Raw genomic sequence first — 72,089 nt, forward strand, 5'->3', positions numbered from 1 at the left:
TCTACTGTGGGGGGGGGGGGGGATAGCACAGAAGCCACCCCTGCCTGCTACTTACCTGTATTTATAATTTTTTTTTGTTAGCCTGTAAAGCATTGCATCCATGATCAGCAGATACTGGGTGTATTGCCACGGTCCTGCAGACTGTGGGCTGTCTACCCATACCTCCGATATGGGCAGGCAGTTACACAATGCCAGGAAGAATCAAACTACCAGAGTGCTCAACAGCACCCTGGTAGTTACTGAGAACTACAAGCAGACAGCTGCAAAGGCTGTCAAGGACTTGTACTTTTCACATTCACAGAACACTGTAAATTAATAATGCGGCCGGGCGGGTGTTTTTTTTTAGCTTGTGACAGCTTGCCTTTAGAACCGGGACTGGGGGTGGGGGGGGGGGGGGTAGGCCAAAAGGCAATACCCATAACTGGACTTTTTTTTTTTCTTGCCACAGCTTCCTGAATTCAGTTTGTGTAGAAGTTTTTTTTTTTTTTTATATACATCATAACTTCCTTTATCAATGCTACATTCACAGCTGTTTTACCATGTGTCCCATGTGTTTCTATGTTGTAATTATATGTACATTTTCTGTGCCTAAATGACATAAAAGTGTAAAATGGAATGTTTAATTAAAAAAAAAAAAAAAAAAATTGCTAATTGTGTTTATTGGAATGTTTATTTCTATTATATTTCTTGATGTGTTACTTGGGTTAGGGGCATATTTAGGAACTAAGTTTCGTCAACCGAAGCACTAGTCCCACATAGGTTTTGATAGAGGTTCCGCTGCACACACTAAAAACAGAATTAAATGTGGGGCATTGCACTACTTCCAAGTCTAGTGCAGATGTAAAATATCCAATACATTCATTTATAATCTGTCTGTATACTCCTGTACTTTCAAAGTCAATGCCACAAGACCATAATGTGTACTGCTAGCAGTGGCATGTAAAATTGGGGCACGGCCAAGTATGCAAGTGAATTCTGTCAATATGATATTTCAAAGTGAATATGTAAGGAAAAAACTACGACGTGCTAAAATGAAACCCATTAAATTAAACCTGCGTGAACTCCGCATGTAAAGGAGTAAAAAAATTGTGATAAATTAATGTGTAACAGCCGCATTCAGAACACAAATATCCTATACAAATACTGTTGCACTGTGTGAATGTTTCAGTGTAAACCAATCTTTAAGCAAATACAACTTTCTACAAAATTAAATCATCAGTCTCCATCACTGGAAGAAAAATAAAAAATAAAATTAACACTGTGTAAACTATAAGTCCATCCGTGCATTGTGTCAAACAAAATGTCTCCGATGCATCTCTTCACCTGCTCACATAGCGTTAACTAAAAAAATAAAATAGATGGGACTGATTATTTAATTTGTAGAAAGTTTTTTGCTTAAAGATTAGTTTACAGTGAAACACAGTGCAACAGTATTTTTACAGGAATATGATATTTCAATTTAACCAGCATTAGGTTTGACTTAATTGGCAGAGATCCAGACATTGGGGTTTATTTACTAAAAGTAGATCATATCTTTGCTTACTGAATGAGACAAAGCCAAGGAATACCCAATCGCATGCAAGGAAAATGATTATCTTGCACATGAGTGGATGATGCTCTACTCCTTTAGTAAATCCAAACCACCAACTCCAAGGAAACTTGTTATAAGAGAAACCGGGAGGCTGCTCTATTGCTAATCTGTCTTTCTGAAAATGCAAGCTACTTGGCTATCATAATTGACTCTTGCTTTACTGCTTTGAATGACTGACCTGCAGCAAGGATATAGTTAGCATTTTTAGACAGTCACCCCCAGTGTGGTGCTCTATCATCTTAAGTGACCGCTATTTAGTTGTAACCAGGAAATCTGGCATTTTTCTTTCCGATCTATTCATTACTGTTCAGAGGAGGAATATAGATACCCTTGTATAAGTGAATTATTTTAAACACGCTTTAGGATAAATGGTTTAGTACCAGTTGCAGGATCCTTTACCTCCTTCATGATAGTTGATTGTTCATTATGCAAAACATAACTAACAGTAAGTGGACAGCCAGTTAAACAAAACTTTGCAGGAGGTAATTTACCCTATGCAAAAGATAAAACCAGACACACATCCAACCTAATGTATTATAGTTTTTATTAAAGGAAAATGAATCCATATGAAATGCACTCACATGGTACAGCAAGTACTGGGCATATGTAGGTTCCTCTCCGCTGTATGGCCTCTTCAGATCCCACACTGTACCCACTCAGTATCCCCTGGAAAGTGAAGCTGCAGATCCCGCACTGGACCAACTCAATATCCCCTGGAAAGTGAAGCGCCCCTCAGGACGAGCGATCTGCTGCACCTCCGGCGTGTCTGCCTAGTGCGCCTGCGCCCGACTCCGCTGTCCCCGCCGTGAATCCCACACATTCGCACAAGGATCTTGGCAGAAGCCGATAACTATGGGGACGGAACAACTCCGACAGATGGTAGTGGAAGATGCAAACTATGGCCCAGCACTGGTTGCTATGACAACATGTTTCGGAAGATGTAGCCTCCCTCTTCAGGTCATAGCTATGTCAGTGCTCCAGAACTAATGTATGTGTGTGTGTATACTTTACCCTACAAGCTGATATCTCTAATAATTATGTCTCCAATCTAAAAAAAAAAAAAAAATGCATACAACTTCAAGACCATTTAAATAAGACTTTTTAATTCATACAAATACAGCAGCACTGGCAGTTATCAAAATCTAATAAATAATGTTCATGAAATGGTTCCTATTTACAGTACTAAAATTGTTTAAAAAAAAAAAACACCTGTACACAAAGAATGAATTAAATATCAAATTTCTCTTCACATATCACATGCCCATTTTCTTCATAGTCCTCTCTTGTCACCACCATGTCTTCAAAATCATCATTTTCTGATATTAACTTTCCACCCTCCCAGGAATAAGTAATAGGGCTGGAGGGAAAAAAAGAAAAGCAGTCATGCTGTATATAAAGAAAGATTCAAAAAGAATTGTGACCTTCAAACTTTTTAAAAGGGTTACCTCAACTTTAAAAAACAAAAAAAAAAAAAAAAAAAATTTGTTTTCCTGTAAAGTGGGCCCATGTTATTAAAAAGCAGTGTGTGCAACCAAAAAATACATTTCTTTCCTGACCCAGAGTGTTTTGGCGAGGGGGCGCCCCCCTGTCAGAATTCAATACTACAGCAGGGAAGATCACTGTACCAACATCAGATTGTTTGTAAAGGAGCTCTGACCTGAGCTGTCTTTTTTTTTTTCGTTCAACATAAAAAAACTAGTCATAATCAAAGTGGCCTTACTTACCTTTCTACAAATCCACATACTGTATTACAATAGAGATGTAACTGATAAAGTCTGGGGTTGCTGGACAAATTCCACCACTACTGTCTCTGAGTAAAATCTGGTACACACAATCAGATTATCAGACGAATATTCGTTCGTTTTTTTTGTTGCATGCTAGTCTCATATCGAAAGTGAAGAGGTTACTCAACATGCGAAAACATTTGTACAACAGAATACAACTTCGGAAGTAAAGTAATGTATTCTTCTGTTTCTGAGCATGCATAGTCTCGGTTACGATTTTTTTCAGATGTAAACACTACTAACTAAAATCGGATGTTGTGTTCACGTATGATAAAAAATTTTTATAGCCTGCACCTTCAGTTTTTGTCATCCAAAAAGTTGGAATTGGCTGTCGAAAGCACTATACTAATGATCAGAAAATCGGCGAATTGTTCATTGTACGAAATTTTACTTCCAGTTTTCTTATGTGTACAGACCTTAGGACATGTGAACACAAGAGAATGTTTTTTTTTTTTTTTTTTTTTATCAAACTCTGCTGCATGGCTGAACTTGGGCTCTGGATCTGACTCTGGCTAAATCGTTTTACTAAATGCCTGCTATATAAAACTGGATGGTTTTACCCAGAGATTAGCTTGGACATCACTACAAGAAATAAGATGCACACAAAATTAGGGTTTATGGGCCCTCTGGATCCAATTTTATTTGTTGGTAAGGATTAACTACTGTATTATTATTATTGGGTATCTCCATGCACCCCAATGTAAGTGGTTTTAATTCTAGGACCGTCATTTCTAATGAACTCTAAATTGATGATCTGTAAGGGCTTTCAAAGTGTTGTCCATGGGTACCTCTGTTTTGCGGTCAGAAACAATTGAGGATTATATTGTCTGTATGCATTAAAATAATGTGTATTTTTTACTGAAAATATATATTTGATAAACAGTAACACAAATTGTGTGTAATATAAATTAAAACTGCAATTGTTTTTGTTACAGGGTCTCTGCTTTTGGAAAATATATATTTTGGAGGGTTTTTATTGCATTATGTAGCAAATGTGCATTTGTACACAAAAAACAAAAAGGGGGGGGGGGGGGGGCTCCAGCAGCAAAAAGAGTTCAAAGGAAACTGGAATAATACTGGCTCTGCATATGTCGATGTACTTTGGCAAACTCTAGTTGAATGGCTGCTTCTGATTTGAATACTTTGAGACACTGTACTGTAACAAGCAAAGCAGAGTTTTCAATCTGCATACTTCCAGGTAAGTGACATAATGCTGAAGAAATTCAGCAAGACAGCACATTTAAGTGGGGAGAGGTGAGCAACAGCTCAAAAAAAAAGGCTGCTTGGTGATGCAGTGTAAAAGCATTTAGAGACACAATGAAGGGATGATCACACATCGACAAACTCAGCGTCCACTACTCCATCACTTAATACTTACTTCTCTGGTAAAATAACAGACACATCGTAGTCTGTAGGAGTGAGCTTTCGCACCTCTAAATACACTCGCTCCTTAAATCCTGGAAAGTGGGAATTTCCTCCAGTAAGGATGATGTTCTTATAAAAATGAGGCTGCATTTCTATAGTGAAAAAGAAATCAAAATGGTTTAAGTAAAACAAAAGTGGATTGCAATAAAAACTGACTTTAAATCCGCTGATCTAATAAAATAAAGGACATTTTTCTACTAAAATCTGATTTCATGGAGTGACACAGACCACTGGGTATACTGTATGCCCTGCCACCTAGGAGACTGGGCAGCAAGCAGCAGAAGGCTCAGCCCCTCCTACAGGGTCTATCCCTGTACACAAGAAGTTTAAATAGGCAGCTGGTAAAGGTGAGTTCTGCTAATCATATGTGCTATAAATAGATTAATTAGGCCTATTGCTTCTTACACAAAAAAAAAACATGAAAGCCTCCATCTGACTACAGTTTAACTAGAATGAGGGCCAGTGTCAGTGACTTGAGATTGACACACTTCTAAAATCATTAAAAATTCATCAACTGGCTCATCTCATCTGCATCCCTATAAACTTGTATGTTAATGCAAAACCTGTTTGAAGCAAACAAAAGCCTGTCAACACAGGCTCCTAAGGTTGCACTATATAAATAATAACAGAAGCATGATAGATTTAATTATCACTATTATAATATCAAAGTAAAAACCAATTAAATTTTACCCACTGTTAAAGTTGCAAATTGTACAATTAAACATTTTACTTTTACTAAATAACATTCTATATATGTAAAGGCTCAAAAAGTACCCCAAAACCCCAATATAATAACCCTCATGCATTAGCCCCCCCCCCCCAACCTTTCTTGGGAAGTCTTGTGCACCAGTAAAGTAATGTGTATAGATGTGCATAAGCTGACATCTGTGAACTCTGTTGGGTACATAATTAAAATATATCCTGTATACACTGCTCAAAAAAATTAAAAGGAACAACAGCCCCAGGAAGAACCCAGAACCCACTGCACCAGCATACGGTCTGCCATTAGGGATCAGAATAAAATCCTTGGACCCACTGTCAGTTAGGGTGCCCTTGTATAAGCTGTAGAGGTCTGTGCGTCCCTCCATGGATATGCCTCTCCAGACCATTAATGACCCACCACCAAACCGGACATGCTGAACGATGTTACAGGCAGCATAATGTTCTCCACGGCTTCTCCAGACCCTTTCACATCTGTCACATGTGCCACCGAAAAGGAGCGAAGATGAACCTGCCTTATCTGTGAAAAGCACAGGGTGCCAGTGGCGGACCTGACAATTCTGGTGTTCAATGACAAATTCCAATCAAGCGTTACAGTTCCGGGCAGTGAGCACAAGGCCTACTAGAGGATTTCGGCCCTCAGGCCACCCTCATGAAGTCTGTTTCTGATTGTTTGGTCAGAGACAGTCACACCCGTAGCCTGCTGAGGATCATTTTGTAGGGCTCTGGCAGTGCTCATCCTGTTCTTCCTTGCACAAAGGAGCAGATACTGGTACTGTTGATAGGTTAAGGCCCTTCTACAGCCCTGTCCAGCTCTCCTAGAATAACTGCCCGCCTCCAGGAATCTCCTCCATGCTCATGAGACTGCTGGGAGACACAGCAAAACTTCTGGCAATGGCATGCATTGATGTGTCATCCTGGAGGAGTTGGACTGCCTGGGCAACCTATTGGGTCCAGGTATCGTATCATGCTACAGGTAGTGACACTGACCCTAGCCAAATGCAAACTAGTGAAAAACAGTCAGAACAGGTGGAAGTAGGGGAAAAATTGGATTTTTGACTTAACGTAAAATCCATTTCTCTGATGTTCATTGACGGACACAGCTCCTCATCTTCTTGACTACGTGGGTTGTACTGCCCCCTACAGGAGTAGGACACTAGGCAGAAAAAAAACTTCACTAGGCCCATGGGGCAGTCCCAGGGGGTATACTCCCACTCTCTGCTATAGGTACTCAGTTTTGTTATAAGCAGTGTCAGAAGAAAAAATTCCAACTCCATGGAGGAGTGGGTGCTGTGTCCATCAATGAACATCAGAGAAATGGATTTTACGGTAAGTCAAAAATCCCGCCTAGCTTACTCCTGTGGATAAGACCAATACCCAGTAGTGAAGATTGTATGAGTGGGCGGCGACTGTCAGAGGACGTAAGAGAAATCCCATTTTCTCTTTCGTTCATTGATGGACACAGCTCCTCATCTTGACTACGAGGGATGTCCCAAAGCAGTGTCAAACATGAAGGGTGGGAACAGCAAAAAAAATAAAATATACTTCCCATAGCAAATCAGGTAACATGGAGCTCAACCATAAAAAAAACTGGAGCTCACTGGAAAAAAAATTAAAAAAACACCCTCAGAGAGGACCAAGTCCTCTAAACAGCAGCCTGCAAAACCTTGCGGCCGAAGGAAACATCCACAGATGCCAACACATCCACCTTGTAAAACTTTGTGAACGTGTGCACAGACGACCAGGCAGCCATCTTGCAAACCTGAATCACTGACGCCTGATGAGGGAAGGCCTAGGAGGCACTACTAAGCGCCCGAGTAGAGTGCGCCTTAACAGGGAAAGGAGGAACCTGACCCTTAGAGAAATATGCCTGAATCACTGTCTGATCCATCTGGAAATGGTCACAGCAGAAGCAGCCAACCGCTTGCGAGATCCTTCCTTCAGAACAAATAGTGAATCTGACTTCCTAAAAGACTACTTAGCTGCCAGGTACACTCTGACTGCAAGGCAATTTCCTTAGGATGCTGAGGCCTGGGACACAGGGAGGGCAACACAATGTCTTCATTCAAATGAAAATCAGAGACGACCTTTGGAAGGAATGACGGACATGGACGAAGAACCACCTTATCCCTGTGAACCACCAGGTGAACGACAAGACAGTGCTGTCAGCTCCGACACCCTGGGCACAGAAGTAATAGCCACCAAAAAGTTCACCTTCTGATAAGATGCAAGCATGGGAACCTCCCAAATATTTTTAAAAGGAGGCTTTCGAAGAACTGACGACATCAAATTGAGATCCCAAGGCGGCACTGGAGGAGCCAAGTGTCGAACTCCCTGGATAAAGGTACGTACCAAGGAATCTGTGGCCAATTGTGGACATTGAAATTAAACCACCAAGGCCGAAACCTGGCCTTTGATGGTACTCAAGTCTAGGTGCTGCTCAACCCCCCGTTGGAGGCAAGCAAAGATCCGAGCCACCGAAAAGGAGTTAGGGTGAACCCTAAGAGACTATGTATACGTCTTCTAAGTGCGATTATAAATCTTTCTAGAGGTAGATTTTCTAGCCTTTAAGAGCGTAGGAATCACTGATTCAGACGAACCTCTATCTTTCAGCACCGGGCTTTCAACTGCCAAGCCGTTAAAACTAGCGACTGTAAAGCAGGATAGTAGACTGGCCCTTGGGACAACAGATCTTCCCGGAGAGGAAATCTCCAAGGAGCATCGGCGACCAGCCGCAGCAAATTGGCGTTCCAAGGGCCATGTAGAGGAGGCCCTGTCCGCTGGTCTGGCAGGACCCGCTCATGACATGCCAGGTCAGGTCCTCTTAGAACCCCCGGTGGAAGCCCTGAAGGGTTTAGAACCCTTATCTTGAGACCCTGACAAACTAAAAGGCCACTTCTGAGCCAAAAAGAAGGGCCCCCATCTGCGATGGGACTCCTTCCCCTTGGAAGCCTGTGGAAGAAGAGTACTTTTTCCTCCTGAGGTCTTTGATGAGGTCATTCAAAGAAGGTCCAAACAGGCGATCTCCCACAAATGGAAGATCGGATAAGGCCATCTTAGAAGCCTGGTCCACAGACCAGCATTTCAGCCTGGTAATATGCTGCAGGACCACTGCGGAGACAGACCATCTAGAAATCAAGGGAGCCACATCCAAAGAAGCATCACAGACAAACTGTAGCCCTTTGACCAACTGATCCGCCAGCTCCGCAGGTCCCAACGTAGAAGTTCTGCCCACTCAGTCATAGCTTGAGACGCCAGGGAAATAGTAAATACTGGCCTAAGTGCCAACCCAGCCACAGTAAACATATGGCGGGTCAAGGTCTCCGACCTCCTATCAGCCGGATCTGTAAAGACTCTTCTACCGGAATTACGGTGGCTTTATTCAACCTGGAAACCGGGGAGTCCACTACAGGAGGAACCGTCCATTTTTTTTAAGAAGTGAATGCTCAAAAAGGGTATCGCATTGCAAAATGCTTAGGGATTGCCAAAGTGTGTTTTGGGCACCCCCACTGTTTTGTGACAATATTGTCAAAAAGGCGGGAAAGGGGAACACCTTCGGCGCCTTGGAGGACCTGTGGGTGCCAAAAGCTACTGCGTTAGTTGCATCCTCCATCTTTAAGGTTTTCCGCATTGATACAATCAGCGCATCCACTAGTGTCTTTTCATGCGTGGCTAGAGAAGCAGAGGAATCATCTTCACTATCTGAGCACTCAGGGTGCGTGAACGCAGACCCAGAAGGGTAACTCGCATCCCCGGTGGCTGAATCAGATTCGGCATCTGATGAGACAGAGGAAGCAGGTGAAGACGGGCGACACTTTTTGCTAGCCCATTTTCCCAGGACCAAATCTACCTTGGACACCAAGGACTCCAGGACCGCAGTCAGTTGTTGGGACCTGGAGGGCCCGGCCCATCTCTGAGAGGGTATCAGGTGGTGAAATATGATCCAGGGACTCCATCAATGGAGAGGGGAACCCACACAAAAAAAGCAGATCGCACTGCAAGGGACACCCCACCGCGCTGGTGGCACCACAAGGCCCAGCACAGAGCACTACCGCTGCTACAACAGAAAGAGGGAGAGAGAACCCCACAAAAAAATAAACTCACCACCACCGATCAGGCACTTACAGAACCGAACTGCACACCATGCGGCGATCAGCAAGCAAAATATCCAGGGATTAGCACTAGATGTTGAGGAGGGGCTCCCACCGCCGAATCACCACCCATCCGGCTTCAAAAATGTGTCTGCTGTGATTTTCAATAGAAAACCACAAGTAAATGGCCACCGAGGCTACACAAACATGGCCGCCGATCTGTAGTATAAAAAGCTACAAGAAAATGACGGCTCCTGGGGGGGGGCTCGAAAACAATCCCAACAGGAAGGGGGATCCTGGCAGGGGCCCACACCAGGCCCAGCCTCCTCCCAAAGGTTGATTGTCTGGTTGCCAGCGGCACGCCCCCACCCACCCCCGTTGCCAGTTCAACACCCCATACCGACCTATAACGGTAGGTCCAACCCATGGGGGGGGAGTGCTGTCTCAGAAGAAAGGGGGCCCGACTGGCCCAGAGGGGGTGACAGATACTAGCCAAACCAGAAACAGGGAGGGTACCACTCTGGACAGACCACCGCTTCATCGTAATGCGGGTGCTGTCGACCAGGAGTAACGCTGCGACTCAGACCGGAACCAGGTCATATGCATCCTCGCGAGATGTTTAACCAGCAGGCCAGCCCCTGTCCAGTGGGGCTATGTTGCGGCCAACCTAGCGCGGAGATGCGGTCTGCACGCGCTCGCTGGCCAGACTGGGGGGACGCTCTAGATCTAGATTATCCAATCCATCACCCAGTCTGGCAATTGATTGTAGATTCTCATTAGGGACAAAATAATAAAAAGGGAGAAAAAAAACTCAGTTTAAAAAAAAAAAAAATCGCCAGGACCAGAGATCCCAGCAAGGAACTAGGTCCTTACTCCTGACTAGGCAAAAAAAAACTGAGTACCTATAGTAAAGAGTGGGAGTATACCCACTGGGACTGCCCCGTAGACACATTTGAGCTATTTTCAGCCTAGTGTCCTACTCCTGTAGGGGGCAGCATAACCCACGTAGTCAAGATGAGGAACTGGTCTGTCAATGAAAGAAAGAGAAAAAAATATTAGTGGCCTTAACTTGTAAAACCATTCCGGTTTTGGAGCTCGTCTCATTGTTGCCCATGCAGTGCACCTGTTAATTTCATTAACACCAAAGCAGCTGAAACTGATCAACAACCCCCTCTGCTCCTTAACTTACCAGATCAATATCCCAGGAGTTTACTTGACTTGATGCTATACTCTGATTAAATAGTGTTCCCTTAATTTTTTTGAGCAGTGTATATCATTATATACAGCAGGAGTCTCTAAACTATGGCCCTCCAGTTGTTCAGGAACTACAATTCCCATCATGTCTGTGAATGTCAGAGTTTTACAAAGCCTCAGCTGGAGGGCCGTAGTTTGGAGATCCCTGATATACAGGATTAAAATGTATAAATCCACGTAAATGTATGTGCAGAGTAAGCCTCATTCAGAAAAAGTAACCCAAAGAGTGACCACATACATCCAGTAATACGCATCATACAAATTGCAATAAAAGGGTTCTTATCAGTCCTCAGCAGCAATGGATCAAAACTTAGAACTCAAACAATTTTGCTGGTTTTGCTCAACCATGCCAGTTGTCTTGGAAGAGCTTACTTTTTTTTTTTTTTTTAGCACACTGATATGTTCTAATTAGTAATTAACAGCATGGTAGATCTATATTCTATGTTAACTACCTAGAAGGAAAAAGGGTGCCTGTTCTTCCAATTAGTTTCATAATGGAGACAGACAGACATTAAATGCACACTAACCTTCAGGAAGATTGTTAATGGAATGCACAATGGCTTCTGGAATACCCATTTCTTGAATTCCTATATCAGATGGATGAAAAAGTATCTCTGGTACTGCAAATCGTTCATTAGTTAGACGAAGTATCTGCTCCCCAGCTGTTGGCTTTCCACTGAACTCCATCTCCTCCCTTGGCTGTTAAAAGATCACAGCACTTAGTAAATGTCTTGCTATGATTTCAAAGCAAGCAGATCAAAACACCTATAGTCCCCAAATGTACAGAAGATCAACCTGCAATCAGATGAAGACTGGTAGAAAATGTTTATTTTAAAGGAATTATAATGAAAGTTGTTACTGAGAAGCTGATGTCTGAAGACCTAATGAGGCAAGATAATACTTGACAAAGGAGACGGGGCCTTTAACCTTCCCAGCGGTATTCCCGAGCGTAGCTCGGGGTTAAATTTCAGAGCCAAAAGCGGTAACCCCGAGCCACACTCGGGGTACCGCTAGGAAGATCGCCGGATCCTGGTAGGGGGGTTACTTACCTTGTCACCGGGATCCAGCGATGTATCTCGGCGGCGGATCTTCCTCCCGATCCTCTCCGTGCCCCGGCTTCCGTTTCCTGCGATGTGACGTTCGCAGGGGGGTGGAACCGGCGGCAAATTCAAATGTAAAAACACACCAAACACACTGATACAATTCAAAATAAAAAAAAAATCACATTTGTTTGCCCCCCCCAATGCCCTTTCCTGCAGTTTTAATGTACATTTATATATATATATATATATATATATATATATATTACACACACACACACACAATATATATGTGTATGTATACATACATACTTTAAACTTTAATTTATAGTTTTTTTTTACATTAGAATTTATGATTTTGTGTTTCAAACTTTATCATACCTGAGATGTTATAAAGAAGAACGCACAGTAAAAAAAAATCATGTGTAAATAGTTGGTTTGGGCTGCTCATTCTTAAAGCGGAGTTCCACCCTGGGAAAGTTTTTTTTAATAAAAATACCCCCGGGACAGTCAGGGCTAGTGCATTCCACAATGGCTAGCCTCTGATCTGTCCCGGGTTGCACTTACCTTTTAGAAGAAATACTTACCTTGAAAAAGTATTGTCCAGCGCTGCCATCTCAGGTGTGGGCAGCTTGAAGCCAGCGCGATCCTCTTCTTTGTCCTCTTCCGTCTTCTTCGGTCCCACGATGCACTGCACCGGCCCCGCCGTCACTTCCGGTGCCGCAGCGTCATCGCTGCACAGCTTCTGGGCATGCCCAGAAGCTGTTTAGCAAGGTATGACGGCGCCTGCACCGGAACTGACGTCGGGGCCGGTGCAGGTGCATTGATTCCTGGGAGCGATGACGTTCAGCTCCCAGGAATCATTGCAAGCCAGGAAGTGACGAATCGCCGTGGCCGCCGAGGGGAGGAAGAGGAAGTAAGGTAAGTGTATTATCTTCTAAACATGGTAAGTAAAAAAATAAAAAAAATTGCGATTATCCATTTGTTTTTCAGGTGACCCGGAGCAAGAAGATGGAGGTAAGTATAATTTTAGGGTGGAACTCCGCTTTAAGAATTACATGCAAAATAATGGTACTACCGCTTTCAGCACCTAAAATCTGAAAGAATCATACAGCCAGGGAGGTTAAAACACCCTCGTAGCTTGCTGCTGTGTTCCTGAGAGACGCTGGTACCATATCCTACTTCCCTGGTAGCTCTGGCGACCCGTGCATGACAGCTGGTTCTGCCGGCCAGACGGCTGCACTGACCACAGCGCTTTCACTCAGAGCAGCACCTTGGTTACTTAGATGTAAGTGTTTACTATTGTTTTTAATAATGATTTTATGCTCCTATTGATGTTTGCGCTGCAGCTACCTTTCTGCCTCCTAATGAGACAAGAGGACCAAGATTATGCTGCTAAATAGTTACTGAAATAAGATGGATGACACAACAGCCAAGCAACCTGCATCATATGAAGTCAGCAAGGATTGCTCCAATGTTTGTCTCATGAAGATTTTCCATCAAAGTAATTCTCAGGAATTATAGACTACTGTATGAAATAAAACTATATTAGACTAATTTAACATGCCTAATCTTTACAGAAGACTATTAACCAGTTTCTTTTTTAAAAAGGTGACTGTTCTCATTGGAGCTGATGTTTAAATAAAACGCAACAGAAAGTAAAAATGCATCAACTCCTTTATCCTGTATTGTTGGTAGTGTTAGTTCACTGAACAACAGAACCAATAAGTCAATATAAACAGTCTATAACCCTTCATTGGTTGAATGCCGCAAAAAGTCACTTATCCCCACCTTTTGGGGCAAAGAACCCCCACAGTGCCCAATTAGAAGCCCAATGGCTTTGTAAGGTTGATGATATATGCCTCTTGGAAGAGTTTACACATATTGCTAGTTCAGTCACTCATCATATCAAGATATGGGCCTGCCATTTGCTGTCCCTTGAACCTCAGCGTCAGTTTGTCAGTTTTACTTCTGAAACTTTGCAAATATATAACTAGTGTGGGAATCATTCCCATTTAATAAACGTGCAGCAACAGCCCTGAAGAAAGAAGAGCCCTTTTCTCCCGAAAAGCGTTGGCTGGATATACTTGTCGCTATCCTCAATACACACCTCTTAGTTTACCACTGAACTTGCATTCTTTTGGACATCGGGTGCACCTTTTTTTTTCCTATACTTTCCTATCATTCCAAGTCTACATGTGGAAATACCCTTACAGCTGTACCAGCAGCCCAAGCCTTAAGACGGTTCACCGCCACTATAACCATTGGGAACAACCTACTGGACCTACACACCTCACAATAACCCACCCATGACCAGTGACTGATCCGGTCAGTCCAGCGCAGTCTTCAGAACACAAAAGATAATTGTTATATGAAGATGACTTCAGGTTACCATGACTAAGTCATAAAATACAGTTCGGTCCATATATATTTGGACACAGGCACAATTTTAGATTTTACCAAAACATATTCAAGCTGAAGTTATATATGGGCTGAAAGTGTACACTCTCAGGTTTAATTTGAGGGTATGTACATCCAAATTGGAGGAAGGGTTTAGGAATTACAACTCTTAAGAATAGCCATCCCCTTTTTAAAAAGGGACTAAAATTAATTGGACAATTGAATCAAAAGCGGTTTTATGGCCAGGTGTGGGCTACTCCGTTATTTCTTCATCAATTAAAGCGGTAGTATCCCGCTTTCTGACACTTTTACCTACAGGTAAGCCTATAATAAGGCTTACCTGTAGGTACAAATAATATCTCCTAAACCGGCACGGTTTAGGAGATATTTACAGTGCATGCAGCCGCTCTCGCGTGCAGCGCATGCGCTCTGAAGGTCCGGGGGGACCTTCAATTAATTTGCCGGGAGCTTGCCGGAAAATCACTCCCGCGCGCATGCGCGGGAGTGACGTCATCGCGGCGCCGGCCAATCATCGCGCCGGAGCCGTTTTTTCCGGCCAATCACCGCGCTGGAGCCGCCGAACCCGGAAGAGACGGCGAGGGATCATGGCAGCACCCGCAGCGATGTCCGGGGGTCCGTGTGGGGGCTTCGTTCTAAGGTAAGTTACACATAATGGGCTAGTATGCGATGCATACTAGCCCATTATGCCTTTGTCTTGCAGGTTTTTTTTTTTTGTTTTTTTTTTCCCTAGGGTTTACAACCGCTTTAAGCAGGTAAAAGGTCTGGAGTTTATTCTAAGTGTGGTATTTGTATTTTAAATCTATTGCTTTGAAACCTACATCATGCGTTCAAAAGAGCTGTCCATGCAAGTGAAACTCGCCATTGTAAGGCTTAAAAAATTAAACAAATCTATCAGAGAGATAGCAGCAACATTAGGAGTGGCCAAATCAACAGTTTGGCACATTCTGAGGAAAGAAGAACGCACTGGTGAGCTCAGCAACATAAAAAGGCCTGAGCGTCCACAGAAGACAACAGTGGTGGATGATCACAGGATCTTCTCTATGGTAAAGAAAAACCCATTCATAACATCCAGACAAGTGAGAGACACTCTCCATGAGGTGGGCATATTATTGTCAAAGTCTACAATCAAGAGAAGACTTCACGAGAGCAAATACAGAGGGTTAATCAAAAGGTGCAAACCATTCATAAGCCTAAAGAATAAAAAAAGCCAGATTAGACTTTGCCAAACTAGGATTATTCTTTACCACAATGACAGGAAGGAAAAAAAAAGTGTGGAGAAGGCTTGGAACAGCTCATGATCCAAAGCACACAACGTCTTCTGTAAAACATGGTGGAGGCAGTGTGATGGCATGGGCATGCATGGCTTCCAGTGGCACTGGGTGATTGGTGTTTATTGATGATGTGACAGAAGCAGCCGGATGAATTCTGCAGTGTTTACAGATATACTGTCAGCTTAGATTCAGCCAAATGCAGAAAAGTTGATTGGAGGGCGCTTCACAGTACAGATGGACAATGATCCAAAACACACTGCAAAAGCAACCCAGAAGCTTTTGAAGGAAAAGAAGTGAAATATTCTGCAATGGCCAAGTCATTCACCTGATCTCAACCAAATTAAGCATGCATTTCACTCGCTGAAGGCAAAACTAAAAAGGCAGAAAGTCCAACCAACAAAACAAATAAAGACAGCTGCAGTTAGAGCCTGGCAAAGCATCAGAAAGGAGGAAACCCAGTCTTTGATATAATGTCCATGGGTTCCAGACTTCAGGCAGTCATTGCCAGTAAAGGATTCTCAACAAAATATTAAAAATAAACATTTTATTTATGAATATATTCATTTGTCCAATTTCATTTGAGCCCCTGAAAATGGGGGGGCTGTGTATAAAAATGGTTGCACTTCCTAAAATTTGTACTTGATACTTATGTTCAACCCCTTGAATTAAAGCTGAAAGTCTGCACTTCAAATTAATTTTAATTGTTTAGTTTTAATTTTATATTAGTGACATAGAGAGCCAAAAGTATGAAAATTGTGCCCGTGTCCAAATATATATGGACCTAACTGTAGATATGCCATACCCTTATCATTGTATATCACGGTTGGGACATAACCGCTTGCCATAAATTCCCCTTCCCTTCATCCTTCTCACCTCTTGTATTTTTCTCCCTTATTCTTTCTTCTCCATTTTTGCCACTATTTTTCACCCTCAATCTCGCTTTTTTTATAACATGGGTTCTGAGTGAATATTTAGGTTTATATAGTAGATTAGAGATCTTGGCCAGTTTCTCGCACCTTGTTGACATAGGCTACATGTCGTGCATTTTGCTTATTAAAGCGATTGTAAAGTCTTGTTTTTTTTTTTTTTATTAACAACAAACATGTTATACTTACCTGCTCTGTGCAGTTGGATTTGCACAGAGCAGCCTGGATCCTCCTCTTCACGGGTCCCTCGTTGCTGCTCCTGGCCCCTCTCTCCTATTGAGTGCCCCCACAGCAAGCAGCTTGCTATGGGGGCACCCGAGCCAAGCTGCAGCTCTGTGTGTCTATTCAGACACGAAGCTGCCATTCGGCTTGCCCCCTCTCCCGATTGGCTAACTGGCTTTGACAGCTGCAGGAGCCAATGGCGCTGCCGCTATGTCTCATCCAATAAGGAAGTCCCAGATGGCCGAGGGACTCGTGGACATCGCTGGAGAGAGATGGGGCTCAGTTAAATATTAGGGGGTGCTAGGGAGGCTGCCACACCCAGAAGGCTTTTTATCTTAAAGCATAGAATGCATTAAACATAAATAACCTTCTGACTTTACAACTCCTTTAAGACCCTGTGTATTACCTGCTGTACTATGTGTGACCGGATGAGACCCTGTCACAGTGAAAATGGTTGTTAAAAGGACACAGTGTGTACATTGACTCTGTGCAGGACTACAGAGTGTAGCTGTGGAGTGGAGAAAACTGCTTTTGCAGCTTTCTTCAGGTTTTGGTATACTTGGGTGGGGCTCTGTAGTTGGGAGATTCCATAGTGTCTTGGGTGGAACAGAATCTCCAACCCCGGGTCCAGGGTTTGTGGATGGCCAGCAGGGTGTGTGCTCAGGTGCACATTGGCCTTATAATGGAGGTTTAGGAATACCTCAGGGCTACCAGTTGGAGACTGCTCCACCCAACAGACAGGAGGTCTGTGCATGGGTCAGACTCCAATCCTCTCCAGTGGTCAGAGGCTTCAGGTGGCAGCCAGAGTGTGTGTATCTGCAAGAGGCAGAAAATGGCCTGAGGACTAAGGCCAGAGTGGAGCTGTGGACGTTAGAGTAAAGCAGTCTGCACAAAAGCACCTATGGTCCGGGTGACCAGCATAAAGAGCCAGGTGGGCTAGCATTTTCTGTTTGTGTATTTACTGGAGAAGAACCCTTGCGTAGGAAACCTAAGTTATAGACTTTTTATTTGCCTTTTAATAAAAATGGGCTACCAGGCCCATAAAACATAGTTCCTGACTACCGTGAGTCACTTACAAATGCATCTACCACTAGAGCTCATGGTCCCTCATGTTACATCTGTTAGTACATGTTCACTCAGTTTTCTGTATGTATAATGCCTTCTTAGAAATATGCAATAAAAACGTATAAAAAACAATTCTATATTGTTGTGGCTATATACTGAATAGTGTAGGAGACCATGAATTTCAGCCTGAAAAATAGAGCGCTTAAACTGCTTTTATTGTCTTTCTTTAATACCAACAAAAGTTAAGTAAGAAACGGAAATAAGTGAACATATACAAACTTGTATTTGATCTGTTCATTTTATCTGGAGGACCCAATGAAGTAGGTTTATATTAACCGCGAAACCTGTATACACAAAGCAGCAGCTTGCTGTCAATTACCAGGATGCAGGTTTTACTGCCTATTACTGACAATAATATTACTGCCAAGTGTCAATATACAGCACAAACTGCTATTCTACACAGGAGAAGCAACAGACCAACTGGGATGCTAATAAAATAGCACATTCAACAAAGATTTAATTATTTAATTAATACACCTAAAAGCTAAAATGTGACTAACCCAAAAATCTTAATTCAAATTCTCTGCCCCCCTCTTTTTAGTTTTTGTCTTTTTTTTTCCAATATTACCAGTGACCTATCTAATAAGAATTTAGACAACTATATACTGTAATTTTAAACATGCTAAATGACAGCAAATGCACACAGGCATCTGAAAGTCAATGAGCTGCATTTCCCTGCATTTGCTAAAGGGGACAGGGAATTAATACATTAGCTATCCTTTAAGCAGAGTTCACATAGGCTTCAGCTTCTAGAAGTGTAGTGTGAACAGCAAGCTTTTACAGTGCAATTACTGAGTTTTCAACAAGCTTAGGTGTGCTGTCACTTTACACAAGCTGCTAGCAGGCTTCAGCACTACCTGAAGCTTGTTAGCAGCTATTTTAGAGTGAAAGTTACTACTCAGTACTGCCCACCTAAATGTGACATGCCTCTTTATTTTTGCACTGCATGCCCTAGTTTATGTGGCCAGCAGATAAACCCACAGCTCAACCACTTGCTTTTACTGCCCCCTGTGCGAACAAGCCCTAAAGGCTTCTAGAAAGCTACTTGAAGTTTGCTCTTCACACTACTCTTCACATGGACTTCAGCTTGTATAAAAGCAGCATGAACAGCAAGCTTCTATGAAAAAAAAAACATTCAGCAAACTCTTGCAAAGCTTTGGAGAAGCTTTAAGCAGCTCTCTCTAAACCTTTAAAGTGCCCAGCTTCTGTTTGGAAATGTTATGCACAGATTATAATGGGAACGCTGACTGTCACTTTAAACAAGTTGCTAGCAGGCTTTCCACAAGCTTCAAGTCATGCTGAAGCCTGCTAGCAGCTTGTTTAAAGTGGCAATCATCACTATTAGGATCTGTGTTCAACATTTACAAACTAGAGCTGAATGGTACTTTAAAAGCTTCAATAAAGCTTGCTAAAAGCTCTAAAATGTCTTTATAAAGGCTTGCTTTTCACACTGCTCTAAGCAGCTAAAGTCTGCGTGAAACAGGGCTTATACAATTTGAAACATGACTGATAGTAATAGGAAACCATAGTGATGGGTCTCATGATTGGCAGTGGTTTATAGAAAAGCATGTTCCTGTTGCCCAAAGAAAACAACCTCTCATACTGTACTAGAATCATGAAATTGAGATGGATTGTTGCCCACAATGGCCAGGTGAAGCTCACCCCTTGGTTTTTGTAAAATTCCTACTGTGTTTTAAGGGTTCCACACTTAGGGGTGGTGTAACAACAACATACCTTAATATACCCTTTCTTGATTGTGCTGAAATCTGGAAGTACATAATCCACCATCAAATAATTATCTTCCCCTTTCAATCTGTAAAAAAATATATATATATTTTGTCAGTTCTGTCATTCTCAGCAGACATAATGCAATCTTTTTCTCAGGATACATACTTTGCAGCCTCCATGTCTTTATAGAAATCAGCAGCCACGTAACAGACATCTTCTTTCACTTGATTAATAACATGTGTCTCATCCATTACATGTAACTGTCTGCAGAAATAAACATTAACAACAAATTAGTAGCACAATATTTTCGTACCACCAAGGTTTGCATGCAAATCTTTACAAGCTATGGGATCGAGGGGAAGTATTGGTGGGTCATGTTTGTCCTCAATTATAAAATAATCATAACTAACCAATACAAGTTATCTAGTTTTAGATCCATCTGGTAGATTTTTTTTTATAATAAAGACCGTCAATAAGCTTATTTACTTTCTTTGGGGGGGGGGGGGGGGGGTAGCACAGCCCCAGCCCTAGCCCTCAATGCTCGTCATTCGCCTAGACGAGTGACAGGCAGTGTTCACTAAGCCTCCTGAGACATGCACGTCACATATCTCAGGAGGCCTTTAGTCATTCGCTCAGAAGTAGAGCTAGCGACAGGTCATTGCAGGGTCTCACCAGCTGAACCTAGAAGAGCCAGTGGGTCTTTCAATGACGTCGCAAGTAAGAAGGCAGCGCGGCACCCAGCAGTATCTGCTGACTGAAGGATTTCTGCAGGGCAATGTTGCATCCGGTGGCTGAGTGAGTATCCCAACTGTGCCTAAAATACCAGGTGGTAAAAGGGGGCAGAGAAAAAGAAAGGGGGGGGTCTGGTGCACTGAAGGCTAATTGTTTACCCATTATAAGAACAAAATCATTGAGGCTGCATAAAAGATGCACCAATGACACCGGTGTCACAAAACACAATGGGTTCTAACCGAGAAACACAGAAACTGCTTGCCCTACAATCTGAAATTCTAAAGGACCCCTCTGAACAAAGCAGGCAGGAGGGGAGGGGGGGGGGGGGGAGGAATTATGGAATTCTTTGATTTATGCAAATTTTACGTTGATGTATTGCGTTCTTTACATGGTTGTTTTTAACAGAGCAACTAAGAATAGTCTGGTAAACATGCAAAAGTAGCCTTGGGCTTTACCTGCTTGCTATGAAAGTATTGCATAATTATATATATATATATATATATATATATATATATATATATATATATATATATATATATATATATATATATATATATATATATATATATATATATATATATATATATTATTATTATTATACAGGATTTATATAGAGCCGACAGTTTGCGCAGCGCTTTACAATGTGAGGGAAGACAATACAGTTACAATACAGTTCAAAACAGGAGGAACTAGAGGGCCCTGCTCGTTAGAGCTTACAATCTAGAAGAGAGCTTACAATCTAGAGATTATATATATATATATATATATATATATATATATATATATATATAAAATTTATTTTTTTAAACATGCCCAGGTTTGTGATACTGAAGCAAAAAAGGCCTCATGCAGAAATAGAAAAGTATATTGTCTGTAGCAAGTAATCGGTTTTTGGTAGTGATCCCAAAACATAAAAGCATTTGGTTTCTATAGGCAATATCAGCTTGTAGGTTTCTTTAACCACTTCAGCTCGTGGAGGTTTAAACTCCTTCCTGACCAGGCCATTTTTTTTGCGATACTGCACTGTGTTGATTGAACTGAAAATTGCACGGTCGTGTGACACTGTGCCCAAATAATATTGATGTCCTTTTTTCCCCACAAATAGAGTTTTTTTTTTGGTCGTATTTGATCATCTCTGCAATTTTTATTTTTTTGTGCTGTAAACAAAATAAAAAATTTAAAAAAACGACAATTTAAAAAAAAAAAAAAAAACACAGTATTTACTTTCTGCTATAAAACATATCCAATTAAAAAAAAGGTAAAAAATCAAAAATCAAATTTCTTCATCAATTTAGGCCAATATGCATTCTGCTTTTTTGGTAAAAAAAAAAAAAATCCCTATAAGTGTGTATTGATTGGTTTGCACACAAGTTATAGCATCTACAAACTATGGGAAAATTTTATAGACTTTTTTTTTTTTTTGTATCTAGTAATGGCAGCAATCAGCAATTTTTAGCCAGACTGCAACATTGTGGCGAACAAATCTGACACTAAGTGACATTTTTTGGGGTCTAATGACACCAATACAGTGATCAGTGCTTAAAAAAATGCACTATCACTGTACAAATAACACTGGCAGGGAAGGGGGTTAACATTAGGGGCAATTAAAGGGTTAAATGTGTTCCCTGGGAGTGATTACTAACTGTGTGGGGGATGGTTGCACTGTAGGCAGACAGCAATCCGTGTTCCTGCTTAGCAGAAACACAAGATCTCCATCTTCCTTACTAGCAAAACAGTGATCTGCCTTGTTTACATAGGAAGACTGCTGTTCTGCCTCTCTTCAAACGATCGCTGGGTTTCTGCCAGCTCCAATCACAGAGGAAGCGGAGCTCCGACGGCATGCGCGCCCCAAAAGCCCTTGAACAAAATCACATACAGGTACGTGATTTTGTGCTTAAGGGCCGCCTTGGCGCAGTAAATGTACATGGGGCGGTCCTTAAGCAGTTAAGCAATACTTCAAGTGTTCTCTTCCTCTAATATTTATACCAGAAGCAGTAGTGGACAAGCAATACAGAGGATGGAGGGCTACAAGAAGACAATTTTGTTATGGCAAAAAAAAGGTGTGCAGAGAAACACAAAACATATGCAAGATATTTATTTTCAGTGTATTTACCTGTATGAGATGGTCTCCTTTAGATGGTTTGTTAACACCTTACCACCAACATTGATTCTAAAAAATAAAAGTGGAAAAAAAAGCTAATGAATGCTGACCTACTGCTTCCAAACTGTGATGCTTAATCCAATATAGAAATGTATGTGCAATGTACAATGCAATACAATGCATGACTTGTACAGCAACAGTCGCAAGATGCATTTATTTCCAAATGGATTCCAACAACCCACCTTATTATTCCTTCTTGTTTCTTCTTGCTTCGGCAGTACGGTACAATGTGTGTGAATGAATAGCCGGTGTCCACAATGATGCAACATAATTCTGATGGGTTGTCATGGAAGTATCTGTGTGCACTGAGAGCCCCAGCTTCAATAGAAATCAAAACATCATAAAAATACTGCACCTTGTGTAAAGCAAAGTAGAGGAAGACTTCATTTGAGAAGATACTCACGGTTCACTCTTAAAGCTGCTTGGAACTGATATTCTTCAAACAAAATTTCATTCATTGACTCTTGAATTGAACTGAAGTTAAAATATGGCTCTGTGATGATGATGCTTGTGTCTCCAAAATCTACCTTTTCAGGACAACATTAATCATTAATTAACAAATTAACTAACTTAATTAACAAATTCATTAGTAATTAATTAATTAACAAACAGTTAATCGTTACTAAATAAAAAAAACAAGAAAAGAACTCTAATGCCTCGTTTCCACAAATGGCGCTTTTCCACTGCATGGAACCGTACCGGTGCTTTTCCACTGCTGGTACAGCATGGTATAGGGTCGGAACGGTTCGGTACGGTACGGTATACGTTTGCTTTTCCACTGCATGGAACCGAACGGTATGGTACGGCTCTGAAAAAACAGTACCTACTTGATTGTGGTTCCAACAGGTACCAAACTGGTACCATATCCCACAATCCTTTGCATGCAGTCACTACTAGCCACTGATTGGTCAGAGAATCCCACCCACCCCGTTGTTATCCCACCCACTTAACTTTAGTACTACTTTAGTGGAAAAGAAAACCTATACCGTACCGTACCGAACCGTTCCGACACTATACCATGCCGTACCAGCAGTGGAAAAGCAAACCGGGCCAAGCAGGGCCGAGTAGAGCCGAGCCGGTACTTGCAGTGGAAAAGTGCCATTAGTGGTACGGTTCGGTTCAGTACGGTACGGTTCGGAACGGTACACATTGCGTTTCCACTGCCAATAGTACCTTTTCATGATAGGCGTGGTGTAGCAGGAAAGCTGTGATAGAAGATTCTCTGTCAACCAATCAATTTCTGCAGAGTGTAGCTCCACCCTGTTGGTATGGTACTAATGTGCTTGGTACCCCAACGAAAGGGTACCAAAAAAGTGGTACGGTACGGTTCGGAATTAGGGTACCATTCATAATGGAAACGGCATAAATAGCGTACCGTACCGAACCGAACCGTACCAGAAAGCTCAGTGGAAACGAGCTATAATAAAGACTAGATCCCAATAAGACATTCAAAACAGATAACCAGCACTGCTTACAGGAAGCCATTAGGTTGTGTCACAGCTACAATAACATATACTAACAAAACATGCTCTGTGGTCAAAATAGAGCTCTTCATCATTCCATGGATACATTTTGTTTAAATGCCCCATAGGATTTGTATAAAAGGTAACTTACCTGGAACATTTCCTTTCCAAAAAGATAATCCCATACTTGTCTTTGGACATCCCAGTTCACTAAATAACCCTGTTATCAGAAATAACAATTTTGTTTATGACTGAAGCATACAGAACACTTTTTTCACAAGTTCAACAGTATATAGTACATATAAATGAACCACCTACCATCAACTGTTTTATTCAAAGAAACTCTATATGTGGCATTTAATTTCATCAAAGATCCAGATTTATAAATACATTCGATTACAGTAATTATGTAACTTAAAATCAATTTTGTAATGCAATTGGAGTTCCCCTTCAACTAGACAATGTTTTTTTTTCCCTTAGAAGAGCGACGGCAAAAAAAAAAAAAGACACAATAGTTAAATATATATATATATATATATATATATATATATACACATATACATACACACATATATTATATATATATATATATATACATATACACATACATACATACATACATATACACACACACTTTTTTTTTTTACTTTTTTTGTCCGAGCATTGATCTACGTTTGTCCCAAGCATGTTTAAATCCAATAGGCTCCATTCACACCTGAGTGTAGCGATTTACTGGCATTTGTTGGGCATTCTTTAAAAGCGTTTTTGCAGCTTTTTACCAGCATTTTTAAGGCATTTTAGAAGTGTATTACAAGCATTTTACAGCATCAGGCATTTTTGTTTAGCCAATAGAAAGCACTATGTGGAGGAGAGGGAATAAGGGGTGGGGAGCTGCTGTTTGAGCAGAAAATGTTCATATAAACGCTCATAAAACGCTCAAGTCAGCCTTTTCTATTGAAGTCTATGGGGCCAAAAATGCTTGTAATCTGCCAAAAAGAAGCTCATGTACTTTGAGCGACAGGCATTTTGGCTTCAGGCAAAAGAACACTTATATGTGAACAGGGGCCATTGAAATGAACAGGATTTGGCTTGTTGAGCGTTTTAGAGTTCCAAGCTTCAAGCTGAAAATCACTCAGGTGTGAATGGGGCCTCACTGTTAGCGGACTCACTACCTCTGCTGGAAGTCTATTCCAAGCAGCATCTACTCTTGGTAGAATAATACTTTATAAGATTTGTTTTGATCATGTCCCTGTGTTCTTGGTTTCATACTGAAAATACTTCCCTCCTGAACCTTATTCACCCCCTTGACGTATTTTAAGGTTTCAGTAGTGTCTCCACTTTCTCTTCTTTTCTCCAGACCGTACATATTAAGTTCCTGAAGTCACTCTCCACATGTTTTATCCCCCAGACTTTTCACTATTTGGTTATCTTATCGTATCCCTTTGTAAGTGAGGTCTCCATAACTGGACACGGGTTGATTTACTAAAACTGGAGAGTGCAAAATCAGCTTCCAGGTTTTATTGTCAAAGCTTAATGGAACAAGTTAGAAGCCGATTGGCTACCATGCAGAGCTGCCCCAGATTTTGCACTCTCCAGCATTAGTAAATCTACCCCAGTATTTCATATGAGGATTAACTAAAGATCTATCTGGATTCAGAACGGCCTTCCTCCTGCTGGTGACCCCTCTAGTCTAGACTTATATTTGCTTTCCCCACTGCCTGGTCACACTATTTGCTCATTTTGCAATCATCTGAAATAAGTACCCCCAAATCTTTCCTTTGTAGCGCTGGCCAACAATCCATTTCCTATATTGTAATCTATCAAGGGGGTTCTTTTCCCCTAGGTGCATTATTTTATATTTAGACACATTGAAATGCAGTTTCCACTTCTTTGACCAATCTTCCAGGAATGCCAAATCATATTCCATGTTAAAGACATATCCAGGGATATCAACCCTATTACACACCTTTATATCATCAGCAAAAAGACATACCTTACCAACCAACCCTTAGTTAGATCGCTTACATGTACACTCACCGGCCACTTTATCAGGTACACCTTGCTAGTACTGGGTTGGACCACCTTTTGCCTTCAGAACTATTCATGGCATAGATTCAACAAGGTGCTGGAAACATTCCTCAGAGATTTTGGTCCATATTGGCATGATAGCATCACACAGTGGCTGCAGATTTGTCGGCTGCACATCCATGATACAAATCTCCCGTTCCACCACATCCCAAAGGTGCTCTATTGGACTGAGATCTGGTGACTGCGGAGGCCATTGGAGTACAGTGACCTCATTGTCATGTTCAAGAAACCAGTGGTGAGATGATTTGAGCTTTGTGACATGGTGCATTATCCTGCTGTAAGGCACCTTACACACGATACTCCTGTTAGAGCATCTACGTTTTCTGGCGTAATTGTAATGCGTGCATTTTCGCGCATTTGCGCGCATTTTCGCGCTCGCGCGAATTCGCGTAATTGCGCGCAAATTTATTCTAGCGTTCTGGATATTCAATTGACATTTTGGGTCATTTTAGCGCATTCGCGCGTTTGTGCGCGCATCAGGCGCAAATTACTGACCAAAAATGCAGATTTTTCTATTTTGTTCTTACTGAAGAAAACGCGGCGCTCATTTACGCGGCTGTGTGCATAGGCACATTAAGAATGAATGGGCTCTATTTTAGCTCAGAAAAAAAAAACGCTGTACTGAGCATTTTTAAGCTGCAGTGTGCAAGAGGCCTAAGGAGCCATCAGAAGATGGGTACACTGTAGTCATAAAGGGATGGACATGGTCAGCAACAATATTCAGGTAGGCCGTGGTGTTTAAACAATGCTCAATTGGTACTAAGGGGCTCAAAGTGTGCCAAGAAAATATCCCTCACACCATTACACCACCAGCCTGAACCGTTGATAAAAGGCAGGTTGGATCCATGCTTATATGTTGTTTACGCCAAATTCTGACCCTACCATCTGAATGTCACAGCTGAAATCAAGATTCATCAGACCAGGCAATATTTTTCCAATCTTCCATTGTCTAATTTTGGTGAGCATGTGTGAATTGTAGCCTCAGTTTTCTGTTCTTAGCTGACAGTAGTAGCACCTGGTGTGGTCTTTTGCTTCTGCAGCCCACCTGCTTCAAGGTTCGATGTGTCGTGCGTTCAGAGATGGTATTCTGCATACCTTGGTTGTAACAAGTAGTTGTTTGAGATACTGTTGCCTTTCTATCTTCTCAAACCTGCCCATTCTCCTCTGACATCAACAAGGCATTTTCATCCACACAACTGCCGCTCACTGGATATTTTCTCTTTTTTGGACCGTTCCCTGTAAACCCTAGAGATGGTTGTGCGTAAAAATCCCAGTAGATCAGCAGTTTTTGAAATACTCAGACCAGCCTGTCTGGCGCCAACAACAATGCCATGTTCAAAGTCACTTTAAACCCCCTTTCTTCTAAATTCTGATGCTCAGTTTGAACTTCAGCAAGTCATCTTCACCACGTCTAGATGCCTAAATGCATTGAGTTGCTACCATGTGATTGGCTGATTAGCAATTTGTGTTACAAAGCAATTGAACAGATATAGCTAATAAAGTGGCCAGTGAGTGTAGATTAAACAGAACAGGGCCTAGTGCAGAGTCTTTTGGTACACCACTAGTGACTGGTCTGTTGTCGTTACTGAATATTAGCAACTAGACATAAAAAATTACCTTTTGAAATGGAAGAATATAAAAGAGGCCAGATGGGTCCTTAACCTCATCGATTTGATTAGCTGTGAATGTTTTTAAACGGGCAGTCTTCGATCTGAATTGGCAGTTGGGAATGACACTGAAAATAGGAAATAAATGTTATAAAAAGGAATGTATTGTCTTCCTATAACAACCCAAATTAAATAACATTGCTAAATGATGGATACTACATGAATCTTTAATTAGTGGCAGTTGTTAGAAAATCTCCCTGTCTGGCCCAGCACCATCTATGAAGTTTTTGAAGGGTATGTCATCAGAACTCCTATAACTTCTGGGGGAACACACACCTAGCCCTGCTGCCAAAATCCTGTAAGCGTGGATGGAGCTGAACGCCGTGACGTCATCACGCTTATGCACGCACCTGGATTGTGTCCCGAAATGGTAATTTATACAGTGACGTTACTCTTTTTTTCCAAATGTGTTTTCAATCTGTTTTAAATAAATTATGTTACCAGATTTACACTATTTGGAGCACCTGGCTCTCCTTTCTTCTTTTATAGTATGCACATGAGGTTTCGAGGGAGAGTCCTATGAGTAATGGAGGATAGTATCTAGAAAAAGGGATCACTGGTTTACATAAAACCACCAATCATTGCCACATCCCTGAGACACAATGAAAAATAGAAATTGGGTGAGGGAGTAGTCCTGCATCTAGTCAAGCCAAAAGCTAGAGAAAAATGCCCGGACTCTGCTGGTGGATAGTATCTATTACTTTTGTTATCATCATGCTCAATAGGACTTCTCTGTAATAGGGGGCCATGGGTCTCTGGTAAGCCCCTTCACATATGCACAGTAACAGAATGGAACCAGGGATTGGAGCACATATGAAGATTTTCCTGTTTTTTCAAATATTTTGAAGACTTTGTGGAAATTGAGTCAATGGCGTTTTACAACGTATATGTGATTGATTATATTTTTTGGTGTTTTCTTTATAAACTATTTTGATTGATCCACCCTATGTATTAATATTTGTCAATATTGACTGGATGGTACTATATATTCGCCACTGATCAAATGTGATTTGTGCAGCAGGTCTACAAGTTATAAAACTCTATGAGAGGCTGAAAGCTGCTAGGCTGGACGGTGAAGAGTTGTACTAAAGGTTTAGGGCAGTGTGCGCCCAGGAACGAGTGCTTGCATTCCAAGCATTTGTCCATGGGCTGCCCTAAACATTATTAACCGCTTGCCGAGTGCGCACAGTATATTTACTGCGGCAGTCAGCCCCGGCCAGGCAGAGTGATGTAGATCTACGTCACTAGCCTGTCACCGGGTTTTGAGCCAATAGCGGGTGAGCGCGCGCCCGCTGAGGCGCGTTCACGGAGGAGTGCGGGCGTGTGACCGGCGGACCCGATGTCCGCCGGTCACACTACGATCGTCAGTACAGCGGGAGAAAGGCGGAGCGGCTTATGTAAACAAGCCGCCTGTTATTCTTCCCTGTGTAAAAATGGATATCAGACGGTTCTACTATGTAGAACCGTTGATCTCTGTTTTTACACTAGTAGCCATGTCCCACTACAGTTAGAATCACGCCCCTAGGACACACTTAACCCCTCCCTCTCCAATACAGTTAACCCCTTCCCTGCCAGTGTCATTTTTGCAGTAACAGTGCATATGTATAGCCGTAATGTCACTGGTACCCCCAAAAGTGTCAGTCAAGGGTCCGATCTGTCCGCCGCAATGTCGCAGTACCGCAAAAAAAAAAAAAAAAAAAAAATCGCAGATCGCCGCCATTACTCGTTAAAAAAAAAAAACACCAAAAATGACAAAAATCTTTCCCTTTGTTAGTAAACGCGATAACTTTTGTGCAAACCAATCAAAATACGCTTTTTGCGATTTTTTTTTTACCAAACATATGTAGCATAAAACAAATTGGCCTAAAATGTTAAAAAATTTTGATTTTTAAAATTTTTTTGGGGGGGAATTTCATATAAAAAAAAGTGAAAAATATTGTTATTTTTGCAAAATTTACGCTCTTTTTTTGTTTATAGCGCATGATAAAAAAAAAAAAAAATAAAATCGCACAGGTGATCAAATACTACCAAAAGAAAGCTCTGTTTGTGGGGAAAAAAAAGGACGTGAAATTAGTTTAGGTACAGCGTTGCACGACCGCGCAATTGTCTGTTAAAGTCACGCAGTAAAAAAAAAAAAGAAAAAAAAACCCTGGTCAGGAAAGGGGTAAAATCTTCCGGGGCTTAAGTGGTTAACACCCACTCCTAAACACTGGAGTCTCCTGCATCAGGATTAAATGCCCAGTGTGCAGGAAGCCAAATCAAACATACCAATGCTGTTTTCTGCAGTGTTTTCATTTACATTCTGCCTGATAGGGTATGTGCAGTGTCCTACAATCAAGGCATCCCTTTTGTGAGAACGGTCACCGTTGCCTATGTGCTAATGTCAGCTCACAACCAAACTTTTAAGCCACAAAGCGGCTGGTGTCATAGCGGATCACATGTGCAGAGCCATGATGACTGCATATATAAATAGAGGCTAAAGCTGGCCATACATGCATTGAAAATCAGCCAGTTTAGCAGGGACAAATAGACAAGGAAAAAAACTGCTTGATCAGCACTGCAGTCTATAGACTGCAGTGCTGATCTGTCAGAATGGGACACAGTGGGAAGGATTCCCCCATCCACCTTGAACGTGTGGATGGGGGAATCGGGTCCATTTTTGCACCGTTTTCTACGGCCAAGCCTAAGATGGCACTGTTCTTGGCAGTTAGAAGGGTTTAGTTCTGCCTTACGTTAAAATAAATAGCTTGGTAGCAGAGTCCTTTAAAAGCATAACTAAACCATCATCACAGGAAAATGGTATTTGTAGGGCACTATATCAATAAAAGCATCAGTTCTGACTTGATTCGCACCAGCATCAGTTCTGACCTGACCTGATTCGTACCTGCACCGGACCCCCCTACTGGATATATGTGAACCCAGCCTTAAACCGGAGTTCCACCCAAAAGTGGAAGCTCTGCTTATTCTGCTTCCCCCCACACAGGTACCCATTCCCCCCACATTTGGTACCTTTCAGGGGGGGAATGGGTACCTGTATTTAAATAATGAACTTGAAACTCCACCGCAGCGAAGTCCCTTGGAAGTTTGCCCCACTCCTTCCTCCACCACTGGGCCAGGTAAAAAGCACAATGCTCTTTGCGCATACGCAGTAGGGAACTATCTGTGAAGCCGAAAGGCTTCACTGCCGGTTTCCCTTACCACAAATGACGGCAGCACTTGAGAGTCGATCCGAAAATCAGCTTGGGTGCTGACATTGTGGGATCCCTGGGCAGGTAAGTATCCTAATATTAAAAGTCAGCAGCTACAGTATTTGTAGCTGCTGATAATCAGGGCACTGCTCATCAGTGTCCCGATTATCAGTGTAGCCTTATCAGCGCCCATCAGTGAAATTACTTATTTGCAAAATAAATCAATATTAAAATCGATGGATTTAGTTACGCTTTATGATTTACTGCTGTTCAGGGGCTCTGGGCTTCAGCAAAATGGCAGCCTCCAACAAGAAGAAACAGAAGCCATGCTGGAGGCAATTTACAGCAAACACTAAATTTGGTAGCATAATTATTCATGTGGAATGGGGGAACTGGAGAAGTGACTACAAGCACTAAATTTATTCTTGCTGGAGAAGAGATGCTCTCTTCCACAATTGGTGGTGTCAGCGGGGAGTATTGATATTTTTAAAAGACTCTTGGATGTGAATCTTAGTGAACACAACATACAGGGATATGGGAAATGATTATCGACACTAACACATGTACACCTACACAGGTTGAACTGAATGGACTATTGTCTTTATTCAACCTCAACTACTATGTAACTATGAATGTATGTCTCTTACAAAAGAACATTATGTTTCATCATGTTGTTATGGGTAAAGTTCTGCTTTAACCACTTCAGCCCCGGAAGATTTTACCCCCTTCCTGACCAGGCCCTATTTTCGGCACTGTGTTATTTTAATGGACAATTGCGCGGTCGTGCGACGCTGTACAAAAACGAAATTTATGTCCCCTTTTTGTACCACAAATAGAGCTTTCTTTTGGTGGTATTTGATCACCTGTGCGATTTTTATTTTTTGCGCTATAAACACAAAAAGAGCGATAATTTAAAAAAAAGAAACAAAACAATATTTTTCACATTCTGCCATATGACATTGCCAAAAACTTTTTTTTTTTTTAAAAATCAACATTTTTTAACATTTTAGACCAATTTGTTTTCTGCTACATATTTTTGGTAAAAAAAAAAAAAAAAAAAAAAAAAAAAAAAAAATCGCAATAAGCGTATTTTGTAGGGATGCACCGAAATGAAATTCTTGGCCGAAGCCGAATAATAATAAAATGTTTGGCCGAAGGCCGAATACCGAACGCGGTGTTTCGCATTTTTTCCATTTATTTTGCCAATTTTTTGTCCTCTGTCTTGTCCTCTCGTGTCTCTCTCTCTCTCTCTCTTGTCCTCTCATGTCTCTCTCTCTCCCTAAATGTTACTGTAGGGAATGGGATTCAGTGCACACTGCAGCCTTGTACCATAGGGTTAATGTTAGTGACACTGTAGGGATTGGGAAGGATGCTGGGAATGGAAATCAGGAAGCATGCAGGCAGCCTTGTAAATTTTAATTGCAGATACAGGGCACTGGGCAGGTCAGGGTTAATATGGTAACATCAATTACTCAGTGACAGTCAGTCAGTGTCAGTGTGGACTCGATCAGATTATACCGTGACAGACAGTCTCTCATAGTGGTGGTAGTAGGAGGCTGGAGGTGGACTAGTAGGAGCCTGGAAAGGAGCACAGCCGCATACATACATTACTCACTCGTGCACTGCAGCCCGCCCCACACATTCAGTGAGTCTTACTCTCCTCCCTAGTTTTTTCAATGGCACATTCAGGAAGCCAATCACGCCGTGAGTAGCGGCACAGCGGAACCAATCAGGTGTGCAGGCACGCATGATTGGTTCGCTGTGCAGCTAATCACGGCGTGATTGGCTTCCTGAATGTGCCATTGAAAAAACTAGGGAGGAGAGTAAGACTCACTGAATGTGTGGGGCGGGCTGCAGTGCACGAGTGAGTAATGTATGTATGCTCACCGCTGAAGTGTCCCGGCTTCCCCTGCCTAACACGGAAGTCTGTGAGTCCTCCTGTCCTCCTCCGAGTCCCTTCCCCCTGTAAATATCGTGACCTCGGCGATATGAATATCGCCTACGGCCACAGAACGATAGTCAATATCATATCGACTATCGTTCAGCCCTATTATTCGGCACAAAATTATTCGGCCTTTTGACTTATTCGGCCGAACACCGAAAGTGCTATTTTTTTCTATTTTAGGCCGAATAATGTTCGGCCGCCGATTATTCGGTGCATCCCTAGTATTTTGATTGGTTTGTGCAAAAGTTATTGTGTCTACTAACTACAGGAAAGATTTATGTCATTTTTATTCATTTTTTTTTTTTTTTACTAGTCATGACGGCGATCTGCGATTTTTTTGCGGGACTGTGACAGAGTGGACCCCTAACTGACATTTTTGACACTTTTGGGGGTACCAGTGACATTACTACAGTAATTAGTGTTAAAAATATGCACTGTTACTGTAATAATGCCATTGGCAGGGAAGGGGTTAACCCTGTGGGTGATCAAGGGGTTAAATGTGACCCTAGGCAAGTGATTCTAACTGTGGGGGGGCGTGGCTTCTGAGATGACCATAGAGACAAGTGATCCTATATAGAAGGTAGGGATGCACCGATCCAACTTTTTTGGTCCCAATCTTCCTTTGTGAAATCGCCGATCCCGAGTCCAATCCAGAAGTACTGTTTTGTGAGCTTATAACAAAATACTACTTCCGGATCGGTATCGGCAGATACCTTATAACAATTGTGCATTCAAAATCTAAAATGTCATGGGTTTAGTCATTAAGAGGTTAAACTTCCCTCCTCCACAGATGGAACGAATAGATACATTGTAATCATTGTGTTTACTTAACTGGGAGAGTTGAAAGGCATTTGCGGGAGGCTCTTTTTTTTTTTTTCTTTGACAGCTGTTCTCTGCTCCCTCACATGCTATGTACAGAACAAAACTGGTTCGGCCCGTGGATCTCTTAATTTTACCGATCCCCCGATCCAGCTATTTTGCACGTATCGGGGCCGATATCCAATCCGAATATCGGATCGGTGCATCCCTAATAGCAGGATCACATGAGCTCTGTGATCATCCCAGGGAGAAGGACAGTCCACTATGTTTACAACAGCCGACCGTCCTCTCTCAGCGGGGAACAATCGCGGGTGTCAGGCGGCAATCGGAGCCACCTGACACACATCAGGCTCCCTACTGAAGAGTGGGGGCGGGACCTCGCCGCCGGCAGCGCGCACTCGCCCCTGTACGGCGATTTGCCCAGGAGTGGCTGCCTGCCGCAGTACATCTGCGGCGGGTGGTCCTAAAGGAGTTCAAGATGAATAAGGTGTATACTCTGTAGTTGATCACATTAGCTGCTCAAAATGCTTTAAAAAAAAAAAAAAACTGAGGGTTTACTATGACTAAAGCCTCTTACACACGATGAGATTATCGGATGAATTATCGTCCGTTTTTTGTGGCATGCTAGTCTCATATGGAAAGTGAAGAGGTTACTCAACATATGAAAATTCTCATAGGGCAGAATTCAACTTCAGAAGTGATGTCATGCGATTAATTGTTTTCTTTGTATTATTTCATTTCTGGGCATGTGTAGTCTTGCTCTTACGATTTTTTTTTTTTGGCTAAAATCTGTACTAAACGAAAACCGGACATTGTGTTCACATACGATAAAAATTTTATAGTCTGCACATCCAGGTTTTGTCATCCGAAAATTCAGAATTGGCTGTGGAAAACACCATACTAATGATCCGAAAATCAGCAAAGCGTTTGTCGGACGAAATTTTACTTCCGATTTTCCTATCGTGTGTACGGGCCTTTAGATGAAGAGTCCTGGAGGCAGCTGGATGCATGCAAATAGTATAAATCAGGAGTGTCAAACTGGAGGCCCTCCAGCTGTTGCGGAACTACAAGCCCCATCATGCCTCTGTCTGTGGGAGTCATGTTTGTAACTGTCAACCTTGCAATTCCTCATGAAACTTGTAGTTCTGCAACAGCTGGAGGGCCCCCTCGTAACTGTCAGCCGTGGAGTGCCAAATGGGACTTGTAGTTCCACAACAGCTGGAGGGCCCCCTCGTAACTGTCAGTCTTGGAGTGCCTCATGGGACTTGTAGTTCCACAACAGCTGGAGGGCCCCCTCGTAACTGTCAGTCTCGGAGTGCCTCATGGGACTTGTAGTTCTGCAACAGCTGGAGGCCCCCCTCGTAACTGTCAGCCTTGGAGTGCCTCATGGGACTTGTAGTTCCACAACAGCTGGAGGGCCCCCTCGTAACTGTCAGTCTTGGAGTGCCTCATGGGACTTGTAGTTCCGGAGGGCCCCCTCGTAACTGTCAGCCTTGGAGTGCCTCATGGGACTTGTAGTTCCGCAACAGCTGGAGGGCCCCCTCGTAACTGTCAGTCTTGGAGTGCCTCATGGGACTTGTAGTTCCACAACAGCTGGAGGGCCCCCTCGTAACTGTCAGTCTCGGAGTGCCTCATGGGACTTGTAGTTCCACAACAGCTGGAGGGCCCCCTCGTAACTGTCAGTCTTGGAGTGCCTCATGGGACTTGTAGTTCCGCAACAGCTAGTTGCGGAACTACAGCCAGTTTGATACCTGTGGTATAAATCATATAGTTCTCCAGGTGAACTCATACACTAGGATTGCCACCTCATCCCTTTAATCCAGGACACATAGTTATTACACAGGTTCTGAGGCTAAACTGATGTGAATGTGCAAGGTATATGTAAAGCGCTGCGTAAATTGACAGCGCTATATAAGAACCTGAAATAAAAATAATAATAAATATAATGCACATAAGGCACTTAGGCTCCGTCTACACATAGGCGTTTCGGATCAGAATTGCGGCTTTTCTGGCCGCTATTCTGCCCGCGACACCTGAGCTATTCCCGTGACTTGCAAAGGCACCCCAAACGCGGCGCGATTTTGCCACGATTATCGCCAAACGAATCGCGGTAAAATAGTGCAAACAGAATCGCAGGATGCCTGACGTCAAAAAAAAGTTATTTTGGGCGCCAGGCATCCTGTTTGCGCAATTTTACCGTGATTCGTTGGGCAACAATTGCGGCAAAATTGTGCCGCGTTTGGGGTGCAATTGCAAGTCACGGGAATCGTCAGGTATCCCGCGACTTGCAATGGTTCGGAATCGCGGGCAAAATCGCAGCAACTCTGCCTGCGATCCGAAACGCCTATATGTGAATAGAGCATAAGGCTCCATTTACACCTGAGCATATTGTTTTCAAGCGTTTTTTTAGGTGTTTTTACAGGCTTTTTTTGCAGGTGTTTGGAGGCAGGCATTGACATCTGACCAAAACCGCCTGTAATCTGCCAAAAAAGAAGCTCATGTACTTTTTTGCGCTTCAGGCTACGTTCACATGTAGGCGTTTTGGGGCGTTTTTCTGCTCTAGGATCAGCTCTCAAAACACCCAACAAGACAAATCCTATTCATTTCAATGGCCCCTGTTCACATCTGAGCGTTTTGACGCTGTGAGCAAAACGCCCAACGCTCAAAAAAGTACATGAGCTTCTTTTTGGGCAGATTACAGGCGTTTTCCATTGGTATATATTCAATCAAAAAACTCCTGCACAAAAAATCGCGGTAAAAACACGCGAAAACGCTACGCTCAGGTGTGAATGTAGCCTCAGGCCGACAAAATGCTCATATGTGAACAGGGGCCGTTAAAATAATGGGAATTTACTTGGATGTTTTGGAGCTTCAGAACTGAGCGTTTTACAAGCTGAAAACCGCTCAGGTAATCAGCCACAAAACCTGTATAATTAATATGTGTTCTTGTTTAAAGAGATGAGGTAGCAACCCTACTATACACACAGCTGTACGCCCCATCACTCCTCCCAGCAGTCAGTGAGAACGCCCAGCAGCAGGATAGACAGTACAGCAGAAGGCCACTCTGGGTGAACTCTATGGTAATCCGCCTGCGGGCGCTCTTTGCTCCAGTCCTCTCTCACCTGACTTCTCCGTGACTATAGCCGATCTTTGCGGTGTAGGCCCCATTATCGAGCACCAAGGTGGTCATCCCGGGCCTGGAAACCCCGCATACAGTGTACGGATCATCCGGGAATTGTGTGACGTGTGCCGTACGAGTCTGGCGCCGCTCTCCCCGCTGCATTGTGGGAAATGGGAGGACTGCGATCACCTCCCCGGGTATAGATAGTCTGAGAGCGGCTGCCTGTTCCTTTGACTGTACGGCCGTAAAGTGAGACACTGAGTGCGCGGGCCGATCAGATTACACAGCGCATCTGCCTGACGGCTGCTGGAGAGAGAGAGGCAGCCATGACAGAGCTCTGTGTACGGCGCTCATAGGGATTGCTGGGGAGAGAAAGGGGCAGCCATGACAGAGCTCTGTGTACGGCTCTCATTGGGACTGCTGGAGAGTAGAGTGGTGACAGCTGTCAGAAGGCAGAGATCACTCAATCTACTGACCTCTCTTCTCAGCGCAGCATTGAACAAGTGTTCTAGTAAAAGAATTAACAAAAAATATTTGTACATCCAATCACTATTCCGCAGCATTTGTTCTATTACCCTTTCACAGCCAGAGACTGTTTTCTTTTTGCTTGCTTTCGTTTTTACTTTTCATCCTATTATCAGTTTTTTCAAAAGAATAGGCAAACCGATCTATTAACCACTTCAATACAGGGCACTTTCACCCCCTTCCTGCCCAGGCCAATTTTCCGCTTTTAGCGCTGTTGCATTTTGAATGACAATTGCGCGGTCATGCAACGCTGTGCCTAAACCAAATTTATGTCATTTTTTTTCCCACAATAGAGCTTTCTTTTGATGGTATTTGATCACCGCAAGGTTTTTTTCTTTTTTGCTACACAAAAAAGACTGAAAGGTTTGAAAAAAAAAGTTTTTTTTGATTGTTATAAAATTTTGTAAATGGATACGTTTTTTCCTGCACTGATTGGCACAGATAGGTGGTAATAATGGGCACTGGTGGGTGGCAATGATGGGCACTGGTGGGTGGCACTGATAGATGGCAATCATGGGCAGCTCTGATGAGGGCACTGAAAGGGTCCCTGAGCCCTGATTGGCATCCCTGGTTGTCAATCCCTAGTGGCATCCCCCCAAGGGTCTGCACTGGTAATCAATGCTCTAATTACGAGCACAGACACCCCCCCCCCCCTCTCCTCTACTCACGCCTGTCAGGCACGAACTGAGGAAAGCCGATCAACGGCACTTCCTATTTACTATGTGACCAGCTGTGATTGGACACAGCTGTTCACATGGTAAAGAGCCTACATCATTAGGCTCTTTAGGGCTCTTTCACACGGAGTGGAAAGCATTGCGATCCGCTCTGGCACTTTATTTATTTTTTTTTCACTGAGCGGATGACATTTGTGTCATCCGCTCCGTATGTCCCCATATCATCCCATCTGTTTGCGGATGATATACGGACATAATGTATGTCTATGGGCATTGCGGATGACATCGCTGACATCCGATTTTGCATCCCTTCCGTTTTTTACACGGAACAAAAATAGGGTTCTGTTCTGTTCCAAAAAACGGAACAGAACTGAAAGGACGAAAATCGGATGTCAGCGGATGGTCATCCGCAATGCCATTGACAAGCATTATGTCCATATATCATCCGCATAAAAAATAGGATGATATACGGACATGCGGAACGCTCGTGTGAAAGGGCCCTTACCAAGATGGGAGATGCGGTCTATCCTGCTGGATGTCATATGACGGCCAGTCAGGATAGAGCAACCACTTCCCGGCTGTCATTTTGCTATATGGCGAGCGGGAAGTGGTTAAACAGGAATACATCTGCAAATGTATAAAAAAAATTATGCAGAGCTGGCAACAGGAGTAACATAAAGTAATAGAACTTCCATTGGTCAATAAACATCCTCTGAGACCCTCCCACCTTACTAATCACATTCTCTTCAGCCCCCATTCACATCAGCGTAATCTGATATGTCGATTTGCTTGCCTGTTGCCGGCAACAGCACCGCCCCAGTCGGGGCAACGCCGACTTCCAAAAGAAGTTCCTGCACTTTTGGCGACTTCAGTGGTAATTTCAGCAGACCTCTGTGCATGAACCCGCACAGATGTCTTTTAAATCCCCCCCCTTCCTGCCCAGGCCAATTTTCATCTTTCAACGCTGTCACATTTGGAATGGCAATTGCGCAATCATGCAACACTGTACCCAAATGAATTAACCACTTCAATACCAGGCACTTTTACACCTTTCCTGTCCAAGCCAATTTTCAGCACTGTCACAATTTGAATGGCAATTGCGCGGTGATGCAACACTGTGCTCAAATTTATTAACCACTTCAATACCGGCACTTTTACCCCCTTCCTGCCCAGGCCAATTTTGAGCACTGTCACACTTTGAATGGCAATTGCATGGTCATGAAAGACTGTACCCAAATGAATCAACCACTTCAATACCAGGCACCTTTACCCCCTTCCTGCCCTGGCCAATTTTTAGCTTTTAGCACTGTCACAATTTGAATGGCAATTGCGTGGTTATGCAACATTACCCAAATGAATCAACCACTTTAGTACCGGGCACTTTTACCCCCTTCCTGCCCAGGCCAATTTTCATCACTGTCACACTTTGAATGGCAATTGCGTGGTCATGCAACACTGTACCCAAATGAATCAACCACTTCAGTACTGGGCACTTTTACCCCTTTCCTGCCCAGGCCAAATTTCAGCTTTCAGCACCGTCACACTTTGAATGGCAATTGCACAGTCATGCAACACTGTACCATAGCTCCCAACTGTCCCTGATTTTGAGGGACTGTCCCTGATTTGGAATGAAATCCCTCTGTCCCTCTTTCCTCCTCATTTGTCCCTCATTTTAGTTTGATTTATATAGTTGTATATAAAATACTTTTTATATTTCAAAAAGTGTTTCCCAGTACTAAACCTTTCGTCCAGTTTCTAAATTGCTGCATTTTTAAAATTCAAAAGCCAATATAAAGTAACAGTAGTGGTAAAAATGAGCACTTGTGGGTTTAACTAATCATGTTTTTTAAATCTTTAAGGGGGTGTGTTCTATGCCTTCATACAGTACTTTTGCTAATAGGTGTCCCTCGTTCCTATCTCAAAAAGTTGGGAGGTATGCTGTACTGATATCAATTTTTTTTATCTTTTTTTTCCACACAAATTTCTTTTGGTGGTATTTTAATTACCACTGGGTTTTCTCTAATCGTCTTCCAGGGCAGCATCTGAGAGATAGGGTCCTTCCACCTAAAATAGCAAACACAGTAGTCCACCATTATAAAAATGTCAGTCATAACTGTGTGCCTCAGTTTGATTGTGTTTCCTCCGGATCCACAGTAGCTGCAGACATTTATTTTTTCTCTAGTCTCTGTGCTAATTGCAGGGGACTCCCTGGCCATCATCCTATCAAGCAGGCTTTGGGCAGTGCAGGTCAAGGGCAGCAACTCAGGGCAAGCTGGCCCCTGCATTAGGTTTCACTCCTACTGAGGGCAACCATCCCTCCAGCTGCACTAAATGTCAATGGCATTTCCCTATAAAGGCCACTACACCTGGAGTCAAGCCTGCTATTCAATCACCCGCACCTAAAGGGCTCCAGCTGACGACGAGCTGCCACTCCGGCCGACGGCCTCATCACAGAACAGCCAATCCACGCTGCTGGAGGAGCAGGATGGAGGCAGGGAGCATCATGTCCGGTGTTCCGTGAAAAAACCATACCCGTGAGAAAACCATTACCCTCGTCACTTCCGGTGCACCTACGGAGGGTATAGATTTATCACGGTAGTGTGTGTAACGTTACACTTGCGGCGGATACATTAAAACAGCTGTGCTGCAATATGAGTCATCTCCGCTCCTTCCCCTGTCACTTCCCTGATCTTGGTTAATAAATATAAAAGCGGATCACGGAGCCGAGATCTCCGTCATTTAGATTTCATACACCCGCCGCTGCTTTTATATTTATTAGCCAAGATCAGGGAAGTGCCAGGGATAGGAGCGGAGATGACTCCTATTGCAGCCCAGCTGTTTTAATGTAACCGCCGCAAGTGTAACGTTACATACACTACCGTGATAAAACCATACCCTCCGAGCATGCGCACTTGTCAGGCCCTCATCTGTTCAATGACGTATCCGGGGCTGTGAGCATGCGCACTGCTACGCTGCTCAGCTGTTCCTGACAGGAAGTGATGAGGGTATGGATTTCTCACGGGGTATGGTTTTCTAACGTTACACCGGAACCCCATGGCACTTCCGGTGATGCACCTCCGGCCCGCAGCCATCTTGGTGAAGGCGGAAGCCTCAGAGCTGGATGACAGTGGGGCACTTTCCCTTTTATCACTTCTGAGCGGCGGCGCAATTTTGAAAATTAAAAACAAGAAAGCAAAAGGAAAAAATGGGGGGGGGGAGGCAGATGGACTCTCTTCCCTAAAGCAACACACCAGGATGGCAGTGCAGGTATGTCCACCAACCTGCATGGGGTCAGCTGGGGGCGGGACTGGAGCTGCAGTAGAAAGCAGTTTAAAAGCCCCTACGCAGGGTTTTTTTTCGGAGTCTGACCATTTCGGATTCCTCACCCTGCCCTGCAGGTCCTGCTTGCCAGGACAGCTCCAAGGTAAGCCACTCTGGAGTTTCCTGTGGGTTTACCTCACTACAAACTGTTACTTATGTTTGTGTATGGCAACTGCCTGTCTCACTGGGTCCTTTGTGCTTTATACAAAGACCCCAGAAGAGAAATGGGCAAGTTTCCTCCAGAATGGAAAAATCCATTATGCCAAAAATGCATCAAAATGGTGGCCAAGGAATCAAAGGGGTTCCTTAAAGCTGTAGTATACCGCTTTTTGCCACTTTTAACTACAGGTAAGCTTTTAATAAGGCTTACCTGTAGGTACAATTAATATCTCCTAAACTGGCACGGAGGAGATATTTGCACTGCACTGCATGCAGCCGCTCATGCGAGCGGTGCATGCGCTCTGAAGGTCCAGTGGACCTTCAGCTTTCCTTGCCGGGAGTTTGCCGGAAAAAGACTCCCGCGCGCATGCGCGGGAGTGATGTCATCGCGGCTCCAGCCAATCACAGCGCCGGAGCCGCCGAACCCGGAAGAGATGCCGAGGGATCATGTCAGCTCCCACAGCGGTGTCCGGGGTTCCGTGTCGGGGCTTCGTTCTAAGGTAAGTAGTTCATAATGAGCTAGTATGCGATGCATACTAGCTCATTATGCCTTTGTCTTGCAGGGTTTTTTTTTTTTTTTATTTTATTTTTTTTTAAGTTTACAACCGCTTTAAAGACATGCTCAACTCTTTTTTTAAAAAGGCAATAAAAAGCATGATTGGGCCACTACATTTGGCTATAGAAAAGCTGGAGGTTCCAGCAAGACCAGTACCCCATCTACCAGTAAGCCACCCACCCCCCTCATGTAGCAGGAAAGAGGTGGACCTAGCGGAGCAGGAAACTGATTCAGATAGCCCAGAATCTGAGGACGGCCTATGTCCAGACTCAGATGATGATGAAGTCCCAGCATCAGAAGACACGGATGTAAAAAAGGCTTTCAATCGAAAAAACCAAGAACATTTGAGGTACATGAGAGAGAAGGATATGAAATCCTGAGCAAAGTGCCCTAAAGTAGATGCCTCCCTCGCCAGAGTCGCAAACAAGTCCGACTTAGCCTTCGACAACTCCAGGACCCTCAGTGATCCCATGGATAAAAAGATAGAGGTGTAATAATATATGTGTTAAAACCCGCGCTAAAATAAAAAATATATAAAATTAGTGACTCCTGCAGCTGCTGCTCACTAAGGTAAAAACCAAGAAAATAATAAGATGATCTAAAACAGCGCTACCAGGCATAAAATATCACAATTATAATATAGACAATAAAGTGTACTAGTGCTCAAAATGAAAATATGTACAAATATCCAATTCATCCAATAGTGTTAAATAGGTAATTATTAGTAAGGTACACTAATAATAGATTAAAGTGCATTCACAATACATTCAAGTGCAAAAAAGTGCTGGATAATGTGCAGTCCAAAATTAATAATAGTCCACTTGAAAATAAAGTTAAAATGCTGAATAAGGTGCTTGAGGTGTTCCACACAAGTGCTAAGGTGCTTTCAAGGAAACCCCTTTTGGGGATGCACTCACCAGACTTAAAATGTAATAAAGCGTCAGATATGCAGTGATTTTCCACAGGATGGCCAGTAGGGATGGATGAGTCAGCACAGCCTCCAACATACCTCCAGCATCCTCTATAATCTCCCCTTGATCAAATGCTCATAAAGAAAGGGAAGGAGCCACATATAGTGAAGCCCGTAAGGTATTTATTAAGGTATTGTCGTTGATAACGCCCATATTAGGCAGGCGAAACGCATCAACGTACTTCCTGGCAGACGATCATCACACGACGTCACTTCCTCAAACCACTGTGGAACACACGCCGGCAGCGTACCCGGAAGTGGATCGATTTGTTGTGATTATTGCTGTATACAAACACTGTTACATGCTGCACTTCTGTGAGTAGTTTTGGTATATTTTAATTTAATAAATACCTTACGGGCTTCCAGCGGGAGTATTCATGGCTACAGTAGATCTGCAAGATGCATATTTACATGTGCTGATAAAGAGCCACCAAAAATATTTAAGATTTGCGGTCCAAGGCCCGGCTACCACTCTACATATGCAGTACACAGCTCTACCTTTTGACATCCAAGATTTTCTTGAAAATAATGGCAGAAGCCCTAAAAAACCTAAGACAGCAAGGCATAGGGGTGGTGCCATACCTAGATGATCTACCATTCTCCGCCGAATCAGCAGACAGCCTGGAAGCCAATCTGCACAAACTGCATCTCTTTCTTACAAAGCCATAGACGGATTGTGAGCGAAGAAAAATCACAATTAACTCCAAGCCAGAGAGTCATATACTTGGGCTTCATACTGGATGCCAAAATAATGATTTTCCTAACGGAAGAAAAGGTTGAGAAAATTTACAGAAATTATAGTATCTCTGATATCGGCCAACATCATGACCATCAGACGGGGAGTGGCGATGTTGGGACCTATGGACGTCCTCAATTCCGGGAATCACTTGGGCACAGCTCTATTTGAGGCCTCTACAAAATCACATCCTGGCCTGATGGGATTGGCAACCCATCATCCCTAGAGACGAATATTTTGATTCCTCGTTCAATCAAAAGAATGCTTCAGTGGTGGCTCAACCCACTAATTTACCTCAAGGGACGCAGATGGAGACTATCCAATCTGGTGTGGATCACTAGGGATGCCAGCACTCTGGGATGGGGAGCGCATATGGCGGATCATTGTGTACAAGGAAAATGGAATCCCCATTGGTCCCAAGCATCCTCAAAAATGAGGGGATTAAAAGCCGTAGAGGAGGTGGCAACCGGCCATTCAGAACAAAAATAACCAGATTCAGTCAGACAACACCACAAGGGTGGCATACCTGAACAGACCAGGGGGAACAAAATCGACTCGCCTTATGAGTCTGACAAAAATGACACTATCTTGGGCAAGACAAACATCAGATCCATGTCCGCTATACATCTGAAAGGAACCAACAACACACTGGCAGACTCCTTAAGTTGAAAAGCCATAAAACAGACAGAATGGTCCCAAAATCAAGCAACCTTCTCGTGGATCACTCAAACCCGAAGGGTGCCCGAGGTGGATCTGTTTGCGTCAAAAAAAAAATATGAAACTCCCTGAACCCTACAGATAGAAACATCGGTGTAGATGCTTTCAACCAAAATTGGGCATACCAGCTATGTTATGCATTCCCTCCAACTGCCCTACTACCAAAGGTAGTTCAAAAGATCAAGGAAGAAAGGGCAATAGTGATACTTATTGCACCCCATTGGCCCCAGAGACCATGGTTCAGTCACTTAAAAAAACCTCAGTGTCGGACCATATCTAAAGCCCCGTACACACGATCAGATTATCGAAAGATCTGTCGTCCGTCTTCTGTGGCATGCTAGTCTGATGTGGAAAGTGAAGAGGTTTTTTTCATACGAATTTTCCCATACGAATTCCCATAGAATTCTACTTCAGAAGTGATGTCATGTGTTGGATTGCTTTGTATGTGTTCTTTTGTCTCTGAGCATGCCTAGTCTTGCTCTTAAGATTTTTTTCCGTCAATCTGTACTAATGAGACGAAAATCGGACGTTGTATTACGGACAACAAAAATTTTATAGCCTGCACATCAGGATTTTGTCAGCCAAAAAGTCGGAGTCGGCTGTCGAAAGCACCATACTAATAATCCGAAAATCGGCAGATCAATCGTCGGACGAAATTTCCCTTCAGATTTTCTTATCGTGTGTACGGGCCTTTATGCTTCCAGACATGGCGGACCTCCTAACGCAGGGGCCAGTCAACCACCCAAACCACAAGGTCATGGAGCTCTAGGCTTGGTTCCTGAAAGGGTGAGGCTACAGAGGAAGGGTCTGTCAAACAAGGTGATAGACACCATTTTAGTCAGCAGAAAACCCGTAACCAGAGCCATCTATGAGAAAGTCAGAAAAAAAGTTTGTCTTCTGGTACGGGAGCAAAGGAGACCCCCGACAAGGGGACAATTCCAGCAATCTTAGATTTCTTACAGGAAGGAGCAGACAAGAGCATTTCCAAAAACACTTTGAAGGTCCAAGTGGCGGCTCTGTTTTCCTGCCCAGATTTCAGGCTGGCAGAAGACCCCCTCATAAGAAGATTCCTTCTCTCGTTAAAAAGAGCCAGACCCACGAAGCTTACCAGAATCCGACATGGGACCTTTCCACGGTACTTAAAGGCTCTCTGCAACTTTTGAACCATTGTAAGAATGCCCAGATAAATACCTTACACTAAAAACAGTTCTCCTAGTGGCGCTTGTGTCAGCAAGGAGAGTCAGCGAAATACAGGCTCTATCTATGATAGAACCTTATTGTCTGATTCAGACGGATAAAATAATCCTCACCCCAGACCCAGCTTTTCTACCTAAACTCTCTTCAACGTTCCACAGAACACAGGATGTGGTTATCCCCTCCCTTCCAGGCTCAATGGATAGTAAGAAAAGAGATACATACAACAAGCTAGATGTAAGGCAAATTCTAATAGCTTACCTTGAGAGGACTAAGGATTGGCGAAAAACATCCATACTATTCATTCTCCACGCAGGAGTCAACAAGGGGAACAGGCCTCGAAAAATATGATAGCCAGATGGGTAAAGCTTGTTATTCAGACAGCCTACCAAGCACAAAACCTTGCCCCAAAGAGCTGAGTCAAAGCTCACTCGACAAGAGCTTGGGCATCCTCAAGCGCAAAAAGGGCCAGAGCAACTCCAGAGCAGATCTGCAGGGCAGCAACATGCTTGCGCTTCAATACCTTCGTAAGGCATTACCGCATCGGCCAGCTGTTAAGTCAGGACCAGATATTTGATCGCAAGGTGCTCCAGACTTTATCCCCTCCCTAGTAAGTATTGCTTGATACATCCTCCCAGATGCTACTCTGAAAAACGATTAGAGAAAAGAGTTAGATACCTGGTAACTCTTTTGCTAAGAACTTTCAGGGCAAAACTCGTTCCTGCCCTAAACAACAATACAAAAGGGTTTTGCGGATTCATAAGCTTACTGAGGGCTCCTTCGGTGCTTTACTATTACTGAGGCACACAGGTATGACTGACATTTTTATAATGGTGGACTATTGTGTTTCCTGTTTCAGGTGGGAGGAGCCTATCTCTCAGATGTTGCCCTGGAAGACTTCTTAGAAAACGAGTTACCAGGTACCTAACTCTTTTTTTTATTTTTTGATAAATGAAATAATACCGAACATTTTGAAAAAAATAAAAACATGTTTTTCATTTTTCTGTTTTTTATAAAAGTTTGCAAATATTTCATTATAAAGTTAGGCCAAACTATTCTGCTACATTTCTTTGGTGAAAATAATGCAATCAGTGTATATTTAGTATGTAGGAAAGTTTATAGAGTCTACAAACTATGGTATATACGCTATATTACTGAAAGTATTGGGACACCTGCTTTTACATGCACATGAACTTTAATGGCATCCCAGTCTTAGAAGCCATGTGTGCCCGAGTTTCCTCTGAGGATCATAAGCAGCTTGGGACAGGGAAGCATGGTGCTGGCAGTGTGCTGACAATGGCATGGAGACAATAAGCTGCTTCTCTGCCACACAGAGGAGAGCCAGGACAGGAGCTCTGAACCTTAGGTAAGAGACACTGCTCAGCAGTCAGCTCACTTAATGAGAAGTGTCGGCTCATGTGGGAACAGCTTGGAACAGACACACTGCCCCCCACAGCACCTAGCCTGCTAATACTTACAAGAAAATAAAAGTGCAGCGCTAATGGGTAAGGAACTGCAACAGTTCTCAATACAAACAAATAAAATTACATATGTGATCAGTAAATGTGAAATCTGTAACTGAATACAATCAAAAAAGTCCATATAGAGTTCACAATGGTAAGTGCACGTGGAGTAATCTAAAACAGAGAGGTGAATCTTGATACTGATATCCCATCACCAAATAAAATTGCGCTCACCAGATGCTGTTGACCCTGAATACCATATAGCATGAGGGTCAAAAAGGCTGTTAGGATGGTATAGGATTCCTGAAACGATCTGCAACCACGGATGTCTCCCAGGTGTATATCCAGCAGGGTAGGTAGAAAGGATCACTCAGAAATCCAGACCCATGTGGAAATAAACCAAAGGAAACAGACATAGTGTAAAACCCAAATGAAAAGTTTATTAAAAAAGGGGAATAACACTCACAAAATTTCCAATGGTAAAGGCAGAAACAAATGCAGGTCTGGCTAAACAGGCATGATCCTGATGCATTTCGTCCCACAGGACATTCTGACACCAGGCTGGTCAAATCCTTTGAGAATGTCCTGTGGGACGAAATGCATCAGGATCATGCCTGTTTAGCCAGACCTGCATTTGTTTCTGCCTTTACCATTGGAAATTTTGTGAGTGTTATTCCCCTTTTTTAATAAACTTTTTATTTGGGTTTTACACTATGTCTGTTTCCTTTGGTTTATTTCCACATGGGTCTGGATTTCTGTGAGTGATCCTTTCTACCTACCCTGCTGGATATACAGTGGGTACGGAAAGTATTCAGACCCCCTTAAATGTTTCACTCTTTGTTATATTGCAGCCATTTGCTAAAATCATTTAAGTTCATTCTTCTTCCTCATGAATGTACACATAGCACCCCATACTGACAGAAAAACACAGAATTGTTGACATTGTTGCAGATTTATTAAAAAATAAAAACTGAAATATCACATGGTCCTAAGTATTCAGACCCTTTGCTCAGTATTTAGTAGAAGCCCCCTTTTGATCTAATACAGCCAGGAGTCTTTTTGGGAAAGATGCAACAAGTCTTTCACACCTGGATTTGGCGATCCTCTGCCATTCCTCCTTGCAGATCCTCTCCAGTTCTGTCAGGTTGGATGGTAAACGTTGGTGGACAGACATTTTTAGGTCTCTCCAGAGATGCTCAATTGGGTTTAAGTCAGGGCTCTGGCTGGGCCATTCAAGAACAGTCACGGAGTTGTTGTGAAGCCACTCCTTCGTTATTTTAGCTGTGTGCTTAGGGTCATTGTCTTGTTGGAAGGTAAACCTTCGGCCCAGTCTGAGGTCCAGAGCACTCTGGAGAAGGTTTTCGTCCAGGATATCCCTGTACTTGGCCGCATTCATCTTTCCCTCGATTGCAACCAGTCATCCTGTCCCTGCAGCTGAAAAACACCCCACAGCATGATGCTGCCACCACCATGCTTCACTGTTGGGACTGTATTGGACAGGTGATGAGCAGTGCCTGGTTTTCGCCACACATACCGCTTAGAATTAAGGCCAAAATGTTCTATTTTGGTCTCATCAGACCAGAGAATCTTATTTCTCACCATCTTGGAGTCCTTCAGGTGTTTTTTTAGCAAACTCCATGCGGGCTTTCATGTGTCTTACACTGAGGAGAGGCTTCCGTCGGGCCACTCTGCCATAAAGCCCTGACTGGTGGAGGGCTGCAGTGATGATTGACTTTCTACAACTTTCTCCCATCTCCTGACTGCATCTCTGGAGCTCAGCCACAGTGATCTTTGGGTTCTTCTTTACCTCTCTCACCAAGGCTCTTCTCCCCCGATAGCTCAGTTTGGCCGGACGGCCAGCTCTAGGAAGGGTTCTGGTCGTCCCAAACGTCTTCCATTTGAGGATTATGGAGGCCACTGTGCTCTTAGGAAACTTAAGTGCAGCAGAAATCTTTTTGTAACCTTGGCCAGATCTGTGCCTTGCCACAATTCTGTTTCTGAGCTCTTCAGGCAGTTCCTTTGACCTCATGATTCTCATTTGCTCTGACATGCATTATGATCTGGAAGGTCTTATATAGACAGGTGTGTGGCTTTCCTTACCAAGTCCAATCAGTATAATCAAACACAGCTGGACTCAAATGAAGGTGTAGAACCATCTCAAGGATGATCAGAAGAAATGAAAAGCACCTGAGTTAAATATATGAGTGTCACAGCAAAGGGCCTGAATACTTAGGACCATGTGATATTTCAGTTTTTCTTTTTTAATAAATCTGCAAAAATGTCAACAATTCTGTGTTTTTCTGTCAGTATGGGGTGCTATGTGTACATTCATGAGGAAGAAGAATGAACTTAAATGATTTTAGCAAATGGCTGCAATATAACAAAGAGTGAAAAATTTAAGGGGGTCTGAATACTTTCCGTACCCACTGTACACCTGGGAGACCTTCCGTGGTTGCAGATCGTTTCAGGAATCCTATACCATCCTAACAGCCTATTTGACCCTCATGCTATATGGTATTCAGGGTCAACAGAATCTGGTGAGCGCAATTTTATTTGGTGTTGGTGATGGGATATCAGTATCAAGATTCACCTCTCTGTTTTGGATTACTCCACGTGCACTTACCATTGAGAACTCTATATGGACTTTTTTGATTGTATTCAGTTACAGATTTCACATTTACTGATCACATATGTAATTTTATTTGTTTGTATTGAGAACTGTTGCAGTTCCTTACCCATTAGCGCTGCACTTTTATTTTATTTTCCGTTGTATCAACCTTTTTGTCAGTTGTTTGTGTCAGCAGCTTATACACTTGATTGGTTAGCGCAGTTTATGCACCCCCTTTTTTTCTGCTAATACTTACAGTCAGAAAAGTTATTTAAAAGATTACTAAACACCTGAGGGGCCCTAAAATTATATTTTGTCAATTTGAGCAGCTTCAGAGGGGCTGGGGGGCCATGTCATTACCAGGAGGGGAGGCATGTCATTACCAGGATAGTGGAGGAGGGGGAACATGTCTTTACCAGGATGGTGGGTGGAGGGGAGCATGTCTTTACCAGGATGGTGGGGGGAGGGGAGGGGAGGACAGGTTTTTACCAGTAGAGATGGGCTGAACACCCCCCTGTTCGGTTCGCAGCAGATCTCCGGAACAGGAGAAAAGTTCCGCTCCAAATAGCGAACTCCATTAAAGTTTATAGAAGCCGAAAATGAGAAATCAAAAATGCCCATTTTAAAGGCGTTTATGCAAGTAAATGGCCATAAAATGGGGTATGGAGGTCCAAACTATTGTTTTTTCAGGAGCAGTGATTTTAATGATGCTTAAAGTGCAACAATAAAAAAAAAAAAAAAATCCTTTAAAGAGTCCCCTTAATGTGCCTGTACAGTGGTGCATCTGTAGCATGTATAGAACATGCTGCAGCAAAAATGACATTTCTTAAGAAAAAATAAGTCAAATCACATTTAAATGGACTCGCAGTTGCAATTTGGCTTTTTATAAAAAGAAAAGAAAAAACTGCCTGGGGTCCCCCTTCGGGTCTGGTATGGATATAGCAAAATAAAGCAATATCCAGCAAAGAGACATTTCAATCTAGTAAAGAGACAGCCCCATATATTCAGCAAGGAGACAGCTCAATCCAGTGAATAGATGGCCCAATCCAGCAGAAACCTTCCCGAATATTCAGCAAAGAGACAGCCCAATCCAGTAAAGATACATCCCCATATAGCAAACAAGAACGCCTAGTATTAAAATAAATTGGGATAAATCTGTGCTTTTTTCTCTGACCCATATAGCGCCCCCTCCAACTCTCCCAGCACCTCTTGCATGGCTGTCTCATTTTAAGTACTTAGGGGTCCTAATTTCGAGGGATCTTTCTGCATACCTGGCCGAAAATGTATACCCTTGCACAGTTTTTGTCAAAAATGTTCAATCTGGAAAAACCTTGCCTCTTACACTGGTAGGCAGGGTGAATCCTATTAAGATGGCCTTCTTTCCAAAATGTTTGTATATCTTTAGACAAACACTGGTGCCCGTTCCTGGTGCCTTCTTTTTAAAACTTGAGCAAGCCATCACATCATTCATATGGGCAGGCTCTACCCCCAGGCTAGCCAGAACTACTTTGCAGCTTTCTTTGACTAAGGGGGGGTTGGCCCTGCCCTGCTTTATAAGGTACTATTGGGCAGCAGTGCTTGTAACCGTGGGCTGGTGGTTTTGAACAGAATAAATCCAATCCGGCAGTTAACCTGGAGGCGGCGCTGTTGGGTTCTTACTCGGAACTATATATAGGTGCCCTCGCTCAAACCCTAATATTACCTCCCCAAAGAAAAACAATATTTTTATTTGGTGACAACGGCTCTGCATAAATCAAACACTATCTCCCCACATATTCCACTGTGGGGTAATCCCACTCTATCACATCTCCGATCCATACCAGATCCACAAATTTGGGCAGGACGTGATATCAGAACTCTCCGCCATATCATACCTGAGGGCAGTCTTCTTCCCTTTCATAAAGAAGAGTAATTTTCAGTTACCCTCCTGTATGCTCTTCAGATAGTTGCAGCTTAGACATGCTATACAGGCGCAGAATTCTGGTCCCATTACCCTAGAACCCCACGATGTAGAGCAGCTCTTAATGGCTTGTAACATTGATAACACACTATCCTCAATATATCTCAGACTTGCATTAGGAGACGGAGCCAAGTCTAATCAATCATATCAGAAGTGGCACCAAGACATACCTACTCTTGACAGATTGGATTGGGATGAAGGAATTCAGCAGTATCTCCCTTTTAATGATATCCGCTAGGGACTGTCTAGTTCAACTTAAATTTCTACACAGGGTTTACTACACCCCTCAGACTGTCCTCTCTTTACCACACCACTAAGGCTAACTGCCCCAAGTGTCAAACCAAAGTAGGTGATTTTATTCACATGGTATGGTCCTGCTCGCATATTCAACTTTTTTGGTTGCTGAAATAAACGCAGTGAGCACAGTACAGGTAACAATGGACCCCCTGGTACTTCTGCTGGGTATTGCTGGCAGGCTTTCTTCATCCAAAGATCAGAAATTGTTTGTATTGTACACTACATATTATGCTAAGAAAACAATACTTACTAAATAGAAACTGACGGATTTCCCTACGGTAGCAGCTTGGAGGTCAATGATTAATGCTGTGCTTCCTCTCTATTGGCTTATCTATCTGGGTCGTAACTGCCCCCAAAAATTTGAGAAAATCTGGTCGGCATGAGACAAAAATAGGAATCTTACTTTCTGAACTTTCACACCGTCTTTCTGATTCTTGAGACTCCTCCTTTATACTTACTTCTTTTTCCCAGATAGGTGATGGCTGCTGATTTAGTAATAAATATATTATGGAATGTGTATTAGAACATATCTAAGGGCTCCTGCCTAGATATACTAAAGCGGGGCTCATACTGTATGTTCCCGATTATCCTTGTAGGTGTCTATGATGGTTCTACACCTGTATAAGTTTATGTTGCTACAATATAAGCTGTATTCTCTGTATTATGTCCATGTATGATGTTGCAATCTTTTTTGAATACATTTTTTTTTTTGTTAAAAAAGAAATGTGTCTATGTGTAATGTGTGCTCCTTTTACTAACTGATCTCTAAATTTGTCATCCCTGCTATGCAGGGATTAGAAACACAGGGATTGTTCCCTGTGTACAGAGCTCTGTGTTGTGAATGTGCACAGCCAAACAGCAGGTCCCAGCCGTGAATCATTGGCTGGGACTTAACTGACAGGCTCCCGCCATGTACAATCACAGATGGACCTGGAAGTATGTCGCTTTGTGTACAGCTGCTGATTGCCAGCAGTACAATGCGGGCAGGTGGCAAGTAATTAATATACGATAATATTTGCATTTGTGTGCCTTTAAAATTAACTTTAGTTCTATGAGGCCCCTTGCAGGCATCTCCTCCCTTGCTTCTTCTGGGTGCTGGTCTTTGGCTGTTTTGATTGGCTGGCATAGGATGACGTTACTCCTGTGCATGCACGGCAGTGCAGTCCTCACCAGTACCCTGCCAGTGCTCCACAATGTAAACCTACATCTGCAGGTGCAGCTCAGTGCTCTCTCCGCAGAGGATTGTGAATAGGCAGGTAAGTGTACTTTATTGCATGTCTCTTTTGCAATACAAAGCCTGTCTGTTCACAATGTTGAACATTTTACATCTAGTTCCACTTTAACAACTTTCTGCCTTCGCTATGGCTGAAAGACGGCTACAGCACGGGCTCACATTGCCAGGAGGGCATCTATTGATATCCTCCCGTGATCACGCTTCCCGCGAGCCCCCTTTTGGCACGCATTGGCATGGATCTGTGATGGCCGTGTCCTTCAGATACAGCTGATCACAGATGGGGGTAAAGAGCCAATCACAGAGATCCTCACCATGTGATCAGCTGTGTCCATTTACAAATGATCACATTGTAAACAGGATTTGCCAGTTATGGGCAGTTCTTTCCTCACGCTGACAGCGCGTTTCATTTCCAAATGCGGAAAGGTTTCTTCACAGTAAGAGCTGTAATAATGTGGAATAGACTCCCTCAAGAGCTGGTTCTGGCCAGCTTAGTAAATCATTTTAAGAAAGGCCTGGATTCTTTCCTAGATACACATAATATAACTGGATACTAAGATCTGTAGGTAAAGTTGATCCAGGGAATATTCAATTGCCTCTTGGGGGGATCAGGAAGTTTTCCCCTGCTGGAGCAAATTGGATCATGCTTTATTGGGGGGGGGGGGGGGGGTCACCTTACTATGTGTCAACTGTGGGTATAAGATTGTATACATTTTTTTCCTCTTCTATTGGTTGAACTAGATGGACCTGTTACTTTTTTTTTAAGCAGACTATGTAACTGTATATGAGGAGAGGAGAGCTGATAACCTGCAAATCCACACAGGGAACATCTACACTATTAATCAGGGCACTGCAGCCCCAATAGTGCCCACAAGTGCTGCCAATCTGTGCCCATCAGTGATACCTACAGTATCTCATAAAAGTGAGTACACCCCTCACATTTTTGTAAATATTTTATTATATCTTTTCATGTGTCAACACTGAAGAAATGACACTTTGCTACAATGTAAAGTAGTGAGTGTACAGCTTGTATAACAGTGTAAATTTGCTGCCCCCTCAAAATGACTTGACACACAGCCATTAATGTCTAAACCACTGGCAATAAAAGTAAGTACACCCGTAAGTGAAAATTGTCCAAATTGAGCACAAAGTGTCAATATTTTGTGTGCCCAACATTATTTTCCAACACTGCCCTAACCTTCTTGGGCATGGAGCTCATCCAAGCTTCACAGGTTGCCACTGGAGTCCTCTTCCACTCCTCCATGATGACCTCACGGAGCTGACGGATGTTAGAGCCTTTCGCTCCTCCACCTTCCGTTTTAGGATGCCCCACAGATGCTCAATAGGGTTTAGGCCTGGAGACATGCTTGGCCAGTCCATCACCTTTACCCTCCGCTTCTTTAGCAAGGCAGTGGTTGTCTTGGAGGTGTATTTGGGGTCGTTATAATGTTGGAATACTGCCCTGCGACCCAGTCTCCTAAGGGAGGGGATCATGCTGTGCTTCAGTATGTCACAAGACATGTTGGCATTCAAGGTTCCCTCAATGAACTTTAGCTCCCCAGTGCCTGCAGCACTCAGGCAGCCCCAGACCATGACACTCCCACCACCATGCTTGACTGTAGGCAAGACACACTTGTCTTTGTACTCCTCACCTGGTTGCCGCCACACACGCTTGACACCATCTGAACCAAATAAGTTTATCTTGGTCTCATCAGCCCACAGAACATGGTTCCGGTAATCCATGTCCTTAGTCTGCTTGCCTTCAGCAAACTGTTTGCGGGCTTTCTTGTGCATCATCCTTAGAAGAGGCTTCCTTCTGGGACGACAGCCATGCAGACCAATTTGATGCAGTGTGCGGTGTATGGTCTAAGCACTGGCAGGCTGACCTCCCACCCCTTCAACCTCTGCAGCAATGCTGGCAGCACTCCTAAGGCTATTTCCCAAAGACAACCTCTGGATAAGACGCTGAGCACTGGGACTCAACCTCTTTGGTCAACCATAGCGAGGCCTGTTCTGAGTTGAACCTGTCCTGTTAAACCGCTGTATGGTCTTGGCCACTGTTGGTGGTCAGCTTGACCCTTCTATGGATAGCCATCCGACCATCAGATGACCAGTCAATTATATGTAAGCAGGTACCCGGGAGAGAGAATTCACCACAGAATGAGACATGCAGACAGGTTTATGGGTGAATCAATTCTCAAAAGTTTTAATATTGTATCCAGTTTATATAGATAGAAGCAGGGTGGAGTAGTGATTCTCTTATCAGGAAACATGCTGAAATGGCAACATTCTATGAGCTAATACAAAAAGTGCAATTTAGCTAAAATCATATAGATAACTAAAGAAAAGAAAAACATTTCTCCGCAAAGCTGGATCTTGAGCTCCAGATAAGTTACTAAATATTGCATATACCTCAAACAATGTTAGGTGTGGCTCAGACTTATCTAATGGGAACAGATGATTGCATATGAAAAATGGAGTTAACTCCTTCAAATCCCCTCTTAAAAAATCATAACTTATACATGTTTTTTTTATTATACATATGGTGTCATCAAGGGACATACAGTCTCCTTAGCTGAGAAATTATAAAAGGAAGCGACACATGTTCTTGGATTCCTTGCTCGCCTCAAGTACGTGTTCCTCCTTATTGTTACCCATTACTCCCATGATCGGAACTACACAAAGTATTACGACACCTATAACAAATATACAAACAATGATAATTCCTAGCTGCACTAGGGCTTGTTTCCAACTATTAAACCATCCAAAATACTGATCCCAAGGGTTGTCAATGCCAGAATTCTTTTTCAGTTTCACAGAATGGCCAGAGTGACCTTACTGTTGGGGCCAGTATTATCAGGAATGTAAGTACAGCATCCATCTATTTATCAATATACTGTATATACAGGTACCACCTTTTTCTGCAAGGATCATATCCAGAGCCATTCTGTTCTGGAATGCCATCTGGGAAGTGGCTTCAAGTTGTTCTGCTATGCCCTTTAGGACATCCCTTGTATAGTTAACAAATCTCAGCTGATAATAGATATCATTTATCCAATCTACATTTTTATTTATGGTGACAAGGGGAGAGATAAAGAACTCAAGACTGGCTTTGACTTGGTCTCTAGCTTTAAATTCATTAGGGACCCCTCTTGGGACCCCGATGGCATCTATATATACATGTAGATCAAAACTTCCTATAGGAGCTTCTCTTCTTTTCCTGTAGTTCTAGTGTTCCCCTTAAGCTGGTATGTGTTTTTGTCATTTTCAGTAAATATGTGTAGGGGCATTATAACTTTGGCAAGGGCACACTCTCCTGTCTACTTCAAAGGCAACCTAAACCTTATTTTCATATCTCCACATATCCAGTAAATGTCTCCCAGAGACATTGTTTGATACTCTATTATAGTGGACCTGTAGGTGGAGCAATATCCCTCTGTAAAGTTCCCTAAATACCCGCCCCCACCACTATGTCTGAAGTAACATGTATAATTACCTGGGTAAATGGTGATAGACCCAGTGGGCCTAGATTTTTTTAAGCTATGATGAGATATTCCTTTTTCCATGTTTCACAGCTAGAATGGTTACTAGAGGTATTGGTATAGAGGCTAAGAAAACAAGTTTCTACATTCTCAGGGATGTTAAGGGGCAACGTACCCAAGTGCGGCCTAGCTCCTCCACAGACATAGCAATCTCACATGTTATGTGAGCTAGCACTATACCTCATCCATTCTAACCATAAGTTTACATCAGAGCACCTGTCTCTATGGGCATCGTATCCTCACAGATGGGATCTGCTATAGCTACCATTTCTCCCAGTCTGCACACAGGGCCTTAAAGGATTCGTCTCTTGTACCTGTGATGGCCACTCAGAAGAGCCCTATATGTCTTTTAGCTAAAAAGGCTTTCTGAAGCTAATGAACTCTGATCTCTACCGGATACCCAAAACGTAAGTTCTACTATCTTCTGGACTAGGATTTTCTATGGTTAAGCTAAATTGCTCGGGAACATGTTTAACAATTGTCATTCTGCTTATAAGTGTCTTTCTATTTTTATCCTTGCTAGTAGTAGGTTTGTACTCCCAATCGTCTTCCGTGTTCCAACCCACTGATCCCAAATAGTCACAATGGTCTCCCCAATATTTGTCCGTGACACATATAAATACAGTTCCTGGGCCTAATCTCCTATCATTATACCGTATGGTATCTTCACTACCAGGGAGTATCGTTTCATAAGGCACTATAAAAGTAGCTACCTATGTGTTAGAGGAATTATACTAAAATTGTGTCATGCCATTTATTTGTGTGATGGCTATCTGGGAGGTTGAACTATGGGACAGGGCTCTTTTATTCCTTTTCTGAGTTATCTCTGATACTATATCTGGGCTGGTGGCGTTAGGGGTCCCACAAATTCCTCCAAGGGGCCACAGATCCGCTGGGTGATATATACAGTTAGTTATGATCCAGGTTGGGATGAACACTAAAAATACTAGTGCCACCAACACAATCCACAGCTTGTCAAAGTTCTTTGCTATGAATACAGTCATTTTACTAATTTTCAGAGACTATAACACCTGCTTCACTCGCTCTTCAAGGATTTTCCACATCTGCTTCACCTCCTTTATCTGTGTCTTTATCTTGTTCACACACTCCACCTTGACCTTTTTTACTCGACTGGCATGGATCCGGGCTTGTTGGTCTTCCACAAGGACAGCGATTCTGGTCACTGTGACTACCTTTGTCTTTTGGTCCAAAACGAGATCCAGCCTTGGTTTTGTCATGTGGCGACAGCTTGCTCACTACGTCATCTCCCTCCTCCAAGGAATGGGTTGGTATCTGTGAAAAGAAAAGAAAGGTGCGAGCAACTTTTCGTTTAACTTGATTCAAAATTTCAATTACCCTTTTCTCAACTTGTCCTTTTCATCCTTTCCACTATTCCTGAGCTCTATTTTCAGGATTTTGACTAGTTTCTGGCATCTTTTGATATGAAAGCTGGACCATTATTAGAACTAATTCAAAGCAGGCACCCCCATCCAGGAATAATCTCCTGACTGAGAATGCGTGCCACTGTGTGGGCATCTCCCTTTTTTTGGTCTCCACTCAGCTGCTGAACCCATCCACTATTGACTAAAAGGAACTCTTATTTCTTCCCTGCTTTGGGCCTATATGGGAAATCTATTTGTAGATGTGTGAATGGGTTTGATGGGTATTGGAGATGCTCATGTGTGGCCTTATATGTTTGGATTGTTTGTTCCTAATACAGGTGATGCATCTAGCAACATATGCTTGCACTAAACTGTCAGCAATACCTCATATGTTCTTTCCCACCCCCTGTGTCCTATTCCATAATACTAGGCAATATACAATGGGGCGCTAGCTGCGGGGATACACACAAGAGCTCCCCTCTTTTAGAAAAAGGTGATTCCCAACATTTTCTAAAACATCACCCTAGTCCTTTAAAACCTGTTCTGTAGGATGCGTTTGTAGCTTTGATAATGTGTGATCTTTTGGCCTGGAGCAAGAAATGAACTACAAAAACATCCTCTGCTCCCTCTATGGCTGCCTATACATCATGTTGTGGTGTAACACACCCTTTAATACCAGTAGCCCATTTAAAACTGGGGCCTACCTAGGGCAAATGATGTGGCCATCCCTATTACCATCTCACAAGATGCTATGTACTATGTTCGGAGTCACTTCAGGCATGCCTTTAGACCTGGACTGCGACCATCTTTGGACAAAAACTATAGGGCAAAGTTTACCACCATACTCCTGGGCAAGTACACCTGTCATGGTCTTACAATTGTCCCTTGCATAAACACAAAACATTTTTCCATGATTTGGGAGGCCCAGTGCAGGCGCTACAATCATAGCATTTTTCAGATATATAAACGTATTTAACATTTCTTGTGACATTTCTGGACCTGTGGTTTGTCTCAAAATGTTATTATAGATAGGAGCAGTCCGGATCCATAACAAGCAATGATCCTGTGGGTGGGCAAGACCCACTGTGGGCTGGCAAGACCCACTTCTTATATGACTGACTCTACTATCACCTGTGAGAACAAAACCAAGGTAAACAACACTTTCCTGACACCACTGTCATAATTCCTGTGACACTTTGTGTCCACATACATGTACATTTCTTCAATAAACTCACTCGCTCTGACTGGCCTCCACAGAGTGACTACATATGTCAGATACATATTGTAGCGGGACTGACCCATGAGCAGGTGTCCATCCCCTCTTGCATGGTCTGGAGAACTATAGAGCGGACAATTGAATTGTCTACTTGACCCTAAGGCATTTCTACACCAGGTCAGTTACCTGGACTGAAAAACAAGGAACAAAGATGGCGGTGTCTCCTCATCCAATAGGACGCTTTAAAAAAAACACACTACTTAAACCAATCACTGTAAAGTGGGTAGCATCGGATGGTATGGCTGTCAGTAGAGATGGCACATCAGATACCACTTGCATGCTATGATCAGATAAAGAACTAAAAAACTTTTTGGCTTAGTGCCAATTTTCCAAAAACTTTTTTTTTTTTTCTTTCGTGTCATTCTAACAAAAATCTGGCCAGAGGTTCCCCTCTTTCAATAGAGGATACCCATAAAATATAATTTAAAAACTATAATCAGATAAAAAGTTAATCTGATTTGAAACTTTTGGCTCTGTGCCAACAGGGTCCAATGGTCACACTAATTGTGGTAACTCTTTCTGTCCAAAAATAAATTCCATAGCTATGACAGGAATAAAGATATGACGTTTGAACGCTTTCTTGGCAAGTAGCCAATTTTCAAAATTTTGCAGGAAGGCTCCCCTTCACATAGGGGAACATTTGCCAAATATAATTTTTCATTATCTATAATTCTATAAAAAATAACTTCAAAATATCCTGCCAACAACAGCAATTTATATTTTTTTCTTTTTTCTAATAAAATAGTGTTTTTATTCATTATTACTACGCTCATACAAGATGGGCATAAATGTATAAATGGCAAAACTTCTAAAAATTTTTATAAAAATAATTGCATATGTATGGGGATTCTACAACTGTTCTGATTCTGAATTAGGGAACTAATGCAGAAGTGCATTTGCAGCAGTGACCCCCCCCCCTCTTTTCCCCTCGTGTAAGGAAATGTAGTAGTTTTAAATGTATCTGACACATAAACATTTTCTGCTCGTCTGACATTAGGAAGAAAACTACACCTGCCTTGGAGAATGAAACTGTGGGGTGCAGGTGTGGTCAGGGGTATTTGTAAGGTAATATTATTATTATAGGGGGGCCTATGTTGAAAATGTCCTACTCTTTTATTTACCTCTTCTGATATTGCCCTTGAAAATGCGCCCCGACAGGCTGCTTTTCTTTAGACAGATCAGATGCCAGTTGCATCGCTCTCTGTTATGGCTTTTTGAAAACCTTACAAAGTTTTCGTAGCCCAATCAGAAACTTGCTGTTTTACAATTAACATGTACTGTGACTTTAAATTAATGACAAGTGTTTGAATTCTAAGACTGTGCTACTCAGCAATGACTCTTCACTGCCCAAAAACGCCAAATTCTCACCCGTCTTCTGTCTATAGGCAATCGCTGTGGTCTATATCTACGTATTTAAAGACTTTCACTTTCACTTCTAGTAGCTCTACGTAGCTTTTTTCCTATTCTATTGTACTAATACGGGGCATAAATAAACCAATTTTCCCCGCTTTTTCTACTTTACATTACAACTAAACATTTACTAAAAGATTTACTTGTATCCTAATATCTCTAAGGCTGGCCATACATGTCCGGACAACTCTTTATCTTACAATTTTCTGTTAGATCCCCCACAAACCACATAATAAGAGGTCAAAATTAAACATATTCATTTGTATCCAATTAGGTAGGCATTTGTATTACATAGCTGAAGGTAAATTTCAAGAAAAACTGTACTGAAAATTGTAAGAAAATTGTATCATGTATGGCCAGCATCAGACCTAAACCTTCAGTATAATTTCACAAAACCATTAACAAAACATGTCTCTAAGATTTACACATTCACAAAATCACTTAAATGTATCTGGGTCCTTAGACCCTCTTTATGGTTAAAAAACCCTCCTGAAAAGCCATTTGGTGTATGTATATTACACCTTATACTCCCAGGTATTGTGGCTATCAAGAAGGCTTTCCTACCATTATAGACAAACAAACAATACACATAATAAACATTCATCTTGATTTGTCTGATAACCTACGATCGGTCAGTCAATTTTTACAGTAATAATGTGACAGTCGCTATCAGGAACAGTGTGTTATATTAACAGTCCGCAGGCGCAATTTACTGTATACAAGTCATATACAATTACATTACACAGCTTCAATATATGTCAAACCAGTAATATGGTGCTTCAATGCAGTATGACCGTCTTCACTAGTGCCACCTTTGACTGGTTTTAAGTCCGCTATAATACCGGCATTAACCTGGTCTCTAGACAAAATGGGCCTGGACCACGTTCATACTCGGGCTTGCCCGTATCTTATTGATCACCAAATGTGGTTTGGTTAGTTGACATACAGTGAAGTAATCAGTGACCAACCAGTTTATACACACTTACCGATTAAAACCTCTGGATCACACAAACAAATTATCTTATACTTTAATCCTTATAACTCTATGCGATAGGAAGATATAAGCAAAAGAAGATTTTACACAGAATTGACTGGCATCTATTTGTTCTTCCCTGAAGAACGGGTCTTCCCTGAAGACCCCCAGGTTTCCCTGAACCTAACATCTATTTGTTCTTCCCTGAAGAACGGGTCTTCCCTGAAGACCCTCAGGTTTCCCTGAAACCCAACATCTATTTGTTCTTCCCTGAAGAACGGGTCTTCCCTGAAGACCCCCAGGTTTCCCTGAAACCCTTTAAAAAAAATTCTGTCCTTCTTAGACAGTTACAACGTCTCCCTGAGACGCTTATTAGTTACAACGTCTCCCTGAGACGCTTATTTCCTGATACGCTCCCGGAGCGTATTCTAGGTTCAAAGATTGGAATCGTGGTCAGAGTCTCGGACCCCTGGACAGACAGACAAATCAAAAGTGTCTACTCACCAGGGCCGAGATCTTGACCCTCCAATCCAGGACGAGCCCCCAAAACTGTTGGTGGTCAGCTTGACGCTTCTATGGCTAGCCATCCGACCATCAGATGACCAGTCAATTATATGTAAGCAGGTACCCGGGAGAGAGAATTCACCACAGAATGAGACATGCAGACAGGTTTATGGGTGAATCAATTCTCAAAAGTTTTAATATTGTATCCAGTTTATATAGATAGAAGCAGGGTGGAGTAGTGATTCTCTTATCAGGAAACATGCTGAAATGGCAACATTCTATGAGCTAATACAAAAAGTGCAATTTAGCTAAAATCATATAGATAACTAAAGAAAAGAAAAACATTTCTCCGCAAAGCTGGATCTTGAGCTCCAGATAAGTTACTAAATATTGCATATACCTCAAACAATGTTAGGTGTGGCTCAGACTTATCTAATGGGAACAGATGATTGCATATGAAAAATGGAGTTAACTCCTTCAGCCACCATGCTGCAGCTCAGTTTCAGGGTCTTGGCAATCTTCTTATAACCTAGGCAATCTTGATGTAGAGCAACAATTATTTTTTCAGATCCTCAGAGTTTTTTGCCATGAGGTGCCATGTTGAACTTCCAGTGACCAGTATGAGAGAGTGAGAGTGATAACCCCAAATATAACACACCTGCTCCCCATTCACACTTGAGACCTTGTACCACTAATGAGTCACATGACACTGGGAGGGAAAATGGCTAATTGGGCCCAATTTAGACATTTTCACTTAATACACTGTTATACAAACTGTACACTCACTACTTTACATTGTAGGGAAGTGTAATTTCTTCAGTGTTGTCACATGAAAAGGTATAATAAAATATTTACACAAATGTTAGGGGTGTACTCACTTTTGTGATATACTGTATCAGAGCCCATCAAGGCAGCCTATCAGTGCCACCTCAGTGCCCATTAGTGTAGGCAATCAGTGCAGCCTCATCAGCGCAGGAGAAAAATTACTTATCTAGAAACTTTTAGAACAGAAACTAGTTTTTTTTTTTTTTTTTTAATTTTCATTTTTTTTTTTTTAGTTTGCCAAGCAAAAAAATAAAAAACCCAGTGGCGACTTAATACCACCAAAAGAAAGCTCTATCTGTCTCAAAACAATTCTAAAAATGTTATATGGGTACAGCATTGCATGACCGCACAATTATCATTCAAAGTGTGACAGCTCTGAAAATTGGCCTGGACAGGAAGGGGGTGAAAGTGCCCAGTATTGAAGTGATTAAGAATACAATACATACAAAATTGAATTGTTTTCTTTTTTAACCACTTCCTGCAAACTGACGTACCTGTATGTCGGCTTGAATAAGTGGTTGTACCAGGGTGATGCCTGCAGCTAGAGGCATCACCCTGGTACCATTTTTTTAGAGCTGGCTTTCTGGTGATAACAACTGATGCGGCTCCCTAAAGAACACATTTATCCCTTTTGATCGTCCCTTCCCTGCCAATGTCATTATTACAGTAACAGTGATGCATATTGATTACTGTATTAATGTCACTGATCCCCCCCAAAAGTGTCAAAAATGTCAGTGGTCCGATCTGTCCGCCGCAATGTCACGGTAGTGCTAAAAATCACTGATCGCCGCCATTACTAGTAAAAAAATAAATATGACATAAATATTTTTTTTTCCAGAATTGTCGCTCTTTTTTTTATCGCAGAGGTGATCAAATACCACCAAAAGAAAGCTCTATTTGTGGGGGAAAAAGGAACATCAATTTTATTTAGGTACAGTGTCGCACAACCACACAATTGTAAGGTAAAGTAACGCAGTGCCAAATCACAAAAAAATGGCCTGGTCAGGAAGGGAGTAAAACCTTCTGGTCCAGAAGTGGTTAAAGCGGAGTTCCACCCAAAAGCAGAACTTCCGCTCATTTGCTTCCTCCCCCCTCCAGTGCCACATTTGGCACCTTTCGGGGGGGAACGGGTACCTGTTTTTGACAGCTATCCTTCCCCACTACTGGGAGACGGTGCCGCTGTCCCTGGGAGGTTTGGTCCCGCCCCCGAGCCAATCCGAATGCGCAGCGTACTTCACGCATGCGCAGTGCCCTTACCAGCAATGGCTGCGGCAGCATCATGGAAACATCGCCGACATCGCTGGACTCCAGGACAGGTAATTGTCCTAATATTAAGTCAGCAGTTACAGTATGTGTATGTACGTGTAGCTGCTGACTTTTAATGTTTGGAGGGGAACTCCACTTTAAAGCAGAGTTTAGTGATTTAAAAAGTTAGGAAATGACAGTTGAAGTTGCAAACAGTAGAGAAGAATGTGGTGACGATGTGACAGTTGGCCCCACGTGTGCCCTTCCCGCGGTCCAGCCCGCTCTCTATACACAGCCCCGGGCTATGACCTCTGTGTTCTCTCCTCGTATAGTCACCGCACAACTGCTGTTCTCTGTGCCCCGCCCCTCTCCTCCATTAACCCTCCCCGAGCCATACAACACACGAGACACTCATTGGGAATCCAGCTACGCTTTCCCCTCAGGGTTAATGCCATAGAGGGGCGTGTCCAACCCTGTCTATTATCGAGCTTTTCTCCCAGCAACAGCCTTCGGAGGGGGCGTGGCCTGCCATCAATGGAAGATTACTTCCGTAAATAAGTGACGTACCGCTCGGACCGTACCATTGTGTGCGATCTCTGTTATTTTCTAGTCCGCTCACAGCTTTGCTCGTTTTGTGCCGCACAAAGTCAGCATCTGTGTATAAAAGTGACAGGGAAATGTGGTCCGATCTGTGGGAGTGTTAGGGTGAGCCTGCAGAGGTTTGTACTCTTATTATTGCCCATGTGCTTCACCTGCTACCTTTGGTACAGTCCACCCCCTCCTCCCCCCTCCCCCAGAGATCAGCTGGAGCTGAACAAAAACATTAGAGAAAGGCTGAGTTGTGTGCTGGGAACACAGTGATCACAGGACATCCTTACAGCATAACAAACAGAAGCTTCCATCAAGACATCAACTAGAACTACTCACAGCTTTCCAGGAGGAGGGGAGCACAGATCCCATCTGATCACCAACCTGACATCAGCACCTGGCTACTGTGTGCCCCTTGTAAGTCATCAGCTGCTCAGCCAACCTCACACAAAGGTAAAGAAGCCCTCATCTGTAATACCAGCGATCATTCCAACTGCATAACTTTATCAGGTATATAAACATAACACAGGACTCATGCACATGGGCATCTAAAGGCTGCAAAGTCCTCCACTGCAAAATCCTTGGCACTGTCCCAGGAATCTGCAGATGCCATCTACAGCCTCCCATACAAGTGGATGGTTGCATGCAGCTGTATTTTTGGAGGGCTTCTTCATCAGCGTTTACCCACATAAGTCATATTTCCCCAAACATCAAAGTGGTGCATTTGGGGAAATACTGCTGTATGCTTACACGCGGCTTAAATTCTGATGCCCAAGGCATCTGTTGATGGCCACTTCCAGCCATTCAATCGAATAGGAGGCTGTAGGCCGCAGCTTCTCCGGACAGAATCTGGGAATTCGCACTAGAGGACTTTGCAGCCTCTCTAGATCAAGGTTTTCTCAACCCGGGTTCCATGGTTCTAGAGCAGTGATGGCCAGCATTGGCACCCCAGATGTTTTGGAACTATATTTCACATGATGCTAAACTACGCTGCAGAGTGCATGAGCATCATGAAAAATGTAGTTCCAAAACATCTGGGGTGCCAAGGTTCGCCATCACTGTTCTAAACATCTGGGGTGCCAAGGCTCGCCATCACTGTTCTAAACATCTGGGGTGCCAAGGCTCGCCATCACTGTTCTAAACATCTGGGGTGCCAAGGTTTGCCACCACTGTTCTAAACATCTGGGGTGCCAAGGCTCGCCATCACTGTTCTAAACATCTGGGGTGCCAAGGTTCCCCATCACTGTTCTAAACATCTGGGGTGCCAAGGTTCCCCATCACTGTTCTAGAGGTTGCTTGAACAATTTTTGCCTCTCTGGTAAGTTCCCACTGCCACCATTGATCTTTTTAGCTATCTGTAGGGGGTAATTCTTCCCAATGACCACAAATGTAGGGAGCATTCTTCCATCGCACAAATGTATCATGAGTTGTAGATATAGTCATTTTTAGCAGGTGTCCCCTGAGACTGGGAAGTTAGTTATTCCAAGGGTTCCTTTGTGTTAAGCTTGTTCTAGATGTTTGGTAACATGAGGCTTTAGGGTTCATGCACGTGAGCATAATAATGCTGAGTCCAGATCTGTACAGATTATTATATATATATATATATATATATATATATATATATATATATATATATATATATATATATATATATATATATATATATATATATATATTACATTTTTTTTTTTTTTTTTTTTTACAGATCTGAGCACAGCAGTATTGTATGATATGTGTAAATCAGAGTAGAAAATTCTACATCTGTCGTTTAGTATTTCTACGTAATCCATGCATGTAAACACAGGTACGTGGTGGGATTGAAAATAGAGCTAGATAGAGGAAGAGAACTTTTACATTTGTGAACAGAAGCAATTTTACAGACTATTACATGTTTTTTTTTGCACAGTACTTTCTGCCAGCAAGTTTGTGCATAGATATCAGTATTTTATGATGCCCATTTGCATGAGCACTTAGGACAGGGGTCTTCAAACTATGGCCCTCCAGTTGTTCAGGAACTACAATTCCCATCATGCCTAGTCATGTCTGTGAATGTCAGAGTTTTACAATGCCTCATGGGATATGTAGTTCTGCAACAGCTGGAGGGCCATAGTTTGGGGATCCCTGACTTAAGGCATTTTCACATCAGCAGCTGCATTAAGCTGCCCATACATTATACAGTTTTCTTGGTCAATTTCCATTACAGCTGTGGTCAAAAGTTTTAAAAAAGACACATATATTACATTTTCCCAAGTCTGCTGCCTCAATGTTTATAGATCGTTTTTGTCAGATGTTACTATGGTATACTAAAATCTACTTACAGGCATTTCATAAGTGTCAAAGGCTTTTATTAACAATTACATGAAGTTTATGCAAAGAGTCAATATTTGCAGTGTTGACCCTTCTTTTTTAAGACCTCTGTAATTCTCCCTGGCATTCTGTCAATCAACTTCTGGGCCACATCCTGACTAATGGCAACCCATTCTTGCATAATCAATTCTTGGAGTTTGCCAGTATTTGTGGGGGTTTTTTTGTTCACCCGCCTCTTGAGCATTGACCACAAGTTCTCAGTGGGATTAAGGTCTGGGGAGTTTCCTGGCCATGAACCCAAAAGTTTGATGTTTTGTTCCCCAAGCCACTTAGTTATCACTTTTGCCTTCTGGCAAGGTGCTCCATCATGCTGGAAAAGGCATTGTCCGTCAGCAAACTCTTCTGGGTGGTTGGAAGAAGATGCTCTTGGAGGATTTTTTTGTACCATGCTGTGTTCTCAGGCAAAATTTTAAGTGAGCCCACTCCCTTGGCTGAGAAGTAACCCCACACATGAATGGTCTCAGGATGCTTTACTGTTGGCATGACTCAGGACTGATGGTAGCGCTCACCTTTTCTTCTCCGGACAAGGTTCTTTCCGGATGCCCCAAACAATCGGAAAGGGGGTTCTATAAAACCCCAGTCCTCAGCAGTCCAATCCCTGTACCTTTTGTAGAATATCAGTCTGTCCCTAATGTTTTTCCTGGAGAGAAGTGGCTTCTTTGCTGCCCTTCTTGACCCCAGGCCATCCTCCAAAGGTCTTCGCCTCACTGTGCGCGCCGATGCACTCACATCTGCCTGCTGCCATTCCTGAGCAAGCTCTGCACTGGTGGTGCCCCAATCCCGCAGCTGAATCAACGGTAGGAGACGGTCCTGGTGCTTGCTGGACTTTCTTGGGCGCCCTGAAGCCTTCTTCACAATTGCAGTGAAAATGTTTTTTATGGACTTGAGTTAATTTTCATGACAAAGAGGGACTTTGCAATTAATTGCAATTCATCTGATCACTCTTCATAACATTCTGGAGTATATGCTATTTTCCATCATAAAAACTGAGGGAGCAGACTTTGTGGAAATGAATATTTGTGTCATTCTCAAAGCTTTTGGCCACGGCTGTATATTGACCTTCAACAATGTGGTACAAGGGTCTGCCTGATTGCATACAAATTGAAAGTGTTCAGGTGTGACCTCATATTAGATGGTTTTGGTAAATCTAAAGGAAAATTGTATAATGTATGGCCAACCTTAGATTGCAGCCACTGGTGTGTGATGAGAAGGTGGCAGTGTTGATGCTCTGGAAACAGAGCCCCCAATGATAATAATGAACTGTCAGAGTGACATTTTATTCAGTTCTACAACAACATCATGGTACGATGTAGTCAATTGTATTTCACCATACTGCGGTTAAAAAAAAAAAGGTACTCCATGCTGTATTATTCATTTATTTTTTGTTCGTCAATGCACACCACTGCATCACAGTGTTGATAGTAAAAAAAAAAAATGGTATTCAAGGCTGCCCAGCTCAGTCCCAACATATCTGGTGTGCTTGGGCCTTTATACAGTGGATAGCATGTTGTGCACCTCTTTTAATAAACAGGGGCACAGTCCCTCCATAAGAGAGCATGCAATGTGGACTACAACACCCAGCAACTCAGGAGCCTGTTCACAAGAACTCAGCGGTTCCTATCTGCACCAAAGCTGATGCACCACCTGTGTATATGGTTTCTTGTAGATGTTTACTGATGTCTGAATGGCAGATCCTGATATCCTGTAAAGCTTTGCCTTGTAAGGTCTGAACAAAGTGATCACCTCCTATGGGGCAATGCTGCTGCTTACCAGCTGGTGTCTGGGCACTATCACCTTACAGATCAGAAGAGAGACTGCACCGAGAAGGGTCCAGTGCAGGATTAGTGTAGAGCTTGTGTGCACTAACTATATACAGATGAAAAGCCTTGCGTTAGTCTGTCCTAATAAAGATTACAACTATATAAAATCATGTTTATAAAACAAACATTCATTAGGGATATCTAGTAGTAGTTAGTCACATTCAACTGAACTTGTTCTGTAATGCTGAAGACGTTTCATACCTTTTGCAGGCCACTTCTTCAGTGGGTTGCACAAGCTACAAAACAACTTCAACATTACAGAACAAGTCTAGCCACTTGCCGACCGCCGCACGACTATATACGTGAGCGGTCAGCCCCTCACAGGCAAAGCGACGTAGGTCTACATTGCTAGCCTGTGGGGCTCTAGGGAGCGCGCGCTCGCTCACGGACCCCCCCCCCCCCCGCGCGTGTGCCCAGTGGTCCCGATGTCCGCCGGGCACTCGCGATCGTCCGTTAGAGCGGGAGAAAGGCAGGCGGCTAATGTAAACACAGCTGCCTGTCATTCTCCCCTGTGTAAGAATAGTGATCATACGGTTCTACTATGTAGGACCATTGATCTCTGTTCTTACACCAGTAGCCACAGCCAATCACAGTTAGAAACACGCCCCTAGGGAAACACTTAACCCCTCCCTCTCCAATAAAGTTAACCCCTTCCCTCCCAGTATCATTTTTACAGTAACAGTGCATATGTATAGCACTGATTACTGTAGTAATGTCACTGGTAACCCCAAAAGTATCAAAAATGTCAGTCAAGGGTCTGATCTGTCTGTCGCAGTCCCGCAAAAAAAAAAATTGCAGATCGCCGCCATTACTCGTTTAAAAAAAAAAAAAACAACAAAAATGACAAAAATCTTTCCCTTAGTTAGTAAACGCAATAACTTTTGCGCAAACCAATCAAAATACGCTTTTTGTGATTTTTTTTTTTTTTTACCAAACATATGTAGCATAAAACAAATTGGCCTAAAATGTTAATTTTGATTTTTAAATTTTTTTGGGGAATTTCATATAAAAAAATGTGAAAAATATTGTTATTTTTGCAAAATTGACGCTCTTTTCTTGTTTATAGCGCATGATCAAAAAATCGCACAGGTGATCAAATACCGCCAAAAGAAAGCTCTGTTTGTGAGAAAAAAAGGACATGAAATTAGTGTAGGTACAGCGTCGCACGACCACGCAATTGTCCGTTAAAGCAACGCAGTGCCGAATTGCAAAATAGGCCCTGGTCAGGAAGGGGGTAAAATCTTCCAGGGCTTAAGTGGCTAGTTAAAGTTGACTACTACTAGGTATCCCTAATGGATGTTTGTTTTATAAATTAGATTTTATATAGTTGTAATCTTCATTAAAGTGGTTGTAAACCGCTGCCCTTTTTTTTGAGGCAAGGTGAAGCCACAATGTCAGGGCTACTGTTAGAGTAGCCCTCCTGACGGACCCGAGGGGTGCAGTGGGTAAGCAGCACTGACTTTATCTGCCTACACCTCAAAAATGGGGGGGGGGGGAGTCCCTCTCTGCCCCCACCTCGGGAGGGGCCCAGGAAAATGTAATTTAAGCCCTGGTAAGCAAGTAGGAGTGTGGACTAGTAAAATCCATTTCTTCATTTAGGCAGAAATGAACAATAAAGCTGCCCTGTGCCCCACTTTTTAGCTGATGGGGCCTGGGCCCAGTACAACAGGACTGATTGTACTGCCTTATCAGCGGCCCTGCATAATGTGATATTTGCATCACATTATGTTAAACTTACCTTGAAACAAAGCCCTCCCGTGCCGAGAAGTCAGCGCTGCCGGGGCTCCCATCTTCACCTGTCTTGCTTCCGGGTTCACAGACTCAAGCTCTGTGACTGGCTGGAGCTGCGATGACGTCACTCCTGTGCATGCACGCGGGAGCCACTATTCACAGGACAGGGCTCAGAAGGAATGGCATGGGTGGCCATGATGTCACTGGCTGCATTCAATGTAAATATCTCCTACACGGGGCAGGTTTAGGAGATATTTACAATACCTATAGGTAAAGGCTTACCTAAAGGTAAAAGCAGAAGATGGAAGTGTACTTCCACTTTATTACTGACTAACAAAAGGAGTTTTATCTGTAAATAGTTAGTGCACACAAGCTCCATAACAGGACCAATCCTGCACTGGATCCTACTCCCCTGTGGGTTTGATATACTAAAACTAGAGAATACAAAATCGGATGCAGCTGTGCATGGTAACCAATCAGCTTCTAACTTCAGCTTGTTCAATTAACTACTTGCTGACTGCCCACTCACAGCAGAAGGCGATCAATGAGTGTCAGCGAATGGATGTCCGCCGGCACCCGCCAATTATCAGAAAGACACAGAGGATGGAGCTCTGCCTATGTAAACAAGGCCTCACATGGTACACAAAAACACTGGTTATCCACACATCTAACGCTTTGGTTACCCTAGATGTTTAACCCCTTCCCAGCCAGTATCATTAATACAGTGACAGTGCATAATTTTTAGCACTGATCACTCTATTAGGGTCATTGGTCCCTACAAGGTAACAAAGGTGTCATAGTGTCAGATTTCCCATCACAATATTGCTGTACTGCTATAAGTTACTAATCTATAACATTTCCAGTATATATCCTATAGTTTGTAGTCGCTAGAAATTTTGCACAAACCAATTTTGTTTTACCAAAGACATGTAGCAAAATATATTTTGTCCTATATTTTATGAAGAAATTCGATTTTTCAAAAAAAAAAAAAATTTTATTGGATAGGTTTTATAGCAGAAAGTAAAAACTATTATTTTGTTTTTTTTCCAAATTATCACTTATTTTGTTTATAGCTCCAAAAATGAAAAATGTAATGATGATCCAATACCACAAAAAAAAAAGCTCTATTTGTGAGAAAAAATGACATAAATTTTATATGGGTACAGTGTTGCGCAATTGTCAGTTAAAGTAACGCAGTGCCGTATCGCAAAAAAACGGCCTGGTCATGAAGGG

At 42.7% G+C, this 72,089-nt stretch overlaps 2 protein-coding genes and 1 pseudogene across 4 annotated transcripts in view; 1 reads left to right on the plus strand and 2 right to left on the minus strand.

The window, feature by feature from the left end:
- Positions 1-2,673: 2,673 nt before the first annotated feature.
- Positions 2,674-36,992, minus strand: ACTR6 (actin related protein 6). 2 transcript variants are annotated; one of them, XM_082254750.1, is made up of 11 exons: positions 36,784-36,992; positions 27,660-27,777; positions 24,106-24,174; positions 22,895-23,018; positions 22,674-22,809; positions 22,444-22,500; positions 19,764-19,862; positions 19,605-19,683; positions 11,393-11,564; positions 4,754-4,892; positions 2,674-2,948 (listed from the first exon to the last, which is right to left on the minus strand). In XM_082254750.1, exons 1-11 carry the CDS (start codon positions 36,942-36,944, stop codon positions 2,819-2,821), a joined length of 1,284 nt encoding a protein of 427 aa, XP_082110876.1. In that variant the 5' UTR covers positions 36,945-36,992; the 3' UTR covers positions 2,674-2,818. The 2 variants fall into 2 exon arrangements, with proteins under 2 accessions (XP_082110876.1, XP_082110877.1); XM_082254751.1 differs by lacking the exon at positions 27,660-27,777 and having other exon boundaries at positions 22,895-23,014; positions 36,784-36,957.
- A 6,692-nt stretch (positions 36,993-43,684) lies between these two features.
- On the minus strand, positions 43,685-57,220 carry LOC309552626 (annotated as a pseudogene). Its single transcript has 3 exons — positions 57,129-57,220; positions 56,257-57,013; positions 43,685-43,747 (listed from the first exon to the last, which is right to left on the minus strand). The product of its transcript is annotated as an uncharacterized misc_RNA (transcript).
- Positions 57,221-65,367: 8,147 nt separating this feature from the next.
- TCP11L2 (t-complex 11 like 2) overlaps positions 65,368-72,089 on the plus strand; it is a 30,162-nt gene continuing 23,440 nt past the window's right edge. The window contains exon 1 of the mRNA XM_082254747.1: positions 65,368-65,391. The gene's annotated coding sequence lies outside the window, so the exon portion shown is untranslated. The remainder of the gene's footprint in view (positions 65,392-72,089) is intronic.

The sequence above is a fragment of the Pelophylax lessonae genome (genome assembly GCF_965119305.1).
Source record: "Pelophylax lessonae genome assembly, chromosome: 4".
NCBI lineage: Eukaryota > Metazoa > Chordata > Amphibia > Anura > Ranidae > Pelophylax > Pelophylax lessonae.

What these genes read in the sequence shown, in the direction of transcription:
- ACTR6 (XM_082254750.1), bottom strand. Translation starts at nt 36,944, where the DNA reads ATGCAGCGGGGAGAGCGGCGCCAGACTCGTACGGCACACGTCACACAA. An exon ending in TCAAGAAAGGGTATATTAAG is followed by an intron (nt 11,565 to 19,604) that starts GTATGTTGTTGT and finishes ATCTTTTAACAG; the next exon opens with CCAAGGGAGGAGATGGAGTT. An exon ending in TCTGTTATTTTACCAGAGAA is followed by an intron (nt 2,949 to 4,753) that starts GTAAGTATTAAG and finishes TTTTCCCTCCAG; the next exon opens with CCCTATTACTTATTCCTGGG.